Here is a 61,841-nt window from a genome sequence, read left to right on the forward strand (position 1 = left end):
AAATGCATGGTGCTCTCACTGTTAATAATGCATCGTGCTCTCACTGTTTATAATGCATGGTGCTCTCACTGTTAATAATGCATCGTGCTCTCACTGTTTATAATTCACGGTGCTCTCACTGTTTAAAATGCATGGTGCTCTCATTGTTTAAAATGCATCGTGCTCTCACTGTTAATAATGCATCGTGCTCTCACTGTTTATAATGCATGGTGCGCTCACTGTTTATAATGCATGGTGCTCTCATTGTTTAAAATGCATCGTGCTCTCACTGTTAATAATACATCGTGCTCTCACTGTTTATAATGCATGGTGCTCTCACTGTTTAAAATGCATGGTGCTGTCATTGTTTAAAATGCATCGTGCTCTCACTGTTAATAATGCATCGTGCTCTCACTGTTTATAATGCATGGTGCGCTCACTGTTTATAATGCATGGTGCTCTCATTGTTCACAATGCATGGTGCTCTCACTGTTTATAATGCTTGGTGATGTCACTGTTTCCAATGCATGGTGCTTTCACTGTTAAAAATGCATATTGGTCTTACTGTTCTTAATCAATGATGCTCTCACAGTTTATAATGCATGATGCTCTCACTGTTTATAATGCATGATGCTCTCACTGTTTATAATGCATGGTGCTCACACTGTTTATAATGCATTGTGCACTTATTGTTTTAAAAGCATGGTGCTCTCACTGCTAATAATGCATGGTGCTCTCACTGCTTACAATGCATGGTGCTCTCACTGCTTACAATGCATGGTGCTCTCACTGCTTACAATGCATGGTGCTCTCACTGCTTACAACGCATGGTGCTCTCACTGCTAAGAATACACGGTGCTCTCAATGTTTATAATGCATCGTGCTCTCACTGTTTATAATGCATGGTGCTCTCACAGTTTATAATGCATGGTGCTCTCACTGTTTAAAATGCATGGTGCTCTCACTGTTTATAATGCACGGTGCTCTCACTGTTTATAATTCACGGTGCTCTCACTGTTTATAATGCACAGTGCTCTCACTGTTTATCATGCATGGTGCTCTCATTGTTTAAAATGCATGGTGCTCTCATTGTTTAAAATGCATCGTGCTCTCACTGTTAATAATGCATCGTGCTCTCACTGTTTATAATGCATGGTGCGCTCACTGTTTATCATGCATGGTGCTCTCATTGTTCACAATGCATGGTGCTCTCATTGTTTATAATGCTTGGTGATCTCTCTGTTTCCAATGCATGGTGCTTTCACTGTTAAAAATGCATATTGGTCTTACTGTTCTTAATCAATGCTGCTCTCACAGTTTATAATGCATGATGCTCTCACTGTTTATAATGCATGGTGCTCACACTGTTCATAATGCATGGTGCTCTTACTGTTTTAAAAGCATGGTGCTCTCACTGCTAATAATGCATGGTGCTCTCACTGCTTACAATGCATGGTGCTCTCACTGCTTACAATGCATGGTGCTCTCACTGCTTACAACGCATGGTGCTCTCACTGCTAAGAATACACAGTGCTCTCAATGTTTATAATGCATCGTGCTCTCACTGTTTATAATGCATCGTGCTCTCACTGTTTATAATGCATGGTGCTCTCACAGTTTATAATGCATGGTGCTCTCACTGTTTAAAATGCATGGTGCTCTCACTGTTTATAATGCACGGTGGTCTCACTGTTTAAAATGCATGGTGCTCTCTCTGTTTAAAATGAATGGTGCTCTCACTGCTTGTAATGCGTGGTGCTCTCACTGTACATAATGCATGGTGCTCTCACTATTTATAATGCATGGTGCTCTCACTGTTTATAATGCATGTTGCTCTCACTGTTTATAATGCATGTTTCTCTCACTGTTTATAATGCATGGTGCTCTCACTGTTTCAGATGCATGGTGCTCTCACTGTTTAAAATGCATGGTGCTCTCACTCTTTATAATGCATGGTGCTCTCACTGCTTACAATGCTTGGTGCTCTCACTGTTTATAATGCATGTTGCTCTCACTCTTTAACGTGCATGGTGCTCTGACTGTTTATAGTGCATGGTGCTCCCACTGTTTCCAATGCAAGGTTCTCTCACTGTTTATAATGCATATTGATCTCACTTTTCATAATCAACGCTCCTCTCACTGTTTGTAATGCATGGTGCTCTCACTATTTATAATGCATGGTGCTCTCACAGTTTAAAATGCATTGGTCTCTCACTGTTGATAATGCATGGTGCTCTCACTCTTTATAATGCATGGTGCTCTCACTGCTTACAATGCATGGTGCTCTCACTGCTTACAATGCATGGTGCTCCCACTGTTTCTAATGCAAGGTGTTCTCACTGTTTATAATGCATATTGGTCTCACTGTTCATAATCAATGCTCCTCTCACTGTTTGTAATTCATGGTGCTCTCACAGTTTATAATGCATGGTGCTCTGACTGTTTAAAATGCATTGGTCTCTCACTGTTGATAATGCATCGTACTCTCACTGTTTAAAATACATGGTGCTCTCACTGCTTATCATGCATGGCGCTCTCACTGTTTATAATGCTTGGTATCTCACTGTTTATAATGCATTGTGCTCCCACTGTTCATAATGCATGGTGTTCTGACAGTTTATAATGCATGGTGCTCTGACTGCTTAATGTGCATGGTGCTCTCACTGCTTATAATGCATGGTGCACTCACTGTATATAATGCATGGAGCTCTCACTGTTTTAAATGCATGGTGCTCTCACTGCTTACAATGCATTGTGCTCTCACAGTTTATAATGCATGGTGATCTCACTGTTTTAAATGCACGGTGCTCTCATTGTTTAAAATGCATGGTGCTCTCACAGTTTTAGATGCATGGTGCTCTCACTGCATTCAATGCATTGTGCTTTCACTGTTTATAATGCACGGTGCTCTCACTGTTTTAAATCCACAGTGCTCTCACTGTTTAAAATGCATGGTGCTCCCACTGTTTAAAATGCATGGTGCTCTGACTGTTTATAATGCATTGTGGTCTCACTGTTTATTATGCATGGTGCTCTCACTTTTATAATGCATGGTCCTCTCACTGTTTAAAATGTGCGGTGCTCTCACTGTTCATAATGCATGGTGCTCTCACTGTTTATAATGCACGGTGCTCTCACTGTTTATAATGCCCGGTGTTCTCACGGTTTATAATGCATGGTGCTCTCACTGTTTAAAATGCACGGTGCTCTCACTGTTTAAAATGCACGGTGCTCTCACTGTTCATAATGCATGGTGCTCTCACTGTTTATAATGCACGGTGCTCTCACTGTTTAAAATGCACGGTGCTCCCACTGTTCATAATGCATGGTGCTCTCACTGTTTAAAATGCATGGTTCTCTCACTGTTTATAATGCATGGTGCTCTCACTGTTTAAAATGCATGGTGCTCTCACTGTTTAAAATGCATGGTTCTCTCACTGTTTAAAATGCACGGTGCTCTCACTGTTCATAATGCATGGTGCTCTCACTGTTTAAAATGCATGGTGCTCTCACTGTTTAAAATGCATGGTTCTCTCACTGTTTATAATGCATGGTGCTCTCACTGTTTAAAATGCATGGTTCTCTCACTGTTTACAAAGCGTGGTGCTCTGACTCTTTGTCGTACATGGTGCGCTCACTTTTTGTGATGCAAGGTGCTCTCACTGTTAAAATGCATGGTGCTCTCACTGTTTATAATGCATGTTGCTCCCACTGCTTACAATGTATGGAGCTCTCACTGTTATAATGCATGGTGCTCTCACTGCTTATAATGCATTGTGCTTTCACTGTTTTCATGCATGGTGCTCTCACTGTTTATAATGCATCGTGCTCTCACTGCATATAATGCTTGGTATCTCACTGTTTATAATGCATGTTGCTCCCACTGCTTAAAATGCATGGAGCTCTCACTGTTTATAATGCATGGTGCTCTCACTGTTTATAATGCATGGTGCTCTCACTGTTTATAATGCATCGTGCTCTAACTGCTTATAATGCATTGTGCTTTCACTGTTATAATGCATGGTGCTCTCACTGTTTATAATGCATGGTGCTCTCACTGTTTATAATGCATCGTGCTCTAACTGCTTATAATGCATGGTGCTATCACTCTTTATAATGCATGGTGCTCTCACTGTTTATAATGCATTGTGCTCTCACTGTTTAAAATGCATGGTGCTCTCACAGTTTAAAATGCATGTTGCTCTCACTGTTTAAAATGTACGGTGCTCTCACTGTTTATCATGCATGGTGCTCTCATTGTTTAAAATGCATGGTGCTCTCATTGTTTAAAATGCATCGTGCTCTCACTGTTAATAATGCATCGTGCTCTCACTGTTTATAATGCATGGTGCGCTCACTGTTTATAATGCATCGTGCTCTAACTGCTTATAATGCATTGTGCTTTCACTGTTATAATGCATGGTGCTCTCACTGTTTATAATGCATGGTGCTCTCACTGTTTATAATGCATGGTGCTCTCACTGTTTATAATGCATCGTGCTCTCACTGTATATAATGCTTGGTATCTCACCGTTTAAAATGCATGGTGCTCTCTCTGCCCATAATGCACGGTGCTCTCATTGTTTAAAATGCATGGTGCTCTCACTATTTATAATCCATGGTGCTATCACTCTTTATAATGCATGGTGCTCTCACTGTTTATAATGCATTGTGCTCTCACTGTTTAAAATGCATGGTGCTCTCACAGTTTAAAATGCATGTTGCTCTCACTGTTTAAAATGTACGGTGCTCTCACTGTTTATTATGCACAGTGCTCTCACTGTTTGTCATGCATGGTGCTCTCATTGTTTAAAATGCATGGTGCTCTCATTGTTTAAAATGCATCGTGCTCTCACAGTTTATAATGCATCGTGCTCTCACTGTTTATAATGCATGGTGCTCTCACTGTTTATAATGCATGGTGCGCTCACTGTTTATCATGCATGGTGCTCTCACTGTTTATCATGCATGGTGCTCTCACTGTTTAGAATGCACGGTGATCTCACTGTTAATAATGCATCGTGCTCTCACTGTTTTTAATGCATGGTGCTCTCACTGTTTATCATGCATGGTGCGCTCACTGTTTATCATGCATGGTGCTCTCACTGTTTATCATGCATGGTGCTCTCATTGTTTAAAATGCATGGTGCTCTCATTGTTTAAAATGCATCGTGCTCTCACTGTTAATAATGCATCGTGCTCTCACTGTTTATAATGCATGGTGCTCTCATTGTTTAAAATGCATGGTGCTCTCACTGTTAATAATGCATCGTGCTCTCACTGTTTATAATGCATGGTGCTCTCACTGTTAATAATGCATCGAGCTCTCACTGTTTATAATTCACGGTGCTCTCACTGTTTAAAATGCATGGTGCTCTCATTGTTTAAAATGCATCGTGCTCTCACTGTTAATAATGCATCGTGCTCTCACTGTTTATAATGCATGGTGCGCTCACTGTTTATAATGCATGGTGCTCTCATTGTTTAAAATGCATCGTGCTCTCACTGTTAATAATACATCGTGCTCTCACTGTTTATAATGCATGGTGCTCTCACTGTTTAAAATGCATGGTGCTGTCATTGTTTAAAATGCATCGTGCTCTCACTGTTAATAATGCATCGTGCTCTCACTGTTTATAATGCATGGTGCGCTCACTGTTTATAATGCATGGTGCTCTCATTGTTCACAATGCATGGTGCTCTCACTGTTTATAATGCTTGGTGATCTCACTGTTTCCAATGCATGGTGCTTTCACTGTTAAAAATGCATATTGGTCTTACTGTTCTTTATCAATGATGCTCTCACAGTTTATAATGCATGATGCTCTCACTGTTTATAATGCATGATGCTCTCACTGTTTATAATGCATGGTGCTCACACTGTTTATAATGCATTGTGCACTTATTGTTTTAAAAGCATGGTGCTCTCACTGCTAATAATGCATGGTACTCTCACTGCTTACAATGCATGGTGCTCTCACTGCTTACAATGCATGGTGCTCTCACTGCTTACAATGCATGGTGCTCTCACTGCTTACAACGCATGGTGCTCTCACTGCTAAGAATACACGGTGCTCTCAATGTTTATAATGCATCGTGCTCTCACTGTTTATAATGCATCGTGCTCTCACTGTTTATAATGCATGGTGCTCTCACAGTTTATAATGCATGGTGCTCTCACTGTTTAAAATGCATGGTGCTCTCACTGTTTATAATGCACGGTGCTCTCACTGTTTATAATTCACGGTGCTCTCACTGTTTATAATGCACAGTGCTCTCACTGTTTATCATGCATGGTGCTCTCATTGTTTAAAATGCATGGTGCTCTCATTGTTTAAAATGCATCGTGCTCTCACTGTTAATAATGCATCGTGCTCTCACTGTTTATAATGCATGGTGCGCTCACTGTTTATAATGCATGGTGCTCTCATTGTTCACAATGCATGGTGCTCTCATTGTTTATAATGCTTGGTGATCTCACTGTTTCCAATGCATGGTGCTTTCACTGTTAAAAATGCATATTGGTCTTACTGTTCTTAATCAATGCTGCTCTCACAGTTTATAATGCATGATGCTCTCACTGTTTATAATGCATGGTGCTCACACTGTTTATAATGCATGGTGCTCTTACTGTTTTAAAAGCATGGTGCTCTCACTGCTAATAATGCATGGTGCTCTCACTGCTTACAATGCATGGTGCTCTCACTGCTTACAATGCATGGTGCTCTCACTGCTTACAACGCATGGTGCTCTCACTGCTAAGAATACACGGTGCTCTCAATGTTTATAATGCATCGTGCTCTCACTGTTTATAATGCATCGTGCTCTCACTGTTTATAATGCATGGTGCTCTCACAGTTTATAATGCATGGTGCTCTCACTGTTTAAAATGCATGGTGCTCTCACTGTTTATAATGCACGGTGGTCTCACTGTTTAAAATGCATGGTGCTCTCTCTGTTTAAAATGAATGGTGCTCTCACTGCTTGTAATGCGTGGTGCTCTCACTGTACATAATGCATGGTGCTCTCACTATTTATAATGCATGGTGCTCTCACTGTTTATAATGCATGTTGCTCTCACTGTTTATAATGCATGTTTCTCTCACTGTTTATAATGCATGGTGCTCTCACTGTTTCAGATGCATGGTGCTCTCACTGTTTAAAATGCATGGTGCTCTCACTCTTTATAATGCATGGTGCTCTCACTGCTTACAATGCTTGGTGCTCTCACTGTTTATAATGCATGTTGCTCTCACTCTTTAACGTGCATGGTGCTCTGACTGTTTATAGTGCATGGTGCTCCCACTGTTTCCAATGCAAGGTTCTCTCACTGTTTATAATGCATATTGATCTCACTTTTCATAATCAACGCTCCTCTCACTGTTTGTAATGCATGGTGCTCTCACTATTTATAATGCATGGTGCTCTCACAGTTTAAAATGCATTGGTCTCTCACTGTTGATAATGCATGGTGCTCTCACTCTTTATAATGCATGGTGCTCTCACTGCTTACAATGCATGGTGCTCTCACTGCTTACAATGCATGGTGCTCCCACTGTTTCTAATGCAAGGTGTTCTCACTGTTTATAATGCATATTGGTCTCACTGTTCATAATCAATGCTCCTCTCACTGTTTGTAATTCATGGTGCTCTCACAGTTTATAATGCATGGTGCTCTGACTGTTTAAAATGCATTGGTCTCTCACTGTTGATAATGCATCGTACTCTCACTGTTTAAAATACATGGTGCTCTCACTGCTTATCATGCATGGCGCTCTCACTGTTTATAATGCTTGGTATCTCACTGTTTATAATGCATTGTGCTCCCACTGTTCATAATGCATGGTGTTCTGACAGTTTATAATGCATGGTGCTCTGACTGCTTAATGTGCATGGTGCTCTCACTGCTTATAATGCATGGTGCACTCACTGTATATAATGCATGGAGCTCTCACTGTTTTAAATGCATGGTGCTCTCACTGCTTACAATGCATTGTGCTCTCACAGTTTATAATGCATGGTGATCTCACTGTTTTAAATGCACGGTGCTCTCATTGTTTAAAATGCATGGTGCTCTCACAGTTTTAGATGCATGGTGCTCTCACTGCATTCAATGCATTGTGCTTTCACTGTTTATAATGCACGGTGCTCTCACTGTTTTAAATCCACAGTGCTCTCACTGTTTAAAATGCATGGTGCTCCCACTGTTTAAAATGCATGGTGCTCTGACTGTTTATAATGCATTGTGGTCTCACTGTTTATTATGCATGGTGCTCTCACTTTTATAATGCATGGTCCTCTCACTGTTTAAAATGTGCGGTGCTCTCACTGTTCATAATGCATGGTGCTCTCACTGTTTATAATGCACGGTGCTCTCACTGTTTATAATGCCCGGTGTTCTCACGGTTTATAATGCATGGTGCTCTCACTGTTTAAAATGCACGGTGCTCTCACTGTTTAAAATGCACGGTGCTCTCACTGTTCATAATGCATGGTGCTCTCACTGTTTATAATGCACGGTGCTCTCACTGTTTAAAATGCACGGTGCTCCCACTGTTCATAATGCATGGTGCTCTCACTGTTTAAAATGCATGGTTCTCTCACTGTTTATAATGCATGGTGCTCTCACTGTTTCAGATGCATGGTGCTCTCACTGTTTAAAATGCATGGTGCTCTCACTCTTTATAATGCATGGTGCTCTCACTGCTTACAATGCTTGGTGCTCTCACTGTTTATAATGCATGTTGCTCTCACTGTTTAAAATGTATGGTTCTCTCACTGTTTATAATGCATGGTGCTCTCACTGTTTAAAATGCAAGGTTCTCTCACTGTTTATAATGCATATTGATCTCACTTTTCATAATCAACGCTCCTCTCACTGTTTGTAATGCATGGTGCTCTCACTATTTATAATGCATGGTGCTCTCACAGTTTAAAATGCATTGGTCTCTCACTGTTGATAATGCATGGTGCTCTCACTCTTTATAATGCATGGTGCTCTCACTGCTTACAATGCATGGTGCTCTCACTGCTTACAATGCATGGTGCTCCCACTGTTTCTAATGCAAGGTGTTCTCACTGTTTATAATGCATATTGGTCTCACTGTTCATAATCAATGCTCCTCTCACTGTTTGTAATTCATGGTGCTCTCACAGTTTATAATGCATGGTGCTCTGACTGTTTAAAATGCATTGGTCTCTCACTGTTGATAATGCATCGTACTCTCACTGTTTAAAATACATGGTGCTCTCACTGCTTATCATGCATGGCGCTCTCACTGTTTATAATGCTTGGTATCTCACTGTTTATAATGCATTGTGCTCCCACTGTTCATAATGCATGGTGTTCTGACAGTTTATAATGCATGGTGCTCTGACTGCTTAATGTGCATGGTGCTCTCACTGCTTATAATGCATGGTGCACTCACTGTATATAATGCATGGAGCTCTCACTGTTTTAAATGCATGGTGCTCTCACTGCTTACAATGCATTGTGCTCTCACAGTTTATAATGCATGGTGATCTCACTGTTTTAAATGCACGGTGCTCTCATTGTTTAAAATGCATGGTGCTCTCACAGTTTTAGATGCATGGTGCTCTCACTGCATTCAATGCATTGTGCTTTCACTGTTTATAATGCACGGTGCTCTCACTGTTTTAAATCCACAGTGCTCTCACTGTTTAAAATGCATGGTGCTCCCACTGTTTAAAATGCATGGTGCTCTGACTGTTTATAATGCATTGTGGTCTCACTGTTTATTATGCATGGTGCTCTCACTTTTATAATGCATGGTCCTCTCACTGTTTAAAATGTGCGGTGCTCTCACTGTTCATAATGCATGGTGCTCTCACTGTTTATAATGCACGGTGCTCTCACTGTTTATAATGCCCGGTGTTCTCACGGTTTATAATGCATGGTGCTCTCACTGTTTAAAATGCACGGTGCTCTCACTGTTTAAAATGCACGGTGCTCTCACTGTTCATAATGCATGGTGCTCTCACTGTTTATAATGCACGGTGCTCTCACTGTTTAAAATGCACGGTGCTCCCACTGTTCATAATGCATGGTGCTCTCACTGTTTAAAATGCATGGTTCTCTCACTGTTTATAATGCATGGTGCTCTCACTGTTTAAAATGCATGGTGCTCTCACTGTTTAAAATGCATGGTTCTCTCACTGTTTAAAATGCACGGTGCTCTCACTGTTCATAATGCATGGTGCTCTCACTGTTTAAAATGCATGGTGCTCTCACTGTTTAAAATGTATGGTTCTCTCACTGTTTATAATGCATGGTGCTCTCACTGTTTAAAATGCATGGTTCTCTCACTGTTTTAAATGCACGGTGCTCTCACTTTTTATAATGCATCGTGGTCTCACTGTTCATAATCAATGCTGCTCTCACTGTTTACAATGCACGGTGCTCTCTCTGCTTATATTGCATGGTGCCCTCACTGTTTATAATGCACGGTGATCTCACTGTTTATAATGCACAGTGCTCTCACTGTTTATAATTCATGTTGCTCTCACTGCTTATTATGCATGGTGCTCTCACTGTTTAAAGTGCATGGTGCTCTCCCTGCGACAAATGCATATTGCTCTCACTGTTTAGAATACATGGTGCTCTCACTGTTTATAATGCATGGGGCTCTCACTGTTTATAATGCACGGTGCTCCAACTGTATAAAATGCATATTGGTCTCACTGATCATAATCCATGCTGCTCTCACTGATTATAATGCATGGTGCTCTCACTGGTTATAATGAATGGTGCTCTCACTGTTTATAATGCATGGTGCTCTCACTGTTATAATGCACGGTGCTCTCACTGTTTATAATGCACGGTGCTCTCACTGTTTATCATGTACGGTGCTCTCACTGTTTATAATGCATCGTGCTCTCACTGTATATAATGCTTGGTATCTCACCGTTTAAAATGCATGGTGCTCTCTCTGCCCATAATGCACGGTGCTCTCATTGTTTAAAATGCATGGTGCTCTCACTATTTATAATCCATGGTGCTATCACTCTTTATAATGCATGGTGCTCTCACTGTTTATAATGCATTGTGCTCTCACTGTTTAAAATGCATGGTGCTCTCACAGTTTAAAATGCATGTTGCTCTCACTGTTTAAAATGTACGGTGCTCTCACTGTTTATTATGCACAGTGCTCTCACTGTTTGTCATGCATGGTGCTCTCATTGTTTAAAATGCATGGTGCTCTCATTGTTTAAAATGCATCGTGCTCTCACAGTTTATAATGCATCGTGCTCTCACTGTTTATAATGCATGGTGCTCTCACTGTTTATAATGCATGGTGCGCTCACTGTTTATCATGCATGGTGCTCTCACTGTTTATCATGCATGGTGCTCTCACTGTTTAGAATGCACGGTGATCTCACTGTTAATAATGCATCGTGCTCTCACTGTTTTTAATGCATGGTGCTCTCACTGTTTATCATGCATGGTGCGCTCACTGTTTATCATGCATGGTGCTCTCACTGTTTATCATGCATGGTGCTCTCATTGTTTAAAATGCATGGTGCTCTCATTGTTTAAAATGCATCGTGCTCTCACTGTTAATAATGCATCGTGCTCTCACTGTTTATAATGCATGGTGCTCTCATTGTTTAAAATGCATGGTGCTCTCACTGTTAATAATGCATCGTGCTCTCACTGTTTATAATGCATGGTGCTCTCACTGTTAATAATGCATCGAGCTCTCACTGTTTATAATTCACGGTGCTCTCACTGTTTAAAATGCATGGTGCTCTCATTGTTTAAAATGCATCGTGCTCTCACTGTTAATAATGCATCGTGCTCTCACTGTTTATAATGCATGGTGCGCTCACTGTTTATAATGCATGGTGCTCTCATTGTTTAAAATGCATCGTGCTCTCACTGTTAATAATACATCGTGCTCTCACTGTTTATAATGCATGGTGCTCTCACTGTTTAAAATGCATGGTGCTGTCATTGTTTAAAATGCATCGTGCTCTCACTGTTAATAATGCATCGTGCTCTCACTGTTTATAATGCATGGTGCGCTCACTGTTTATAATGCATGGTGCTCTCATTGTTCACAATGCATGGTGCTCTCACTGTTTATAATGCTTGGTGATCTCACTGTTTCCAATGCATGGTGCTTTCACTGTTAAAAATGCATATTGGTCTTACTGTTCTTAATCAATGATGCTCTCACAGTTTATAATGCATGATGCTCTCACTGTTTATAATGCATGATGCTCTCACTGTTTATAATGCATGGTGCTCACACTGTTTATAATGCATTGTGCACTTATTGTTTTAAAAGCATGGTGCTCTCACTGCTAATAATGCATGGTACTCTCACTGCTTACAATGCATGGTGCTCTCACTGCTTACAATGCATGGTGCTCTCACTGCTTACAATGCATTGTGCTCTCACTGCTTACAACGCATGGTGCTCTCACTGCTAAGAATACACGGTGCTCTCAATGTTTATAATGCATCGTGCTCTCACTGTTTATAATGCATCGTGCTCTCACTGTTTATAATGCATGGTGCTCTCACAGTTTATAATGCATGGTGCTCTCACTGTTTAAAATGCATGGTGCTCTCACTGTTTATAATGCACGGTGCTCTCACTGTTTATAATTCACGGTGCTCTCACTGTTTATAATGCACAGTGCTCTCACTGTTTATCATGCATGGTGCTCTCATTGTTTAAAATGCATGGTGCTCTCATTGTTTAAAATGCATCGTGCTCTCACTGTTAATAATGCATCGTGCTCTCACTGTTTATAATGCATGGTGCGCTCACTGTTTATAATGCATGGTGCTCTCATTGTTCACAATGCATGGTGCTCTCATTGTTTATAATGCTTGGTGATCTCACTGTTTCCAATGCATGGTGCTTTCACTGTTAAAAATGCATATTGGTCTTACTGTTCTTAATCAATGCTGCTCTCACAGTTTATAATGCATGATGCTCTCACTGTTTATAATGCATGGTGCTCACACTGTTTATAATGCATGGTGCTCTTACTGTTTTAAAAGCATGGTGCTCTCACTGCTAATAATGCATGGTGCTCTCACTGCTTACAATGCATGGTGCTCTCACTGCTTACAATGCATGGTGCTCTCACTGCTTACAACGCATGGTGCTCTCACTGCTAAGAATACACGGTGCTCTCAATGTTTATAATGCATCGTGCTCTCACTGTTTATAATGCATCGTGCTCTCACTGTTTATAATGCATGGTGCTCTCACAGTTTATAATGCATGGTGCTCTCACTGTTTAAAATGCATGGTGCTCTCACTGTTTATAATGCACGGTGGTCTCACTGTTTAAAATGCATGGTGCTCTCTCTGTTTAAAATGAATGGTGCTCTCACTGCTTGTAATGCGTGGTGCTCTCACTGTACATAATGCATGGTGCTCTCACTATTTATAATGCATGGTGCTCTCACTGTTTATAATGCATGTTGCTCTCACTGTTTATAATGCATGTTTCTCTCACTGTTTATAATGCATGGTGCTCTCACTGTTTCAGATGCATGGTGCTCTCACTGTTTAAAATGCATGGTGCTCTCACTCTTTATAATGCATGGTGCTCTCACTGCTTACAATGCTTGGTGCTCTCACTGTTTATAATGCATGTTGCTCTCACTCTTTAACGTGCATGGTGCTCTGACTGTTTATAGTGCATGGTGCTCCCACTGTTTCCAATGCAAGGTTCTCTCACTGTTTATAATGCATATTGATCTCACTTTTCATAATCAACGCTCCTCTCACTGTTTGTAATGCATGGTGCTCTCACTATTTATAATGCATGGTGCTCTCACAGTTTAAAATGCATTGGTCTCTCACTGTTGATAATGCATGGTGCTCTCACTCTTTATAATGCATGGTGCTCTCACTGCTTACAATGCATGGTGCTCTCACTGCTTACAATGCATGGTGCTCCCACTGTTTCTAATGCAAGGTGTTCTCACTGTTTATAATGCATATTGGTCTCACTGTTCATAATCAATGCTCCTCTCACTGTTTGTAATTCATGGTGCTCTCACAGTTTATAATGCATGGTGCTCTGACTGTTTAAAATGCATTGGTCTCTCACTGTTGATAATGCATCGTACTCTCACTGTTTAAAATACATGGTGCTCTCACTGCTTATCATGCATGGCGCTCTCACTGTTTATAATGCTTGGTATTTCACTGTTTATAATGCATTGTGCTCCCACTGTTCATAATGCATGGTGTTCTGACAGTTTATAATGCATGGTGCTCTGACTGCTTAATGTGCATGGTGCTCTCACTGCTTATAATGCATGGTGCACTCACTGTATATAATGCATGGAGCTCTCACTGTTTTAAATGCATGGTGCTCTCACTGCTTACAATGCATTGTGCTCTCACAGTTTATAATGCATGGTGATCTCACTGTTTTAAATGCACGGTGCTCTCATTGTTTAAAATGCATGGTGCTCTCACAGTTTTAGATGCATGGTGCTCTCACTGCATTCAATGCATTGTGCTTTCACTGTTTATAATGCACGGTGCTCTCACTGTTTTAAATCCACAGTGCTCTCACTGTTTAAAATGCATGGTGCTCCCACTGTTTAAAATGCATGGTGCTCTGACTGTTTATAATGCATTGTGGTCTCACTGTTTATTATGCATGGTGCTCTCACTTTTATAATGCATGGTCCTCTCACTGTTTAAAATGTGCGGTGCTCTCACTGTTCATAATGCATGGTGCTCTCACTGTTTATAATGCACGGTGCTCTCACTGTTTATAATGCCCGGTGTTCTCACGGTTTATAATGCATGGTGCTCTCACTGTTTAAAATGCACGGTGCTCTCACTGTTTAAAATGCACGGTGCTCTCACTGTTCATAATGCATGGTGCTCTCACTGTTTATAATGCACGGTGCTCTCACTGTTTAAAATGCACGGTGCTCCCACTGTTCATAATGCATGGTGCTCTCACTGTTTAAAATGCATGGTTCTCTCACTGTTTATAATGCATGGTGCTCTCACTGTTTCAGATGCATGGTGCTCTCACTGTTTAAAATGCATGGTGCTCTCACTCTTTATAATGCATGGTGCTCTCACTGCTTACAATGCTTGGTGCTCTCACTGTTTATAATGCATGTTGCTCTCACTGTTTAAAATGTATGGTTCTCTCACTGTTTATAATGCATGGTGCTCTCACTGTTTAAAATGCAAGGTTCTCTCACTGTTTATAATGCATATTGATCTCACTTTTCATAATCAACGCTCCTCTCACTGTTTGTAATGCATGGTGCTCTCACTATTTATAATGCATGGTGCTCTCACAGTTTAAAATGCATTGGTCTCTCACTGTTGATAATGCATGGTGCTCTCACTCTTTATAATGCATGGTGCTCTCACTGCTTACAATGCATGGTGCTCTCACTGCTTACAATGCATGGTGCTCCCACTGTTTCTAATGCAAGGTGTTCTCACTGTTTATAATGCATATTGGTCTCACTGTTCATAATCAATGCTCCTCTCACTGTTTGTAATTCATGGTGCTCTCACAGTTTATAATGCATGGTGCTCTGACTGTTTAAAATGCATTGGTCTCTCACTGTTGATAATGCATCGTACTCTCACTGTTTAAAATACATGGTGCTCTCACTGCTTATCATGCATGGCGCTCTCACTGTTTATAATGCTTGGTATCTCACTGTTTATAATGCATTGTGCTCCCACTGTTCATAATGCATGGTGTTCTGACAGTTTATAATGCATGGTGCTCTGACTGCTTAATGTGCATGGTGCTCTCACTGCTTATAATGCATGGTGCACTCACTGTATATAATGCATGGAGCTCTCACTGTTTTAAATGCATGGTGCTCTCACTGCTTACAATGCATTGTGCTCTCACAGTTTATAATGCATGGTGATCTCACTGTTTTAAATGCACGGTGCTCTCATTGTTTAAAATGCATGGTGCTCTCACAGTTTTAGATGCATGGTGCTCTCACTGCATTCAATGCATTGTGCTTTCACTGTTTATAATGCACGGTGCTCTCACTGTTTTAAATCCACAGTGCTCTCACTGTTTAAAATGCATGGTGCTCCCACTGTTTAAAATGCATGGTGCTCTGACTGTTTATAATGCATTGTGGTCTCACTGTTTATTATGCATGGTGCTCTCACTTTTATAATGCATGGTCCTCTCACTGTTTAAAATGTGCGGTGCTCTCACTGTTCATAATGCATGGTGCTCTCACTGTTTATAATGCACGGTGCTCTCACTGTTTATAATGCCCGGTGTTCTCACGGTTTATAATGCATGGTGCTCTCACTGTTTAAAATGCACGGTGCTCTCACTGTTTAAAATGCACGGTGCTCTCACTGTTCATAATGCATGGTGCTCTCACTGTTTATAATGCACGGTGCTCTCACTGTTTAAAATGCACGGTGCTCCCACTGTTCATAATGCATGGTGCTCTCACTGTTTAAAATGCATGGTTCTCTCACTGTTTATAATGCATGGTGCTCTCACTGTTTAAAATGCATGGTGCTCTCACTGTTTAAAATGCATGGTTCTCTCACTGTTTAAAATGCACGGTGCTCTCACTGTTCATAATGCATGGTGCTCTCACTGTTTAAAATGCATGGTGCTCTCACTGTTTAAAATGTATGGTTCTCTCACTGTTTATAATGCATGGTGCTCTCACTGTTTAAAATGCATGGTTCTCTCACTGTTTTAAATGCACGGTGCTCTCACTTTTTATAATGCATCGTGGTCTCACTGTTCATAATCAATGCTGCTCTCACTGTTTACAATGCACGGTGCTCTCTCTGCTTATATTGCATGGTGCCCTCACTGTTTATAATGCACGGTGATCTCACTGTTTATAATGCACAGTGCTCTCACTGTTTATAATTCATGTTGCTCTCACTGCTTATTATGCATGGTGCTCTCACTGTTTAAAGTGCATGGTGCTCTCCCTGCGACAAATGCATATTGCTCTCACTGTTTAGAATACATGGTGCTCTCACTGTTTATAATGCATGGGGCTCTCACTGTTTATAATGCACGGTGCTCCAACTGTATAAAATGCATATTGGTCTCACTGATCATAATCCATGCTGCTCTCACTGATTATAATGCATGGTGCTCTCACTGGTTATAATGAATGGTGCTCTCACTGTTTATAATGCATGGTGCTCTCACTGTTATAATGCACGGTGCTCTCACTGTTTATAATGCACGGTGCTCTCACTGTTTATCATGTACGGTGCTCTCACTGTTTAGAATGCACGGTGCTCTCACTGTTTATAATGCACGGTGCTCTCACTGTATAAAATGCATATTGGTCTCACTGTTCATAATCAATGCTGCTCTCACTGTTTATAATGCATGGTGCTCTCACTGTTAATAATGCTCGGTGCTCTCACTGTTTAAAATGCACGGTGCTCTCACTGTTTATAATGCACGGTGCTATCACTGTTTATAATGCACGGTGCTCTCACTGTATAAAATGCATATTGGTCTCACTGTTCATAATCAATGCTGCTCTCACTGTTTATAATGCATGGTGCTCTCACTTTTTTAAATGCATGGTGCTCTCACTGATAACAATGCATGCTGCTCTGACTGTTTAAAATGCTTGGTGCTCTCACTGTTTATAATGCATGGTGCTCTCACTTTTTTAAATGCATGGTGCTCTCACTGATAACAATGCATGCTGCTATGACTGTTTAAAATGCTTGGTGCTCTCACTTTTATAATGCATGGTGCTCTCACTGTTTCTAATGCATGGTCGTCCAACTCTTTATAATGCATGTTGCTCTCTTAAAATCTATCGATCTCAGCTTTGAATATAACTCAAAGACTGAGCATCCACAGCCCTCTGGGTTGTAGAGAATTCCAAACATTCACAATCCTTTGAGTGAAGAAATGTTTCCTCATGTCGGTCCTAAATGGCCGACCCCTTATCTTGAGACTATGAGCTCCAGTTCTTGACTCTCCAGCCAGGGGAATCAAACTCTCAGCATCGACCCTGTCAAGCCGTCCAAGAATTTTATACATTTCAATGCGATCACCTCTCATTCTTCTAAACTCCACCGAATATTGGCCAATTTTACACAATATTTCCTCATACTACAATTGCAGTACGACCTCCTTACTCTTATATTCCAACACCCTTACAATAAAGGCTAACAGATCATTTCCCTTCCTCACTCTCATTAGACCCTTGGCAACTCAGTATTTCCAGCATGTTTTTCCTCTTTTCCTTCTTTCGGGAAAAGAAATGAAGGTTGAAATCATTTTACTATAATGACACCCTATTATGTTTTGGAAACAATATCCAACTGAACTGCATCAAATTCGATTGTAAACTTCAGAGTTCCTGATGGAAATAAACTAATAAGAACACTTAATTGCGATGGCCGGGAATCGAACCCTGGTCAACTGCGTGGAAGGCAGCTATGCTCACCACTATACCACCATCGCTGAAAATAACCAACAATAAAATAGTTGCCAAACATCAGATCCTGACCAGACACTGCAGGCTGTTGGATTTTGTTCTTCATTTTCACTGGTTTCTGACGGATCCTTTCTCGCTCTGTTGCAGTTCCTGTTTCCGCCCAGTAGATTTCACCAACCCCCAATCAATGGAAATTCCACACCAGCCAGTAATTCTTCACCTTATATCGGAATGAAGAGACAGTCGATACCTGCAATACTTGACCAGCTGGAAATACATTTTACCACAGCTCACATCAGCCTTTGAGTAAAGTTAAATAATTCCATTAAATCATTACAGAGACCTGACTACCAACTGGGCAGGAATGGCAGCTTAATATTCAAGTCTATCAGATCTTCAGAAAGGACAGGGAAATAGGGAAAGGAGGAGGAGCAGCAATATTACTAAAGGACAATATTACAGCAGTTCAAAGATAGAATATCAGTGAGGGTGAGCGGGCAGTGTAAACACTCTGAGAGAGACCCATCAAAAGTGCCCCCACTGTACTCCTCCAGAAGGTATAAGAAGGGCGAGTGCGGGAGGATTTCTTCATTCTTTGTGAAAGTGTTTGTGAGATTGTGGAAATGTCTGGAAGAGGAAAAACCGGCGGTAAAGCTCGGTCCAAGGCCAAGTCTCGCTCATCCCGGGCCGGACTGCAGTTCCCTGTTACCCGTGTTCACAGGCTCCTGCGAAAGGGGAACTATGCTGAACGTGTGGGTGCCGGAGCCCCGGTCTATCTGGCTGCTGTGCATCAAGTATCTGACGGCTGAAATCCTCGAGCTGCCCGGCAACGCGGCCCTGGACAAACAAGAAGACCCGCCTCACCCCCAGACACCTGCAGCTGGCCATCCGCAACGACGAGGAGCTCAACAAGCTGCTGGGACGGGTGACCATCGCTCAGGGTGCTGTCTGATATCCAGGCCGTGCTGATGCCGAAGAAAACCAGCATTGTGAGCTGCAAGAGCAAGTAAACCGGCCAAGGCTTAATCTGATAACCCAAAGGACAGGACCAACCTTATTGAAATCTTTGAAGAAGGAACAGAAAGTGTAGACAAGTTTAATGCAGTAGATGTGATATATTTGGGTTTTCCGAAGGCCTTCTATAATGTACCACATTGTAGACTCATGGCTAAGTTCGGAGCACGTGGAGTCAGGTCAGTTGGGTACAAAATTGAAAGCCGAGAATAGAGGTTAAGGGTCGCTACTCAGAGTGGCAAAACGTGGGAAGTGGAGTTCCAGGTGATGGGACCACTGTTCTTCACAATTTACATTAACGATTTGGATTCGGGAATCGGAAGTACAATTCCAAAATTTGTGGACGACACCAACTTGGGGGATTTCGTTAATACAAAGGAAGAAAGCATCAAAATGCAAGAGGGCATTAATAAACTTGCAGAATGAAGAATCAGGAGGTCACACACTGCTTGGATAATAAGAGTCTAAACGGGATAGAGGAGCAAAGGGATCTAGTGGTACAGATACACAAATTACTAAAAGTAACGACCCAGGTTAATCAGGTCATAAAAAGACAAATCAAACACTAGGATTCATTTCTAGAGGGATAGAGTTGAAAAGCAAAGAAGTCATGTTAAACTTGTATATAACCTTGTTTAGACCAGACTTGGAATACTGCGAACAGGTCTCGTCTCCATATTATAGACATCGGGGCATTGGAGAAGGTGCAAACAAGATTCACAAGGATGATACCAGAAATGAGAGGATATTCTTATCAGGAAAGGCTGAACAGACTGGGTCTCGTTTCACAAGAAAAGAGAAGGCTGAGGGTTGATCTGATCGAGGTTTTGAAGATAATGATAGGGTTTGTTCGGATAGATGTAGAGAAAATGTTTACACTTGTGGGGAGTCCAAAACTTCAGGTAATAAATATAAAATATTCACTAATAAATCAAATAGGGAATTCAGGAGAAATTGCTTTACCCAGAGAGTGGTTAGAATGTGGAACTTGCAACTACGAGGTTGTATCTGAGGCAAATAACATAGGGACATTTAAGGGGAAGATAGATCAGCACATGAGGGAGAAAGGAATAGAAGGATATGCCGATAGGGTTCGATGAAGTAAGGAAGGAGGAGGCTCATCAGCAGCATAAACGCTGGCATAGATTAGTTGGGCAGAATGGCCTGTTTCTGTGCTGTAGGTTCAATGTAACTCGATGTAAAGGCTCTTTTCAGAGCCACCCTCTGTATCTGTGAAAGGGCTGGTTACTGTCTGAAGGGAGACCCTGATATCATGCTCCCAGTGTGGCTTTGAGCTGCTTTTGTTTCGTTGTGGACGAGATGAGGAATTAATGGGACTGGAGTCGGGGCAGTGACCACAGTCCGGTACTTTAAACGGTGACTTATAGATCCCAGCCCACACATCACCAGGTTTCTTGTATTTATTTAAACTACTTGCCATGCTGGGCTCGTAAAGAATCACCAGAACTGCTCGACTCACCTTTCTACATCTGTGGAATTCAGCGCTTCGCTCCGTTTCTGTTCTATTTTGTTGGATTATTTACATAACGCATCAAACTCACTGGGGAATCACTGAAATGTAACTCTGTACAGAAACAAATAACAGTGAATTGCCTGGTGCCCAGGAGATCAGGAACATGACTCGCCTTTCGTCCTGTTAACGAGTAAACCGTGTTTAGATTCCACCGACCCGCTTTGGTTCCATATGGGGGATTAAACAGAGAAATCGGGAGGGGAGGAGACAGTCAGAGTGACAGAGCGGAGAGTGGCCTCTGATCTTCCAGCTCCACCTCCAGTTCTCTCCATTCGACAGTTTCAAACCGTTTATCGATAATAGAACCGAACCTCAGCGCTCCGCACAAACCCTGACAGACCCGGGCTTCATATTCAAGGATTCCCAAAAACCCGAAGCTTTCAAATAAGCCCCGTTACAATGAGAAATCGTTAATATTCCTGCCTAAATACAGTCCATTCAATAACAAGTCAACTCGGCTCCTCCATTTCAGTCTGTTTCCCTGTTCTATCTCCCCACACATCCCCTCCCAGACGGGTTCAGCGTTTCACAAACACCTTATTGCAGCTTATTTGGAGAATCTCATCTGTTGGGGTTTGAGTTATGACGCGGAGTTTCTCCGCCAGTGTTACCGTCTCACAGAGACTCTCGACCTGAATCTGTGAAAGGATTATGACCATGAACTGGGACTGGAGCCGAAACATCCCCAGTTACAGTGAGGCCCGGCCCGGACATCTCATTCTCTCTATTTTATATCAGACGGTATCCCACTTTCATGTCCAGCAAAAGAGAGAGAGAGAGAGACAGTATCAGTCTTACACTTCCGATCTGTGTCCAAATCACGCTCAATAGCAGTATCCACCTTCATATACAGCACCAGAGAGAGAGAGGGAGGCAGACACGGTGAGAGAGACAGAGAGAGCGGTGAGACACAGTGACAGACAGACGTTAACAGTATTAGTTCCAGACTGACCGGGAAAGTGCGATTTTATCCAGAAAGATCGCGTTGGAGAGACAGAAGATGCAATCACATCTCTCACTGATATTGTACAAGGATCAGAAACACTATTAATCCCACACTCAGGGACAGTACAGAGAGGGACAGAAACAATGGGTCACATTTAACCCTCTAATGCCTGTTGTACTATCTGCAGTTTTACAGCTCAGGGCTGTTCGATATTACTCTCAGTGACCTACAGTTTCACTCCGGTTAAATTAATCTGCGACTGTTGCTGCCTGATATTAACCCTACACGGTCCCAGCAAATACACCGACTCCCACTTTCCTCCCATGTTTCTCCAGGATTGGTTTGAGAAATCCTCTCTCAGTCACACATCATAGGGGCCATTAATGAAGAGAATCCATTGGCTGATTTCACAGCCGCTCACTTTATCTCTGAAAGGCTCTTTACCATCAAAAGACCCCTAGAGAAACAGCAGGGATAGAAACATCTAGTTTAATAGTTGGAGATTGTAAAGTCAGTCTGGATTCCAGCGTTAGGCACTGGTGGAATCCCATCTGTTTCCCATTCGGGTTCCTGTTCCTGCACTGCCTGTGGACCCCATTCCCTCTGACCTTTCCCCCAGTCCCACTTCCTTTGCTCAGACTCGGAAAAATTCCAATTGGGGAAAGTTTCCATCGATTTTTGGATTGGGAATTGTGGGCGCCATTCCCTCAGTGAGCGGAAGAAGATGGTTTAAAACAGCCGGGAATGGAGAGATCACGGCCCCCGGGGGAAGGGAGCAAAGAGCAGCCTCGTTACAGCAGATCATCGCTTCGGGACCGTGTCCGCAGATGGGCTCAGACATCGGCATTGAGTCCGGGGGAAGGTCAGGGGGAGTCCGGGGGCTGTTTGTAAGAGGCGGAGTGGATCAGGAACTGGTCCCGGAACATGGAGTGAGAGGGGGGAAGGGAGAGGTCATTCTCGGACTGTGTGTGTACAGGGTGTGTCCAGGGGAAGGGAGAGAGAATGGGAAGAACCTGCTATTAAATTCATTGCTGCTTTCTCTCCCCAAACCAGGAGTGAATGGTCCTGGTTTAGTTCCAGCCTCACCCTGTTTATTGTTATTGGATAGTGAAGAGTGGAAACAGAGCCGGACAGTAAGGATGTGGGGAGTTATACAAAGAGCTTCTATTGCAGGCATCAGGTGAGAAGTGTCAAGGACACATTTTAAACTGCGGCTGTTTGGTTTCCGTTGAACGGTTAGTCCCATGGGAGAGGGGATTAGAAACCTGACCTGTACAAAGGTCCCTGCTACATCGGGTCGTCCCATTCATGGATCGGTGCAGGGGTTGGGCCGTGTCTGGATGTTATTAAATTGTTGTAAAACAGCCCAACACACCTGGTATGCAGAAGCGGAGTGCTGCAGTACTGCAGTGGAGTCAGACACTGACACTGTTTGTATCACTGGATTTCATTTGTGGATATTCAAAATGATCATTAACAGAGATATTAAACTGATCACTTCTGTCTTTTCTACCTCACCTGTTCCTGAGTAACAAGAGATCATTTTCTTTCTCCAGGCAAACCCTTGAACGATCCAGAATAAATGTGATGCTTCCTCCACCCGAGGCAGAAGGAACAGTACAGCCAGCTCCTTCTCACACACAGTAAGTATATTATCACTCACAGAGCACAGAGACACAGACAGGTCATCAGTTCCACAGTCTCAGACAGCAGGAGTAGTCAGTCCCACAATGATCACAATTTCCAGACACACATTTTCAATCCAACAGTCAAGCAGAGTAGGTGAGGCAGACACTGTTCCATTTCCCCCTAACTCAGTCCCGCTGACAGGTAGATACAAAAATCCCAGTCCAAAATCACACTCTCAGAGTGAAAGGCACTGTGTCAATCTCACAATAGAGCAAAATTAGCTACGAATTAAATACCAGATAGAAATCACACATGGTACCCGATTCAAAGGTACAGAATGAATCCCAATAATGTACCCCGAGATTCAAATTGAATACTAGCCCAGAACTCTCACACACATGACTTTAATCCATGGAATATCCATTCGAAATGTGTATCATATGATACAAATTGCACACAAGTCCAAAACTCAGGCAGAGTATCAGATTGAGAAATATTGAAAGATAGTAAACCTGAGAGACAAATTAGATACCTGTTCAGAATGAACTCGTAGAATGAGATTTAAAGATAGAGTATCAATTCTATTAGTGCAGACTGAGATACACATTACATACCAGTCCAAAAATCTCATACAATATTAGACTGAAAGATACGGTATCAATTCCATTTCTACAGACTGATCTACACATTACATACCAATTCAAAAATGTCACCTTATCAGTTTTAAAGATACATTATCATCCACAACAGTACTCACAGAGATACAGATTTAATAGTACTCCAAAAAGCACACAAATAATCTGGTTAAAACCTCCAGCATCAAATCCGAAAGTATGTCCATATTTACCAATTAAACAAGGAGTAAAACTATTTAAACATTGAGATATAAAAGCTGCAATATTTAACACCATAATTTAATCTGAGAGAATAATTACGTACAGATACAGAATGAATCTCACATTCAGAGACAGTACCAGAGACACACAGACACAGAATGACTCCAACTCTCACAGATGCAGAACGAATCCCAAACTCACATACAGTACAAGAGACTGACAGACACACAGTTAATCCCACACTCACACACAGTGCCAGAGACTGACAGGTACAGTATGAATCCCACACTAACATGCAGTATGAGTAACTGCATATATAGGATGAATTCAACTCCCACATACAGTACTGGAGACTGTATATACAGAATGAATCCCACAATCACATGCAGTATGAGTAACTGCATATATAGGATGAATTCAACTCCCACATACAGTAATTGAGACTGTATATACAGAATGAGTCCCACAGTCACATGGAGTACCAGAGACTGACAGATACCGAAAGAATCCCACACTAACACACAGTTTTATATGAAGAATTAATCACAAACTCTCACACACACTGCTGACAAGATACAGAATCAATTCCAAACTCACACACAGTATCAGAGAGTGACAAGATACAGAATGAATCCCACATTCACACACAGTACCAGAGACTGACAGATACAGAATAAATCCCACACTCACACACAGTACCAGAGACTGACAGATACAGAATGAATCCCACACTCACACACAGTACCAGAGACTGACAGATACAGAATGAATCCCACACTCACACACAGTACCAGAGACTGACAGATACAGAATGAATCCCACACTCACACACAGTACCAGAGACTGACAAATACAGAATGAATCCCACACTCACACACAGCACCAGAGTCTGACAGATACAGAATGAATCCCACATTCACACACAGTACCAGAGACTGACAGATACAGAATAAATCCCACACTCACACAGTACCAGAGACTGACAGATACAGAATGAATCCCACACTCACACACAGTACCAGAGACTGACAGATACAGAATGAATCCCACACTCACACACAGTGCCAGAGACTGTCGCAGCATGAAATGGTCCTTAACAAAGTCACAAATGATACCCTAAGTGACTACCACCTTGAAAAACTAACCCTCCTCATCCTTCTCAAATACAATATCTCAACGTGCTGTTATGCTGTTAGACTAGTCTCCTCTCTCTGCTCTTATTTGGAATATGTTGCTTTTCTGTCTGACAACACTTGGTATCATCGTATTATGTTAGTCCACAAGAGGAGATCATTCGGCCCATCGTGCCTGTGCTGGGTCAAACACACGTATTCGTTCAAAATTCATTCAGAGATAGATTGAGTGCTTTGTTATCAGAAAATTGCCTGAACCCCCACAGTCTACAGTTTTCCTCCTCGCTATCAACGACACGGTCAATTTTTGTGTCACCGGCAAATTTCTTAATCATGCCCCCGACGTTTAAGTCCAAATTGTTAATGTATACCACAAAAAGCATAGGACCAAGTACGGAGCCCTGCAGCACCCAACTGGAAACAGTCTTCCAGCCACAAAAAACACCCGTCGACCATTACCCTTTGCTTCCTGCCACTGAGCCAATTTTGGCTCCAATAAGCCACATTCCCTTGGATCCGATGGGCCTTTACTTTTTTGACCAATCTGCCATGTGGGAATTTTTCAAAAGCCTTGCGAAAATCCATGTCGACTGCATCAATTGCGCTACCCTCATCGATCCTCCTTGTCACCTCCTCGAAAAATTCAATCAGGTTAGTCAGACACGACCTCCACTTAAAAAATCCATGCTGACTGTCCTTGATTCGTCCGTGCCTTTCGGAGTGACAGTTGATCCTGTCACTCAGAATTGATTCCAATAATTTGAAATGGAGTCTTTCTCCTGCTTGCTGCAATAATAGATAAGGCGGTGATGTACCATCAGGCCCGGCTAGCTCAGTCGGTAGAGCATGAGACTCTTAATCTCAGGGTCGTGGGTTCGAGCCCCACGTTGAGCGAGTATCATTTAAAACTTTTATGTTGCGTTCACTGGCCAACGGTGCAGAATTGATGCATAATGAAACGTTAAATTTGTAGTCAGGATGGCCGAGCGGTCTAAGGCGCTGCGTTCAGGTCGCAATCTCTTCCGGTCGTGGGTTCGAATCCCTCTTCTGACATTGCTTATTTTTACGAAGACGTGAAAATATTTTATTTGTGGATTGGGCTGCAGCTGATTTTTAGACCAAGTTGATTTGCTCCTCCCACAAAAGCAACTGGCTTTTTCATGGAAATGTGACTTGAGAAGTTTCAAACGGTGATATGTTTGACATATTAATGACCTGGACAAAGAAATAGAACAGCAGTGGGAAACATTTAAAACGGTGATAAATAGAGTCCAGGAGAAATATATCCCACTAAAAAGCAAGAACAAACTCGCCAGAAATGACACACCAGGGATGAATAAAGAAACAAGGGCAAAATTTAAACTGAAGAAAAGGGCACACACTAGCCAATAAAGGAGAGAGGGGAATGTGATAAGACTGGGAAAGAAGTCTGAAGATCTATTGGAAAGGCAAAAAAGGAATATCAAAAAAGCAAAGTATTCGAGACACATCAACAGCCAAAGAAAATTTTGGATAGGAATATTTGCACGAAGTGATTTTTAGGTAGTCGCCTTTAAATGTTTCAAAGGCGACTGCGAATTTATGATCGTCTGGCCATTTCACCAGCCGTGTTGAAAACAAAACATGTCTCTTAAGGGGAGTCTATAACGAGGGGGCATAGATTTAAGGTGAGAGGGGAGAGATACAAAAGGGTCCAGAGGGGCAATTTTTTCACTCAAAGGGTGGTGAGTGTCTGGAACGAGCTGCCAGAGGCAGTAGTAGAGGCGGGTACAATTTTGTCTTTTAAAAAGCATTTGGACAGTTACATGGGTAAGATGGGTATAGAGGGATATGGGCCAAGTGCAGGCAATTGGGACTAGCTTAGTGGTATAAACTGGGCGACATGGACATGTTGGGCCGAAGGGCCTGTTTCCATGTTGTAACTTCTATGATTCTATGATTCTATGATTCTATGATAATAGGGCCACTAAGGGAGACACACGACAAACTCACAGGCAATGACAGCGAAATGGCAGAAATATTAAATAATCACTTTGCTTCAGTATTTACCAGGGAGACTCGTATTGTTGGGCATGACAGTAGAAGAAGAGATCAAAAAGATATGTAAAGACATTTAAGATCGAAAGGGGGGAGATAATTGATAAACTAATCAATCTTAGAGAGGAAATTTCCTGTTAGGTGCCTAACCAGAGTTTCAAACCGCTCAGCCACGCTAATTTCCGTATTACTGTTCAGGAGCTTATTTCACAGGGACACGATTACTGCGCTCCATTTAGGGAGGCTCAGTGAAAGGCGGAAATTGATCTATTAATAGAATCATAGAATAAGATAGCGCCATTCAGCCCATCGTGCCAGTGCCAGCTCTCTGAAAGAGCTGTCCAGTTCGTCCCACTCGCCTGCTGTTTCCCCATAACCCTGAAAAAGTTTGATCCAAGCGTTTATCCAATTCCCTTTTGAAAACTGTGAGTTGAGAAAAACAATATTGAAAGGGGTGCTGGGGCCTCTGCAGCGTCGATGTAGAGTGTGTGATGATTGAAGTTATCAAGATGGTTGCTTTTCACATGGTATGTTGTGCAATCATCCTGAAATATCTTCAATATCCAATACAAATTGAATTGCAAACCTGACGGACAAACACTGGAAAACAAGTCACGAGTGAACGCAAATCATCTCGGACCCGTTTTTAGCCTCACGGCACTTCAAATAAAGTGAAATAACTTTGCATTGAAAAGATTTGGAACTTGCATCTATGCCTTTATCTGTTCCATTTCTTAAAGTTGCTGGCGTCTGATGATGGACACGCCTCTGCTCCCTCCATTGAACAAGAAAGGAGGTGTTTGACGTTGACGGGACCTGTTGGTTATGAGCTCATCCTTTACATTGAGTGGGTTCGCGTCCTTTAAACGGTGTCAACTTTAGCCCAGCGGTGAACTTCGCAGCAAACAAGTTCATCACCGTCTCACCGCGGGCACTGACTGACACGTTTATCGTTATTTCTTTCAGACCGAAATAAATAGGAACCGTGATTTTAAATTTGCACGAAGTGATTTTTAGGTAGTCGCCTTTAAATGTTTCAAAGGCGACTGCGAATTTATGATCGTCTGGCCATTTCTCCAGCCGTGTTGAAAACAAAACATGTCTCTAACTTTCGCGTCTTTTTTCGAAAGGCAAAAAACATATTTCCCATGACCTCTGAAGGATGGACAAGTACATTTCAGAAAGCAGAAGCAAGTTCACCAGCCTTTTAATCCGGAGTCAGACCTTTGCGCCGCGCACTCTGAAGACAGGCTCCTGGATGTTATTATATTTTTTGAATGTTTCTCAAACACCGTTTCATATATTGGTTGAATGGATGAGGCTTATCAAATCTCCGCCAGATCCCACCGGTAATGAGACAGCATTGGAAGCAGCCTTCACCCCCAATATCACGCTGGCATTCATCGCCTGCTCTCAGCGGACTGCATTAACAGGGCTTGGAGATATGGACTTTGTTCACATTTAATCAGCAACGTGAATCGTTCAATATTTAATCATTTTTAATGGGGACAACGTTTCAAAATATTTCCGCCCGGTTTCGAACCGGGGACTTTTCGCGTGTTAGGCGAACGTGATAACCATTACACGACGGAAACCTGACACCTCCAACCTCGTGTTAGGGATATAACCCCTCAGCCAAACTAATTTCCGTATTACTGTCCAGGAGCTCATTTCACAGGGATACATTTACTGCGCTGTATTTCGGAAGGCTGCAGAGAAGGATCGGTGACGATGGTCAGGCAGGGAATCCCAGAGCATCGCGCCGAAACAAACATTTCACTGTTTTTTTTTCATGTGCCTGATATCCGACCGCAGTGTAAATTATGGCGAATCAGGCATGCTCAGATCACATTGTTCACAGAGTGTTTTCTTGCAGCCAAATCACACATTAGAAAACTTGAAATGAGATGAAGAGATCGGAGCCATTTGAAGTGCTCCCAGTTGCTGCTGATCAGGAATTGAAACATGGCATCGGCTTCAGGTCGATCAGAATGAGGCAATGAATCCAAAAGTGGGACGAAAAAGGTGCAATTTTCGTCCCTGGGTGGTCTCGAACCACCAACCTTTCGGTTAACAGCTGAACGCGCTAACCGATTGCGCCACAGCGACCGCCTGGTCCTTTTTCTTGCAAGATACACTAAAGCAGCGTGTCACCTAGCCAAAGTTACATGTTGCAGCCACAGAAATGCAATTGTCCACCATCAGTGTTACTTTTCCAGAAACAAAGGATGGGACATTGTTTGTGGAAACATGGAAACGGTCTGGTCTCGCTCATAGCATCGATATCACCGACAACCAGCTCTCCTGCAACCGGCGCGCCCACCGGTGCTTTGTCTGTTACTAATTCGCACTGTGGGAGAACCTTCGCCACACGGACTGCAGCGGTTCAAGAAGGCGGCTCACCACCACCTTCTCAAGGGCAATTCGGGATGGGCAATAAATGCCGGCCTCGCCAGCGACGCCCACATCCCATGAACAAACAAAGAAAAAGTATTCTAAGCGTCCTGACGCTGATGTCAGGTTTTGATCTCTGATCTGCAGTAACTGGGAGCGCTTTAAATGGCTCCGAACTCATAATTTCATCCACAACATCAGAGTAACTGTTCCAGGAGGACATGCCGACTCAGCTGCGTCTTGGCCGCCTGTCTGGTCAGTCTTTTATTCGACTCCAATTCCGTTTCCCAAAGCGTATCTATAGATTCACAAAGCTGTTTGTCATTTCGGTTCCTTTCGATTTGTCCAGCTCCCGACTGGCAATAATTTGCAAACCTGGTTGCAAACCTCCGCCTTCCATCGTGTCCAGGGATGGGTTATGTGGAGAGACTGGAGAAGCTGGGATTTTTCTCCTTCGAGCAAAATAAGGTTAAGGGGAGATTTAATAGAGGTATTCAAAATTATGAGGGGATTTTGATAGAATGGATGGGGAGAAGCTGTTTCCATTGGCAGGAGGGTCGATAACCAGAGGACATAGCCTGCATTTGTCGATCGCCTTTAACGTAGTAAAACGTCACAAGGTGCTTCACGGGAGCGTTATTAAACAAAATTTGACAATAAGCCACATAAGGAGATATTGGGACAGGTGACCAAAAGCTTAGTCGAAGAGGTAGGTTTTAAGGTATGTGTTAAAGGAGAGAGAGTCGGAGAGGGTTAAGGAGGCATTTCCAGAGTTTAGGTTGCTGAAGGCACAGCCGCCAATGGTGGAGCGATTTAAATCGGGGATGCGCAAGAGGCCAGAATTGGAGGAGCACAGAGATTTTGTTTTATTCGTTCATGGGATGTGGGTGTCGCTGGCAAGGCCAGAATTTATTGCCCAAACCTAATTGCCCTTGAGAAGGTGGTGGTGAGCCGTCTTCTTGAACCGCTGCAGTCCGTGTGGTGAAGGTTCTCCCTCAGTGTTGTTAGGTAGGGAGTTCCAGGATCCAACGGCGATGAAGGAACGGCCGATATATTTCCAAGTCGGGATGGTGTGTGACTTGGAGGGGAACGTGCAGGTGGTGTTATTCCCATGTACTTGCTGCCTTTGTCCTTCTAGGTGGTTGAGGTCACGGGTTTGTGAGGTGCTGTGCAAGAAGGCAATCGAGTAACAAGTCGAGCAATGTATTCCGCTCAATCATTGATCATTCCATTCAGATCTTCTGCTTTTCAGCTGCAATTCCCCCCAAACATTGCAAATAATTTTGCTCAGTATTTGTTTCGCTTGTTTAATATTTTGTTCTCCGGCTTAGCTAGATTAATATTTCATTTCAATTATCAATGACAGGGAGCAATGAACAATGAACTAGTGAGCAAAGTTTCGTTTATTATTAAAAAGCAGTGATTCCGAAATTATCCAGGCTGATATGAATGGTATAAGAAGTAGTGATTTCGACATGATTTAAATGCGCAGCCTTCAGAATCCAGAGTCAGACGCGCTACCGTTTCACCACGAGGTCTACTGATGGCATAGATTATATATATGTAGATATATATTATATATACTTATTATATACTTAAATATATATGTTTGATGCAGTGTTCCCTTGTGGTTGGGAATAGTTCATTGCACAATAATAATTCAAGTCTGTGAGGCATTTAATGTTTTTTTAATCGCCATTAATACGTTCTGTTGCACACTTAAGTAAATGCTAACTTGTTTGCCAAGTGACAATTAAAACGTCAATAAATCTTTGTGTTTTGTATGTCATGAACTTTTATCCCTTCCCGTTTTACATACTGTATTTTAGGAGTCTGCTTAAAAGTGTTTAGCGCTTATTATACCAGGAATCTGGTGTAGCCGTTGTTAAATTTAAAAAGGTTTGTAGCCCCTTTCATGCATGAACAAACTCGACCCTGGAGGTTTATGGGGAGCAAGTCCCAACAACATGCTTCCCTCCGAGGTTAAATCGGGGACTTTCTGCGTGTAACTGGTGAACATGATAACCGCTGCACTATGGAAATGAGAAACTTTTCGTTCTTAGCTCTGAAGGAAGTGTCTCGGGAAAACATGAACTGTTGACTCTCTTTGCACTGACTCTTTTCACGAATATTTCATCGATCGAAACTGTCCAAGTCACAGGGAAAAAATGTCAAAGTCATTAAACTCCCGAATTAGCCCCAAAATCTATCAATCTCAGTTTTTAAATTTTCAATTGACCCCCAGCCTCAACTGCTTTTTGAGGGAGAGAGTTCCAGAATTCCACTCCCCTTTGTGTGAAGAAGTGCTTCCTGACATCAACCCTGAACGGCCCAGCTCTAATTTTAAGGTTATGCCCCCTTGTTCTGGACTCTCCCCACCAGAGGAAATAGTCTCTATCTGCCCTGTCAAATCCTTTAATAATCCAAACACCTCAATTGGATCACCCCTGAATATTCTGCACTCAAGGGAATGCAAGTCTGGTCTTTGCAACCTGTCCTCATAATTGCTTATCAAGGATAGCCAACAAAAAGGGTTTTACGACGGCTGGCTCTTGAATGCATTGGTTTTTGTCAACGGGCTCGTTGGTCTAGGGGTATGATTCTCGCTTCGGGGTTGTCCATCCAAATATGTGAGAGGTCCCGGGTTCAAATCCCGGACGAGCCCTTATTTTACTCTTCAACTTCCAAAGACAGAAAAGTACCCAAATCACCCCAATGTTTCATCCTATTACCAAACACAACTGCCCAACGTGGTTCTGATGAAAGGTCATTGACCTGAAACATTAACTCTGTTACTCTCTAAACAGATTCTGCCTGACCTGCTGAAGGTTTCCAGAATTTTCTATGTCATCAGAGTATCACTTCCCTCATCACCGAACTACACTCCTCCACGAGATGTCGCCTTGTGGTGCAAACAGGCTCCTTCCGCACAGCCAGGTGTTGTGCTTTAGGCATTAATTATAACTATAACTTTGGAACTTGTTTGTTAAAACATATGGCCTTGCCCATTGACCAGAGAGCAGAATGGTGTTTATCTCTCACCAGTACAGCCCTTTCCCGCTGCGTCAGCTTGGAATGATACGTAGCATTCATACATATCTCACACCTCTCCTGCTTCCCTGTGAAGCTGGTAAGACGAATAGCACACAATGCTGTCTGACACACATACACACCAGCTCTGAATGATTTAAAGGCCTTGTTATGATTGTCAGAGAATTGTTTATATCAAAAGGATAATTAAACTTATGAGTAATATGATATCAGCTCCGATCCAAGAGTTTCTGGACTTCAGAATCTACTCGTCTCTATATTAAACATATGCATGCATATAAAATGAAGCAAATCTGTCTGATGATTGTAGTTTCGTTCTCCCAACAGAGATTTATACTTCCTTACTTAAGAGGCAAATGGTAAAGGTTAATATTAATTCAATATAAAGACTAACTCTTTCCTTACAATACAGATACCCCAAACTAATATAACACCTCAAACTGATAGAGCTTCTCAAATTAAAACAGTACCTCAAACTAATACGGTACCTGAAGCTAATACAATACCTGAAACGGATAGAGAATCTGAAACTAATATAATACATCAAGCTAATACATCATCTCAAACTCATAAAGTACCTCAAACTAATACAGTCCCTCAATCAAATACAACACCTTAAACTAATACAGTACCTCAAACCGATACAGAACCTGAAACATAAATTAATACCTCAAACTAATACAGCATCTCAATCTAATACAGTATCTCAAAGCAATAAAGTACCTCAAACAAATACAACAGCTTAATCCAATACAGCACCTCAAACTGATGCAGAATCTGAAATTAATATTTTTTTTTATTCGTGAATGGGATGTGGGTGTCGCTGGCGAGGCCGGTATTTATTGCCCATCCCTAATTACCCTTGAGAAGGTGGTGGTGAGCCGCCTTGTTGAACCGCTGCAATCCGTGTGACGAAGGCTCTCCCGCAGTGCTAATAAGTAACAGACAAAGCAGCGATTAGCGCGCCGGTTGCAGGAGAGCTGGTTGGCGGTGATATCAATGCTGTGAGCGAGATCAGACCGTTTCCATGTTTCCACAAACAATGTTCCTTCCTTTATTTCTGGAAAAGTAACACTGATAATGGACAACGACATTTCTGTGGCTGCAACATGAAACTTTGGCCAGGTGACACGCTGCTTTCGTGTATCTTGCAAGAAACACACCGGTTGGTCTCTGTGGCGCAATCGGTTAGCGCGTTCGGCTGTTAACCGTAAAGGCTGATGTTTCGAGCAAGAAAACACTCAATGAACAATATCATCTGAGCATGCCATTCGCAATAGTTTAAACTGCGGTCGGATAACAGGTACATGAAAAAAACAGTGAAATGTTGGTGTCGGCGCGATGCTCTGAGATTCCCCGCCTGACCATCGCTACCTGTCCTTCTCTGCAGCCTTCCGAAATACAGCGCAGTGAATGTATCCCTGTGAAATGAGCTCCTGGACAGTAATACGGAAATTAGTTTGGCTGAGGGGTTATATCCATATCACAGAGCTTGCAACATCAGTTTTCCGTAGTGTAGTGGTTATCACGTTTGCCGAGCACGTGAAAAGTCCCCGGTTCGAAACCGGGCGGGAACGTTTTGAAACCTTGTCCCCATTAAAAATGATTAAATATTTAACGATTCACATTGCTGAATGATGTGAACAAAGTCCATATCTCCCAGCCCTGTTCATGCAGTCCGCTGGGAGCAGGCGATGAATGCCAGCGTGATATTGGGGGTGAAGGCTGCTTCCAAGACTGTCTCACACCCGGTGGGATCTGGCGGAGATTTGATAAGCCCTATCTATTGAAACCAATATATGAAACGGTGTTTGAGAAACATTCAAAAAATATAATAACATCCAGGATCCTGTCTGCAGAGCGCGTGGCGCAAAGGTCTGACTCCAGATCAAAAGGCTGCGTGTTCACATCACATCGGGGTCACTGTTTCTTTCACCGCCCACATGAGACTGGATAATTCCCGAATGAAGGTTTTAATTGCTTTTTCACACAAAACAAAACAGAAGTTTGGTCTAAACCCTGACTCAGTCCCGACCCAGTGGCAGGGAGGGGAGCGCCTGATACCCTCATTTATTTCATGCAACAAACTGACACGAATACTGGTATTGATTCAAAATCGACCTGCAGATGGACACACACAGAAAAAAGACAACCACAGAAACAGACAGCAACTACTTGTACATATATATATATATCTGTATATATCGCCTTTAACGTGGTCAGACGATTTAAGCTCGGTGAACTTGTTTCTGCTTTCTGAACTGTACTTGTCCATCCTTCAGAGGTCACGGGAAATATATTTTTTGCCTTTCGAAAAAAGACGCGAAAAGCAGAGACATGTTTTGTTTTCAACACGGATGGTGAAATGGCCGGACTATCATAAATTAGGGGTCGCCTTTGAAACACTGAAAGGAGACTACCTAAAAATCACTGAGTGCAAATTTAAAATCACGGTCACTATTTATTTAGGTCTGAAAGAAATAACAATAAACATGGCATGATGTGGAGATGCCGGTGATGGACTGGGGTTGACAATTGTAAACAATTTTACAACACCAAGTTATAGTCCAGCAATTTTATTTTAAATTCACAAGCTTTCGGAGGCTTCCTCCTTCCTCAGGTGAACGTTTGTTGGAAACGTTTGTCATTTCCAACAAACGTTCACCTGAGGAAGGAGGAAGCCTCCGAAAGCTTGTGAATTTAAAATAAAATTGCTGGACTATAACTTGGTGTTGTAAAATTGTTTACAATAAACATGGCAGTCAGCGTCCGCGGTGAGACGGTGTCGAACTTGTTTGCTGCGAAGTTCACCGCTGGGCTAAAGTTGAAGGACGCGAACCCACTCAATGTAAAGAATGAGCTCAGAACCAACAGGTCCCGTCAACGTCAAACACCTCCTTTCTTGTTCAATGGAGGGAGTAGAGGCGTGTTCATCATCAGACGCCAGCAACTTTAAGAAATGGAACAGATAAAGGCACAGATGCAAGTTCCAAATCTTTTCAATGCAAAGTTATTTCACTTTATTTAAAGTGCGGTGAGGCTGAAAACGGGTCCCAGATGATTTGCGTTCACTCGTGACTTGTTTTCCAGTGTTTGTCCGCCAGGTTTGCAATTCAATTTGTATTGCATATTGAAGATATTTCAGGATGATTGCACAACATACCATGTGTAAAGCAACCATCTTGATAACTTCAATCATCACACACTCTACATCGACTCTGCAGAGGCCCCAGCACCCCTTTCAATATTGTTTTTCTTAACTCACAGTTTTCAAAAGGGAATTGGATAAAAGCTTGGATGGAAACTTTTTCTGGTCTATGGGGAAACAGCAGGCGAGTGGGACTAACTGGACAGCACTTTCAGAGAGCTGGCACAGGCACGATGGGCCGAATGGCATCCGAATGGCGCTGTCTTATTCTATGATCCTATTAATAGGTCAATTTCCACCTGTCACTAAGCCTCTCTTAATGGAGCGCAGTAATCGTGTCCCTGTGAACTGAGCTCCTGAACAGTAATACGGAAATTAGCGTGGCTGAGCGGTATGAAACTGTGGTTCGGCTCCTAACAGGAAATTTCCTCTCTAGCTTTGATTAGTTTATCAATTATCTCCCCCCTTTCGATCTTAAATGTCTTTATATTTTTTTGATCTCTTCTTCTCCTGTCATGCCCACAATATTAGTCTCCCTGGTAAATAGTGAAGCAAAGTGATTATTTAATATTTCGGCCATTTCGCTGTCATTGCCTGTGAGTTTGTCGTGTGTGCCCTTAGTGGCCCTATTCCAATCCTAAATTTTCTTTGGCTGTTGATGTGTCCAGAATACTTCGCTTTTTGATATTCCTTTTTGTCCTATCCAATAGTTCTTTAGACTTCTTTCCCAGTCTTTTCACATTCCCCTCTCTCCTTTATTGTCTCGTGTGTGCCTTTTTCTTCAGTTTCAAATTTGTCCTTATTTCTTTATTCATCCCTGTTGTATCATTTCTGGCTAGTTTTTTCTTGCTTTGTCGTGGGATATATTTCTCCTGGACTCTATCGATCATCGTTTTAAATGTTTCCCACTGCTGTTCTATTTCTTTGTCCCGGTCATTAATATGTCAAACATTTCACCATTCAAAACTTCTCAAGTCACATATGCATGACAAAGCCAGTTGCTTTTGTGGGAGGAGCAAATAAACTTGGCAGAAAAATCAGCTGCAGCCCAATCCACAAATAAAATATTTCCACGTCTTGGTAAAAATCAGCAATGTCAGAAGTGGGATTCGAACCCACGCCTCCAGAAGAGACTGCGACTTGAACGCAGCGCCTTAGACCGCTCGGCCATTCTGACTACCGATACCGTGTTTTATTCTGCATTATTTCTGCACTGTTGGCCAGTGATAGCAGCATGAAACTTAAAAATGGTCCTCCCCTAATGTGGGGATCGAACCCACGATCCGGAGATTAATAGTCTCATGTTCTACCAACTGAGCTAGCTTGCCCTGAGTACTAATAACCGCCTTATCTGTTATTGCAGGAAGCAGGAGAAAGACTCCATTTCAAATGAGGGACAGGATCAACTGTAACTTCGAAAGGCACGGACCAATCAAGGGCAGTCAGCATGGATTTGTTGAGGGGAGGTCATGTCCAACTCACCTGATTGAATTTTTCGAGGAGATGACAAGGAGGATCGATGAGGGTAGCGCAATTGATGTAGTCTGCATGGATTGTAGCAAGGCTTTTGAAAAATTCCCACATGGCAGATTGGTCGAAAAAGTAAAGGCCCATGGGATCCAAGGGAATGTGGCTTATTGGATCCAAAATTAGCTGAGTGGTAGAAAGCAAAGGGTAATGGTCAACGGGTGTTTTTGCGGCTGGAAAGCTGTTTCCAGTGGGGTGTTGCAGGGCTCGGTATTTGGTCCTTTGCTTTTTGTGGTATACATTAACGATTTGAACTTAAGCGTAGGGGGTATGATTGAGAAATTTGCGGGTGACACAAAAGTAGGCCGTGTGGTTGATAGCGAGGAGGAAAGCTGTAGACTGTGGGGGTTCAGGCAATTTTCTGATAAAAAAAACACTCAAACTATCTCTGAACGAATTTTGAACGAATACGTGTGTTTGACCCGGCACAGGCACGATGGGCCGAATGACCTCCTCCAGGGGACAATCATAATACAATGATACTAAGTGTTGTCAGACGGAAAAGCAACACATTCCAAATAAGAGCAGCGAGAGGAAACTAGTCTAACAGGATAACAGCACGGTGAGATATTGTATTTGAGAAGGATGAGGAGGGATAGTTTATCATGGTGGTAGTCACATCGGGTGTCATTTGTGACTTTGATAAGGACCATTTCATGCTGCGACAGGGGCGGAAACCTAAATGGAGAGATTCAGCCCGGGCGCGGCCCCATCGTGTGCGGTGAGACGGAGGGGGGCGGGTGGAAGCTGCATAAAAGTTTAAAACGGTACTCGCCCAACGTGGGGCTCAAACCCACTACCCTGTGAGTTTTTAAAGATAAGGGGGAGCAGCCACTGTCTGTGTCTCCAGCTGCAATGGAAACAACACATTCCAAGCACGAGCAGAGAGAGCACACCATTCAGCTACCCATTGTGTTACATACCATACCATCGGTTTCCGTAGTGTAGTGGTTATCACGTTTGCTTTACACGCGAAAGGTCCCCGGTTCGATCCCGGGCGGAAACATTATGTTGGAACTTGGTCTCCTCAAGCATCCAGATCGATTTTCTTCTCCTGCCAAAAAGGGAGACAGTGGCTCCTCCCTTATTCTTTGTCAGCTACATCTTTTACTTCATTAAACAGATAATTTTGAGTGAGAGAAAACTGATCCACAGTGACGCTCTTTTCAAGTTTTATTCCCTTCTAATCTGGAAGGATATATTGGCTTTGGACAGAGTGGCTTTTGAAAGGAGTTAGTCGGGTGGGATCGACAAACCTTTTCCGCTGGTGGGTGACAAGGGAACCGAACCAACCATCGACCAAGTTCTCCCGAATTCTCCGGTTCAATGGGAAACCAACCAACAAAAGCCCTTTCATTGACCGTGGAGGTTCAGACAATTTTCTGATATGAAGCGCTCAATCTATTTCTCTTGTCTATTTCCCTATGTTTCCGGATACTGTCTGCATCTCTGCCCTGTGTTTATCTCACCATGTGTCCACCTGCAGGGTGGTTTTTGAACGAAGATGTGTGTCTGTCTTCTGTTCTTTCCATTAAATAAATGAGGTTATCAGGTGCTTCCCTCCCTACACTGGAGAACCAGAGGCAGAATTTAGAGCAGGGTTCTGTTCATTGTGAAGACGCAAAGAAAACATGAATTGAACAATTTTTTTGAACCAGCTCGAAGGGAAAAAAATTCTATTACCCCAATGTGACTTGAACACGCGACCTTCTGATCTGGAGTCAGACGCGCTACCGTTGCGCCACGAAGCCTGAATGCTACAATGGGTATTTGTTTCTATCAATGTTTGCCAAGCACCGCTTTATCGCTCCGACATTGGTGGAATGTGTTGCGCTTTCAAATCCCCGCCCACTCCCACCGGATGTCAGGCAGCATCAGAAGCTTCATCTGTCAGTGGCAGTGTGGCGCTCGCTTACATCGCCTGCTGTCAGCGGACTGCAGCAAATCCAATTACATTCATCCTGCACCCAGAATTATCACATTACAGGAAAAGGATGTGGGAAACTGCTCAAAACACATAACAGGAGGGGAAACTTCTGAAAAACACGTGGACTTTCGCTGTTTGGACTTTGGTTAGAATTGCAAAAAAGAACGTGTGAAAATATAAACTATGGATGTGATGTTTATATGTAAAGTGAATGTTTGTGAGCGGATTTCTCCCGTTACTGAGGCAACTATGGGTTGTTAATCCATCAACAATAACTTCCGCTTGATTTTAGTCCGTGTGGTTACAAAATATCAAGTTTAATAGATTGACTTACAACAGAGTTGCACGACAGCTGTCTTCAACATTACATTCACAGTATTATCATTATAATACAACTGTCTATAGATTACATTAATGACAAGCAATCAGCACAACCTGACCTGCCTGCGAATCCAGGTAGATCAGACCTGACCTTTGCGGACTGCCTATGGCAATGGACTTCTGACTGTCCCCTATTGAGAGCTCTAACATTTGAGAAGGGAGCATGCCCGATGTTTATACGATTCGGCTGCATTGTTCTGTACGTTAGCACCACTGATCTTAACTCATGGTCGTAAACCATCCCACTTTGCTGACTCTCCGAAACCACTAAGGATTGTTTCATGTCTTAGTGTTTATTTAGCCTTTCTCCATCATCAGAATTTGGATGCTTATGCCAGGTTCGCACAACGTGGAGTTCAGGTGTCCAGGACACCCAAGTTTCTCTGGACATCAACCTTTAATAGTATCTCAACGTTTAAAAATATTCTGTTTTTCTGTTCTTCCAAACAAAGTGAATAACCTCACATTTCCCCACATTAGACTCCATCTGCCACCTTCTTGCCCACACACTTAACCTGTCTATATCCCCTTGCAGAATCTTTGTGTCCTCCTCACATCTTACTTTCCCACCTAGCTTTGTATCATCAGCAAACCTGGATACATTACACTCGATCCCTTCATCAAGTCATTAAAAGTCTTCTCCAGGCATATAAATAGTAAACGGGTAGTAAGAGGAGTGGTAAGACCGATTAGGGACCAAAAGGAGTATTTTGCATCTGTCTTTACCGAGGAAGAAAATGATGCGTAAATCACAGTAAAAGGGGAGGTAGTTGAGATACTGGGTGGGGTGAAAATTGATCAAGAGGAGGTACTAGAAAGGCTGGCTGTACTTTAAGTTGATAAGTCACCAGGTCCGAATGAGATGTATCCTAGCTTGCTGAGGGAAGTAAGGGTGTAAATTGGAGAAGTCCTGGCCATAATCTTTCAATCCTCCTTAGATACAGGGTTTGGTGCCAGAGAACTGGAGAATTGCAGATGTTACACCCTTGTTCAAAAAAGGGTGTAAGGATAAACCCAACAACTACAGGCCAGTCAGTTTAACCACGGTGGTGGGAAGCTTTTAGAAACGATAATCTGGGACAAAATTAATCGTGATTTGGACAAGTGTGGATTGATAATAGAAAGCCACTGTGGATTTGCTAAAGGCAAATCGTGATTGAGTTTTGTGATGAGTTAACAGAGAGGGCTGATGAGGGCAATGTGGTTGATGTTGTGTACATGGACTTTCAAAAGGCGTTTGATAAAGTGCCACAAAACAGTCTTGTCAAAATGGGCGATAGTGGCTGCTTCCTTATTCTTTAAAAGCGCTTTCTGTTATTTCACTCAACAGATAACTTTGCGTGAGCGAGAACTGATCCACAGTGAGGCTTATTTCAAGTTTATACCCTTTTAATCTGAAAGGATATATTGGCCTTGGAAGGAGTGCAGCACAGATTCACCAGATTGTTACCAGGGTGCAATGCGTTAAATTATGAGAAGATGTTGTATAAACTACGCTTAAAATCACACAAGTGACACCGCAAAATGTTTTCATTTTTCTTACATACATTAATGACCTGGACTTGGGTGTACAGGGTATAATTTCAAAGTTTGCAGATGACACGAAAATCGGGAATGCAGTAAACAATGTGGTGGATCGTATCAGACTTCAGGAGGACATAGACAGCCTGGTGAAATGGACTTTATTAATGGAGGCATAAAGTACAAAAGCAACAAAGTTATGTTAAACGTTTATAAAACACTGGTTCGGCTGCAGCTGGAGTATTGTGTTCAATTCTGGGCACCGCACTTTAGGAAAGATGTCAAGGCCTTGGAGAGGGTGCAGAGAAGATTTACGAGAATGGTAACAGGGATGAGGGACTTCAGTTATATGGCGAGAATGGAGAAGCTGGGATTATCCCCTTAGAGCAGAGATGGTTAAGGGCAGATTAGATCGAAGTGTTCAAAATGATGAAAGGTTTTTACAGAGCAAATAAGGAGAAACTGTTTTCAGTGGCAGAAGGGTCGGTAACCAAAGGACACAGATTTAAGGTAATTGGCAAAAGAGCCAGAGGCGACATGAGGGAACATAATTTATGCAGCGAGTTGTTATGATCTGGAATGTGCTGCCTGAAAGGCCGGTGGAAGCAGATTCAATAGTGAATTTCAAAAGGGGATTGGATAAATACTTGAAAAGCAAAAAAATTGCAGTGCTTATGAGGAAAGAGCGAATGGGTGGTGAGACTACTTGGATAGCTCTTTCAAAGAGCTAGCACAGGCACGAGGGGCCGAATGATCTCCTTCTGTGTTGTAACATATTAAGTGTTGCTGGACGGAGAAGCAACACATTCCAAGTCAGAACAGAGACAGTAGACTAAATCAGTTCTCCATTGTTTTTAATGAGATAGTAGCGGTTTCCGTAGTGTAGCGGTTATCGCGTTTGCTTTAGACGCGAAAGGTTCCCGAGTGTAAACATTATGTGGAAACTTGCTCTCCATAAACATCCAGGGAGGAGTTTTTTCTACTACCAAAAAGTGCGACAGTGGCTGCTCCCTTATTCTTGAAAAGCTGCATCTTTTACTTCACGAAACAGATAACTTTGAGTGAGAGAAAACTAATCCTCAGTGACGCTGATTTCAAGTTTTATTCCCTTTTACTCTAAAAAGGTATATTGGCCTTGGAAGGAGCGTAGCCCAGATTTACCAGAATGTTAGCAGGGCTCGAAGGGTTAAATTATGAGGAGCAGTTACATACTTGTATTCCCTGGACTATGGAAGGCTTTTTAGGATTTTGAACGGTGGATCGACAAACCCTTTCCTCTGGTGAGGGAGTCTAAGACAATATCACAATATCACAACAGCTGTTTTACGAGTGAAAACGGCCCTCCATGTCACTGTGTGTGTAAGAGACGAGTCTCTTAGTGCCGCGTCCTGTACAGTGAATGTCAAAACTTTTAGAAGATGCAGATTCTGTCAGAGGTTGCAGCCTTCCCGACTTTTCTTGCCCTTTGCGAGGCACCTGTTCCGGTTTAAATTCACAAACTGGGTGAGTTGTTGATCACGGTGCAGCAAACTCAGCGGTCCCGGGTGAATCAGCGAGAAATCAGCCCGGGCGTGGCCATAATGTGCGCGGTGACACTGCACGGGAGGTCGGGGTGCGTCAGAGCTGGGGTTCGCTCCGAAAAGCAACATAAAAAGTTTAAAAGAGAACTCGCCCAACGTGGGGCTCGAACCCACGACCTTGAGATTAAAAGTCGCATGTTTTAACCGATGGAACTCGCCAGGCGTGAGCAGTCGCGCCACTCTTGTCTGTCATTGCAGTAAATTCGCCCCTGGGTGTCCATGTGCAGCAATCTCAACATGACATCCATATCATTGGCTGTGTTTATCTCTGTGTGTGTGTCCACCTGCAGGTTGATTTTGAACGAATACGAGTGTTTGTCTTCTGTTTGTAACATTAAATAAAAGAGGGCATCAGACACTTCCCTCCCTGGCACTGGGGAACTAGTGAGACAGACTTGTTATTGTGAAAACGCAAATAAAGCATTAATTGCGGAATTATACAGACTCTTATCAGCACCAATGTAGCTTTACAATATATACACCCAAATAAATAAATAATACAGACACATGTAATATATTTGCAACTAACAGAGTCAATAAACCAGAAATATTATGTGTACCTAATACAAACACTCCCAGATATATTTAGAAACCTTGTATGCGTTCCCTGGTGGTCCAGTGGTTAGGATTTGGGGCTTTCACCGCCGTAGCCCCGATGCGATGCTCACTCAGGGAATTTGCTCACATAAAAAGCATTGTCAATTTCGTAGAATCATCGCAAATTTACAGCACAGAAGGAGGCTATTCGGCCCATCGCGTCCCCGCCGGCCAAAATTGAACCACCCAGCCTAATCCCACTTTCGAGCACTCGGTCTGTAGTATTGTAGGTTACACCACTTCAGGTGCATATCCAAGTACTTTTTAAATGTAACGAGAGATTCTGCATCTACCACCCTTTCAGGCAGTGAGTTCCAGACCCCCACCACCCTCTGGGTGAAAAGAATTCTCCTCATCTCCCCTCTGATCCTTCTATCAATCACTTTCAATCTATGCCCCCTGGTTATTGACCTCCCTGCTACCCTGCTAAGGTGAATAGGTCCTTCCAATCCACTCTATCTAGTCCCTTCATAAATTTGTACACCTCAATTAAATCACCCCTCAGCCTCCTCTGTTCCAAAGAAAACAACCCCAGCCTATCCAATCTTTCCTCACAGCCAAATTTCTCCAGCCCTGGCAACCTCCCTGTCAATCTCCTCTGTACCCCCTCTAGTGCAATCACATCTTTTTTGACCAGTCTGCCAATTGGGACCTTGTAAAAAGCCTTGCTAAAATCCAAATAGACGACATCAAAGTACTCCAGGTGTGTTCTCACCAAAGCCCTATTTAATTGCAGCAAGACTTCCTGACTCTTATACTCCAACCTCCTTACAAAAAGACCAACATACCAGGGGCTGAGTTTAGAATCGGAGAAGAATGCAGCTCAGAAGCAGGCAATTCGGGCAATCGCGCCCGTGCCTTGTCCGACAAACCATGTACCAGATTCTCCTGAATTCCAAGGTGTGGAACGAAAGCGAACAACAAAAGCCCTTCCATTCGACCGTGGAGGTATAGGCAATTCTCTGAGAAACCGGTTTGTCTATTTCCCGGTGTTTGCCTGTCTCTCTGGCTGTGTTTATCTCTGTGCGTGTCGAGATGCAGGCTGATTTTGAATTAATAAGTGTGTTTGTGTATGTTTCTTGCAAGAAATAAATGAAGGAATCAAACGCTTCTCTCCCTGACACTGGGGAACTAGTGAGGCAGAATTCAGATCAGGGTTCTGTTTATTGTGAAAAAGGGAAAGTTGCTGGCGTCTGATGATGTACACGCCTCTGCTCCATCCATTGAACAGGAAAGGAGGTGTGTGACGTTGACCGGACCTGTTGGTTATGAGCTCATCCTTTACATTGAGTGGGTTCACGTCTTTTAAACGGTGTCAACTTTAGCCCAGCGGTGAACTTCAGAGCAAACGAGTTCGGTATCGTCTCACCGTAGGCGCTGACTGACATGTTTATTGTTATTTCTTTCAGACCTAAATAAATAGTGACCGTGATTTTAAATTTGCACTAAGTTATTTTTAGGTAGTCCCCTTTAAGTGTTTCAAAGGTGACTCCGAATTTATGATCGTCCGGCCATTTCACCAGCCGCGTTGAAAACAAAACATGTCTCTACCTTTCGCGTCTTTTTTCGAAAGACAAAAAATATATTTCCCGTGACCTCTGAAGGATGGACAAGTACATTTCAGAAAGCTGAAGCAAGTTCACCGAGCTTGAATCGTCTGACCACGTTAAAGGCGCAAAAGTTGCTGTCTGTTCCTGTGGTTGTCTTTTTTCTGTGTGTGTCCATCTGCAGGTCGATATTGAATCAATACCAGTATTCGTGTCAGTTTGTTGCATGAAATAAATGAGGGTATCAGGCGCTCCCCTGCCAGCCACTGGGTAGGTACTGAGTCAGGGTTTGGACCAAACTTCTGTTTTTTTTGTGAAAAAGCAATTAAAACCTCCATTCGGGAATTATCCAGTCTCATGTGAGCGGTGAAAGAAACAGTTACCCCGATGTGATGTGAACACACAGCCTTTTGATCTGGAGTCAGACCTTTGCGCCTCGCACTCTGAAGACAGGATCCTGGATGTAATTATATATATGAATGTTTCTCAAACACCGTTTCATTGATTGGTTGAATTGATAGGGCTCATCCAATCTCCGCCAGATCCCATCGGGAATGAGACAGTATTGGAAGCAGCCTTCACCCCCAATATCACTCTGGCATTCATCGCCTGCTCCCAGCAGACTGCAATAACAGGGCTTGGAGAAATGGACTTTGTTCACATTTAATCAGCAGTGTGAATCGTTAAACATTTACTCATTTTTAATGGGAACAAGGTTTCAAAATGCTTCCAACCGTGGACCGAATGTGATAACCACTATACTACGGAAACCTGATTCCTGAAACCTCCGTGTTAGGGATAGAACCCCTCAGCCAAACTAATTTCCGTATTACTGTCCAGGAGCTGATTTCACAGAGATACATTTACTGCGCTGTATTTCGGAAGGCTGCAGAGAAGGATCGGTGACGATGGTCAGGCGGGGAATCTCAGAGCATCGCGCCCACACAAACATTTCACTGTTTTTTTCATGTGCCTGATATCCGACCGCAGTGTAAATTATGGCGAATCAGGCATGCTCAGATGACATTGTTCACAGAGTGTTTTCTTGCAGCCAAATCACATATTAGAAAACTTGAAATGAGATTAGGAGATCGGAGCCATTTAAAGTGCTCCCAGTTACTGCAGATCAGGAATTCAAACCTGGTACCGGCTTCAGGGTGATCAGAATGAGGCAATGAATCCGAAATTGGGAAAAAAGGCGCAACATTCGTCCTTGGGTGGGCACAAACCACCAACCTTTTAACTAATAACCTAACCCGCTAACCGATTGTACCACAGACACCTTCCACTTCCTTTTCTTGCAAGATACACTAAAGCAGCGTGTCACCGAGCAAAAGTTACATGTTGCAGCCACAGAAATGCAATTGGCCACTATCAGTTTTACTTTTCCAGAAATAAAGGATGAGACATTCTTTCTGGAAACAAGGAAACGGTCTGGTTTCGCTCACAGCATCGATATCACCGACAACCAGCTCTCCTGCAAACGGCACGCCCACCGGTGCTTTGTCTGTTCGTTGGTGGCACTGAGGGAGAACCTTCGCCACACTGACTGCAGCGGTTCAAGAAGACGGCTCACGACTACCTTCTCAAGGGCAATTAAGGATGGGCAATAAATGCTGGCCTCGCCAGCGACATCCACATCCCATGAACGAATAAAAATATGTCTCTGTGCTCCTCCAATTCTGGCCTCTTGCATATTCCTGATTTTAATCGCTCCACCATTGGCGGCTGTGCCTTCAGCTGCCTAGGCCCAATGCTCTGGAATTCCCTCCCTAAACCTCTCCGCCTCTCTCTCCCTTAAAACCTACCTCTTCGACTCAGCTTTTGGTCACCTGTTCCAATATCTCCTTACGTGGCTTAGTGTCAAGTTTTGTTTAATAACGCTCCTGTGAAGCACCTTGTGACGTTTTACTACGTTAAATGCGCAAGACAAATGCAGGTTGTGTCCTCTGGTTATCGACCCTCCTTCCAATAATAACAGTTTCTCCCCATCCATTTTATCAAAATCCACTCATAATTTTGAACACCTCAGTTAAATCTCCCCTTAACATTTTTTTTGCTGCAAGTAGAACAATCCCAGCTTCTCCAGTCTCTCCACATATCCCATCCCTGGACACGATGCAATGTGACGGGTTGCGACCAGGTTTGCAAATTATTGCCATTCGGGAGCTGGACAAATCGAAAGGAACCGAAATGACAAACAGCTTTGTGAATCTGTAGATACGCTTTGGGAAACGGAATTGGAGGCGAATAAAGGACTGACCAGACAAGCGGCTAAGACGCAGCTGAGTCGGCATGTCCCCCTGGAACAGGTACTCTGATGTTGTGGGTGAAATTAAGAATTCGGAGCCATTTAAAGCGCTCCCAGTTACTGCAGATCAGGGATCAAAACCTGACATCAGCGTCAGGACGCTCCGGATATTTTCTTTTATTCGTTCATGGGATGTGGGCGTCGCTGGCGAGGCCGGCATTTATTGCCCATCCCTAATTGCCCTTGAGAAGGTGGTGGTGAGCCGTCTTCTTGAACCGCTGCAGTCCGTGTGGTGAAGGTTCTCTCATAGTGCTACGAAGTGACAGACAAAGCACTGGTGGGAGCGCAGGTTGCAGGAGAGCTGGTTGGCGGTGATATCGATGCTGTGAGCGAGACCAGATCGTTTCCATGTTTCCACAAACAATGTCCCATCCTTTATTTCTGGAAAAGTAACACTGATAGTGAACAATTACATTTCTGTGGCTGCAACATGGAACTTTGGCTCGGTGACACGCTGCTTTAGTGTATCTTGCAAGAAAAAATACCAGATGGTCTCTATGGTGCAATCGGTTAGCGCGTTTGGCTATTAATGGAAAAGTTTGTGCTTCGATCCCACCCAGGGATTAAAGTTAAACCTTTTTCTTTCGAATTCCGGATTCATTGCCTCATTCTGATCGCCCTGAAGCAGGTGCCAGGTTTTAATTCCTGATCTGCAGTAACGGGGAGCACTTTAAATGACTCCGATCTCTTAATCTCATTTCAAGTTTTCTAATGTGTGATTTGGCTGCAAGAAAATACTCTGTGAACAATGTCATCTGAGCATGCCTGATTCGCCATAATTTAAACTGCGGTCGGATATCAGGCACATGAGAAACAGTGAAATGTTTGTGTGAGCGCGATGCTCTGGGATTCCCTGCCTGACCATCGCCACCGATCCTTCTCTGCAGCCTTCCGAAATACAGCGCAGTAAATGTATCTCTGTGAAATGAGCTCCTGGACAGTAATACGGAAATTAGTTTGGCTGAGGGTTCATGTCCCGAACACGGTAATTGAGCCATCAGGTTTTTGTATTATTGCGGTTATCACGTTCGCCTCACACGCGAAAAGTCCCAGGTTCGAAACCAGTCGGAAGCATTTTAAAACCTTGTTCCCATTAAAAATGTGTAAATATTTTACGATTCACACTGCTGATTCAATGTGAACAAAGTCCATATCTCCCAGTCCTGTTATTGCAGTCCGCTGAGCGCATAGTGTTTATGTTACTGGACTAGTTATCCAGAGGCCTGGACTAAAATCTAGAATTTAAATTCTAATTGATTAAATAAAAATCGGAATTAAAATACTACTATTAGTAATGATGGCCATAAAACCACCGGATTGTCGTAAAAACCCATCAGGTTCACTAATGCCCTTTCGGGAAGGAAACCTGCCATCCTTACCCGGTCTGGCCGAGATGTGGTTGATTCTTACTCGCCCTCTGAAATGATGGCCCAGCAAGCCACTCAGTTGTAAAACTCTCGCTACGAAATAGTCATAATAAGAATCAAACCGGACGGACCACCGGACACGACAACGGCAAAACACCAAGCCCAGTCGACCCTGCAAGGCCCTCCTCACTAACATCTGGGGAATTGTGCTAAAATTGGGAGAGCTGTCAAGCAACAGCCTGACACAGCCATACTCACAGAATCATACATTTGAGCCAACGTCCCAGACTCTTCCATCACCATCCCTGGGTATGTCCTGTCCCACTGGCAGGACAGACCCACCAGAGGTGGCGGTACAGTGATATACAGTCAGGAGGGAGTGGCCCAGGGAGTCCTCAACATTGACTCTGGACCTCATGGCATCAGGTCAAAGATGGGCAAGGATACCTCGTGCTGATTACCACCTACGCGTCCTCCCTCAGCTGATGAATCAGTCTTCCTCTATGTTGAGCACCACTTGGATGGAAGCACTGAGGGCAGCAAGGGCACAAAATGTACTTTGGATGGGGGACTTTAATGTCCATCACCAAGAGTGGCTCGGTAGCACCACAGCTGGCCGAGTCCTGACGGACATAGCTGCTAGACTGGGCCTGCGGCAGGTGGTGAGCGAACCAACACGAGGGAAAAACTTACTTGACCTCGTCCTCACCAATCCACCTGTATTCCAGCACAATCTGTAACCTCATGGCCCGGCATATTCCTCACTCTACCATTACCAACAAGCCAGGGGATCAACGCTGGTTCAATGAGGAGTGTAGAAGAGCATGCCAGGAGCAGCACCAGGCGTACCTGAAAATGAGTTGCCAACCTGGTGAAGCTACAACTCAGGACTACATGCATGCTATACAGCGGAAGCAACATCCTATAGACAGAGCTAAGCGATTCCATAACCAACGGATCAGATCAAAGCTCTGCAGTCCTGCCACATCCAGTCGTGAATGGTGGTGGACAATTAAACCACTAACGGGAGGAGGAGGCAAACATCCCCATCCTCAATGATGGCGGAGTCCAGCACGTGAGTGCAAAAGACAAGGCTGAAGCGTTTGCAACCATCTTCAGCCAGAAGTGCCGAGTGGATGATCCATCTCGGCCTCCTCCCGATATCCCCACCATCACAGAAGCCAGTCTTCGGCCAATTCGATTCACTCCACGTGATATGAAGAAACGGCTGAGTGCACTGGATCAAAAAAGGCTATGGGCCCCGACAACATCCCAGCTGTAGTGCTGAAGACTTGTGCTGCAGAAATAGCTGCGCCTCTAGCCAAGCTTTTCCAGTACAGCTACAACACTGGCATCTACCCGACAATGTAGAAAATTGCCCAGATATGTCCTGTCCACAAAAAGCAGGACAAATCCAATCCGGCCAATTACCGCCCCATCAGTCTACTCTCAATCATCAGCAAAATGATGGAAGGTGTCGTCGACAGTGCTATCAAGCGGCACTTACTTACCATTAACCTGCTCATCGATGCTCAGTTTGGGTTCCGCCAGGACCACTCGGCTCCAGACCTCATTACAGCCTTGTTCCAAACATGGACAAAAGAGCTGAATTCCAGAGGTGAGGTGAGAGTGACTGCCCTTGACATCAAGGTAGCATTTGACCGAGTGTGGCACAAAGGAGCCCTAGTAAAATTGAAGTCAATGGGAATCAAGGGGAAAACTCTCCAGTGGCTGGAGTCATACCGAGCACAAAGGAAGTTGGTAGTGGCTGTGGGAGGCCAATCATCTCAGACCAGGACATTGCTGCAGGAGTTCCTCAGGGCAGTGTCCTAGGCCCAACCATCTTCAGCTGCTTCATAAATGACCTTCCCTCCATCATAAGGTCAGAAATGGGGATGTTCGCTGATGACTGCACAGTGTTCAGTTCCATTCGCAACCCCTCAAATAATGAAGCAGTCCGAGCTCGCATGCAGCAAGACCTGGACAACATCCAGGCTTGGGCTCATAAGTGGCAAGTAACATTCGCGCCAGATAAGTGCCAGGCAATGACCATCTCCAACAAGAGAGAATCTAACCACCTCCCCTTCGCATTCAACGGCATTACCATCGCCGAATCCCCCACCATCAACATCCTGAGGGTCACCATTGACCAGAAACTTAACTGGACCATCCATATAAATACTGTGGCTACGAGAGCAGGTCAGAGGCTGGGTATTCTGCGGCGAGTGACTCACCTCCTGACTCCCCAAAGCCTTTCCACCATCTACAAGGCACAAGTCAGGAGTGTGATGGAATACTCTCCACTTGCTTGGATGAGTGCAGCTCCAACTACACTCAAGAAGCTCGACACCATCCAAGATAAAGCAGCCCGCTTGATTGGCACCCAATCCACCACCCTAAACATTCACTCCCTTCACCACCGGCGCACTGTGGCTGCAGTGTGTACCATCCACAGGATGCACTGCAGCAACTCGCCAAGGCTTCTTCGACAGCACCTCCAAAACCCGCGACCTCTACCACCTAGAAGGACAAGAGCAGCAGGCACATGGGAACACCACCACCTGCACGTTCCCCTCCAAGTCACACACCATCCCGACTTGGAAATATATCGCCGTTCCTTCATTGTCGCTGGGTCAAAATCCTGGAACTCCCTTCCTAACAGCACTGTGGGAGAACCGTCACCACACGGACTGCAGCGGTTCAAGATGGCGGCTCACCACCACCTTCTCAAGGGCAATTAGGGATGGGCAATAAATGCCGGCCTCGCCAGCGACGCCCACATCCCGTGAACGAATAAAAAAAAAGAGATTAAAGGAAGCTTTGTCACAAGCACCCGCATTGGGGAGACCCCTGAATGACAGACCATTTCAGTTGTACTGTACTATCGTCACTGATTGCTCAACTGCTCTTTTAACTCAAAAACATGGAGACAAGCGTAGACCGGTAGCGTACTACTCTTCGAAGCTGGATCTGGTAGCACTAGGACACCCAGCTTGTACTCAGATTTTAACGGCCATTTACAATAGCCTGCAGTCGGCTGCTAATCTGACTTTACAACAGGACATTACAGTATACAGTTCTCACTCGCTAACTGCATTATTGGGCCAGCTGCAGACTCAACATCTTACCATGGCTCGTCAAATAAGCATGAGATATATCTGTTGAATAATCCTAAGTTGCGATTTAAACATTGTGCTACCATCAACCCAGCATGTTTTCTCACAGAGCCACCCCTTGAACAGACTGATCCAGGACACGATTGTTTATCTTTAATTAAGGAAGACACTTCTGTCAGAGACGATCTATCTGATGGCCCAATAAAGGATCCAGACATAACTATGTATGTAGATGGGAGTGCCTCTATCGGTTGCTTTGGAGAGAAACTTTCTGGATATGCAATAGTGGACCAGGACGGTAAAACTGTCGAATCTGCTGCTTTTGAATTTCAATATTCTGCCCAACAGGCGGAGCTGTTTGCACTGATAAGAGCTTGTATCCTTGGAAAATACCAAAGGGTCAATGTGCATACAGATTCGAGATACGCTTTCGGAGTAGTTCACGATTTTGGACAATTATAGAAAAACAGATGGTTTTTGACTGCTGCAGGTACTCAGATTTCCCATCAGAAGTTAGTCTCAGATTTGTTACTAGCCCTGATGCTACCAAGACAGGTCTCAGTTATAAAATGCTCCGCCCACACGACAGGACAGACCCCAGTAGATATAGGAAATAGATATGCTGATCAGGAAGCTAAGGAAGCGTCCCAGACACAGAGGGTGGTTGTCCCTAGAATGATGAGTCTGACTAAAAGCTCAAACAAAAGCAAGTCTCCCTCTGAAAAGCCAATGCCAACCATCCAAGACGTCATTAAATTACAGGAGGACGCTCCTGACTGTGATAAACAATTGTGGAAACAACTTGGTTGTACTTATGACTGTGTATCTAAATTGTGGGTTACCCCTGCAGGGCAGACTTGTATGTCAGATGAATTAGCAGTATGGGTTATTGAATGTGTACACTTTGCAACTCATTGTGGTGCCAAAGCTGCAAGTGGTACGCTGCTGGCCACTTGGTGGCATCCTAGGTTGCAAGCCCTCGCCCAGAGCATCAGCAGTCGTTGCCTCATTTGTCAACAACACAACCCTGGGAAGGGAGTGCCTTGCGAATGAGGAAAGACCCCTTTGCCGGAAGGTCCCTTTGAGACCCTCCAGATGGGCTACATTGAGTTGGAAAGATGTCAGGGTTATAAATATGTTTTAGTCATTGTTGATGTATTTAGTAAATGGATAGAGGCCTATCCGACAACGGATATCAAAGCCTCCACTGTTGTAAAAGTTCTGATGAAAGAGATCATCCCTAGATACGGAATTCCAAATCAATTGAGTTCAGATAACAGCCCTCATTTTGTGGGTCAGGTGAACAAGGAATTCTGCACCCAAATGGGCATTAAACAACAGTTACACTGTGCCTACAGGCCACAGGCCGCTGGGTTGGTCGGACGAGCTAATCAGACTTTGAAAAATAAACTGGCGAAACTGCAGGCAGAGACTGGTACTACTTGGCTCAAACTCCTTCCGATAGCCTTATTTCAGATACGTACTACCCCGGCTGGGGTAGCACGGTTAAGTCCTGCTGAAATTATATACGGGAGACCCCTCAAGACCCCGTGGAATCAAAACGTTCCGAAAACTGTCCACTTTCACCACATGACGACAGAAATGACTAACTATATTTTGTCATTAACTAAGGCATTGAGAAGCCTCCACTCTCGGGTACGAGCTGCCTCCGTCGAACTTCCTCCTGTAACCAGTCCATCTAAAATTGAACCGGGAACGTACGTGTTAATCAGGAATTGGACAAGGAAAGGACTGGAACCTCGTTGGGAGGGGCCCTATCAGGTTCTACTCACCACCCCTACCGCTGTGAAGGTAGAGGTAAAGAGTGCTTGGGTTCACCTCAACCACTGTAAAACTATCAGTCCCACGTCTCAAATTTAAAATGCTAACTTTTCTTTTCTTCTAAGAAATGTTCCCTATATAGGTATCGTGACCAGTTATGAAAGTATTCCCTTGGATCTTCTGCCTTGAACTCTTGCTGACCCTGGGAGTAAAAAAAGAGAGAACATGTCGACGGGACCAGCCTAAGCCCATACACCACCTATGCAAAGGAGACGTACTTCGATGCAATGATAATGACCCAGACGGATTCGGAAGGTGGAACATCACCCGGATAGACGGATGTGCTGGGCTCCTGAGGCAGCCCCACCGCTCGATAGAGTTAGGAATATCGCATGGACGAATACCTTGTTATTGGACTGAGTGCAAATATGATTATGTTTGTAAACGTGAAGGGGAAAAGACCCCTGAGCTGTGTCAACAAGACAGAGATACACAGAGGCACGAGCAGGACCTGAGATTTAACCAAGAGAAACAGCGTAATGTGTGAGCCACTATGGGTACTTTTGACTATGCAAGGTTGGAGGCATCCCTGCCACAGAGACGTAAGAGAGATTTCCAACTCCAGAAGCGCGAATTGCACTTTAACACCTTCCTGTATATGAGTTATGTGTATGCCAAACGGCAGGGTATCTCTAGTTGCTGGGTGTGTTCCCACATCCCTCTCCATTCCAAGGGAGGTATTCCCTTCAAACCAGTCTCCTTTTCGGAAAACGAGACTGCCGAGTGGGTCGAACATAGGACCACCACGGATTAGACTAGGGAGGATGCTCGGAAGGGAACCCGGTATGGGAATAGCTTGAGGGGGGGAGGATTGGTATCGCTCCTTTAACCAGGCCCTAAAACCGCCCGTCCTGGTCCTACCCGACACCTCTTGTACAAAATCACCAAAGGCGGCGATATTTTTTTTTTATTCGTTCACGGGATGTGGGCGTCGCTGGCAAGGCCGGCATTTATTGCCCATCCCTAATTGCCCTCGAGAAGGTGGTGGTGAGCCGCCTTCTTGAACCGCTGCAGTCCGTGTGGTGACGGTTCTCCCACAGTGCTGTTAGGAAGGGAGTTCCAGGAGTTTGACCCAGCGACAATAAAGGAACGGCGATATATTTCCAAGTCGGGATGGTGTGTGACTTGGAGGGGAACGTGCAGGTGGTGTTGTTCCCATGCGCCTGCTGCCCTTGTCCTTCTAGGTGGTAGAGGTCGCGGGTTTGGGAGGTGCTGTCGAAGAAGCCTTGGCGAGTTTCTGCAGTGCATCCTGTGGATGGTGCACACTGCAGCCACAGTGCGCCGGTGGTGAAGGGAGTGAATGTTTAGGGTGGTGGATGGGGTGCCAATCAAGCGGGCTGCTTTATCTTGGATGGTGTCGAGCTTCTTGAGTGTTGTTGGAGCTGCACTCATCCAGGCAAGTGGAGAGTATTCCATCACACTCCTGACTTGTGCCTTGTAGATGGTGGAAAGGCTTTGGGGAGTCAGGAGGTGAGTCACTCGCCGCAGAATACCCAGCCTCTGACCTGCTCTCGTAGCCACAGTATTTATATGGCTGGTCCAGTTAAGTTTCTGGTCAATGGTGACCCCCAGGATGTTGATGGTGGGGGATTCGGCGATGGTAATGCCGTTGAATGTCAAGGGGAGGTGGTTTGACTCTCTCTTGTTGGAGATGGTCATTGCCTGTCACTTATCAGGTGCGCATGTTACTTGCCACTTATCACCCCAAGCCTGGATGTTGTCTAGGTCTTGCTGCATGCAGGCTCGGACTGCTTCATTATCTGAGGGGTTGCGAATGGAACTGAACACCGTGCAGTCATCAGCGAACATCCCCATTTCTGACCTTATGATGGAGGGAAGGTCATTGATGAAGCAGCTGAAGATGGTTGGGCCTCGGACACTGCCCTGAGGAACTCCTGCAGCAATGGCCTGGGGCTGAGATGATTGGCCTCCAACAACCACTACCATCTTCCTTTGTGCTAGGTATGACTCCAGCCACTGGAGAGTTTTCCACCTGATTCCCATTGACTTCAATTTTACAAGGGCTCCTTGGTGCCACACTCCGTCAAATGCTGCCTTGATGTCAAGAGCAGTCACTCTCACCTCACCTCTGGAATTCAGCTCTTTTGTCCATGTTTGGACCAAGGCTGCAATGAGGTCTGGAGCCGAGTGGTCCTGGCGGAACCCAAACTGAGCATCGGTGAGCAGGTTATTGGTGAGTAAGTGCCGCTTGATAGCACTGTCGACGACACCTTCCATCACTTTGCTGATGATTGAGAGTAGACTGATGGGGCGGTAATTGGCCGGATTGGATTTGTCCTGCTTTTTGTGGACAGGACATACCTGGGCAATTTTCCACATTGTCGGGTGGATGCCAGTGTTGTAAGCTGTAGTGGAACAGCTTGGCTGGAGGCGCAGCTAGTTCTGGAGCACAAGTCTTCAGTACTACAGCTGGGATGATGTCAGGGCCCATAGCCTTTGCTGTATCCAGTGCACTCAGCCGTTTCTTGATATCACGTTGAGTGGTATGTTTCAACAGCACACAGGGGACTGTCCCAGTGGGTAAAAGCCGGTGCACATGGTATGTAGATTTAGATGATTGCACCAAACCACTGCCTCAACCAGAGTGGGGAGGGGCAGAGGTTAATACATCTGTGTGTTTGGGTAATAGAACCAGACCGGGGTGCCCTACAAACCGGTCGTGGGGTTCGCGGAAACAAACGTGTCGGGAACAGCAAGGAAAAGGAGAAGGGGAAGGGCTGAAGGACGTCTTCGGGGGTACCACGTATAATGGTACGTATTTCATATGCGGCCATAAGGCATTCCCATGGTTGCCTCAGAACTGGATCGGGTCCTGTTGTTTAGGATATGTAGCGCCATATGTCCATCACTTGCCTTCCCTAGCGGATCATCACCATTATAGGCCTAAAAGGGAAATTACAGAAACGGAGCGATATTTCGCTATTTTGTTCCCAGGGTATGGGGCAGCCAGGACAATCAAGGAAATTCGGCAGATGGCTTCGGTATTAGAGGAGGTAGCCAATGAGACTGCAGTTGCACTAACGGAGGCCAGTGCAGAGATGATAGCCATTCGGACAGTGGCCTTGCAGAATCGCATGGCCCTAGATTACCTTTTGGCCGCAAAAGGCGGCACGTGTGCACTGATAGGATCGGAGTGCTGCACTTACATATCGGATAGCTGAGAAAACATAACTAATCTGGCTGAGCATATACAGAAAGCCGTAACAAAATTACACCAAACCCCGGGAGCAGGTTGGTTAGACTGGCTCCTTGGTGGTTCATGGAGATCGTATTTGATGCACGGATTAATTATTCTAATTGTAGCAATACTTACCTTTGCCCTGATTATTGCCTGCATCAAAATTTGCTGTAAGGTAGCAATGGAACAAATCCGAGTATGAGGCTATGCCCATGCTGATTGGGCAAGGATTAGGTATCATGAAATGATAAAAGGGGGGAATGAGAATCTATACGCAGTGCCCCTTTAATGAAAGTGCCTACATGGTCAGTTTCAGAAGAGGGTAGGATTGCTTATGTGGCAAAGTAGAAGAAGTAGTGATGTGATTAAGCAGGGGTTACTTCGAAGCCAGCCTACTGTGGGTTAGGACAAGGGGCCCCTTCAAGGCTGATTGTTATATGCTGAGCTTGTTAGATATAGAGGTCTGTTTATGCTCATCATGGAAGAGACCTGACAGGATTAGGGTGTCTCTGGTGTGAGTGTCTTGGTACAGCCGGTTAATCAATAAAAGCAATAAGCTGATCAAGGCCAGAAACATTCCAAGCTAGTAGATAAGAGTGGAGGATGAACAAGAAGGCATTCCAAACTGGGAGATAAGAATACATCCATCTGTGTCTGTCACTGTTGCCTGATCAGGCCCCTGTACTAACTGCGATTGGCCGGTAATTATGTAACCTTATATGGCCGACCAATGCCCCGCTGATGATTGGTGTGGACCCTTGCTGTTCAGGTGCCCACCTCCGCTGATAAATGTATAAATGTGTGAACTTCTGTATGTAACTTCGTCTTGCTCTGTTAGGATCGACAAGGCTCTGTCCGGAGTCAAAATCGATGCTATAGACCAAGCCCCGCGGCAAATAAAATTGTGTTGAACTTTAAAGGCGTATTCGACTCAGTTTTTGCTGAACCAGACTGAGGGGAAAGTATCCAGTTCGTCAGACTCAGTCCATATCTTATATTACATTCTGTATAATACAAGGTGAGGTGGACTCAGTGCATACCTCATATTACATTGCGTACAATGCAAGGTGGGGTGGACTCAGTCCATATCTTATATTACATTCTGTATAATACAAGGTGGTGTGGACTCAGTGCACATCTCATATTACATTCTGTACAATGCAAGGTGGGGTGGACTCAGTACATATCTTATATTACATTCTGTATAATACAAGGTGGGGTGGACTCAGTGCATATCTCATATTACATTGCGTGCAATGCAAGATGGGGTGGACTCAGTCCATATCTTATATTACATTCTGTACAATACCAGGTGGGGTGGACTCAGAGAGACGGAATATGACACAGAGGGGAATATTACACAGAGGGGAATATTACATAGAGGGGAATATTACATCGAGAGGGAATATTACAGAGATGGGATATTACACAGAGGAGAATATTACACAGAGAGGGAATATTACAGAGAGGGGGTATATTACACGGAGAGGGGGAGAGATTGAACAGAGAGGGGGAAAGATTGAATAGGGAAGGGCGAGCTTCGAATTCAAACAAGAGAAAACAGTTGAGGGAAAAGCTGTTGACCTTTCGCTGACAGCAACTGACAGAACAAAATTTGCAACAATGTCCAGAGCAGGTGTGTGCGGGGCACAGGGACAGAAGAGAAAACAAACCCAGGGGAGGGTTGGACACTGCAGCAAACACTGAGCAGCTCAGACAGGCAGTGCGGCACCAGTTAGGAGCATTCAGAGGAAAGGCAGGGGAGAAACAAGCTGCAGACTTGGATTATGGAGAGATTCTGTGCAACTGGGGGAGTGTGGGAGAGAGGGGGGAGAGGGGGAGAGAGAGGGAGAGAGAGTGAGAGGGAGAGAGGGGGAGAGAGAGAGAGTGAGAGGGGGAGAGTGAGAGAGGGGGAGAGAGAGAGTGAGAGGGAGAGGTAGGGAGAGAGAGAGAGAGGGAGGGAGAGAGAGAGAGAGAGATTGAGAGGTAGGGAGAGAGAGGGAGGGAGAGGGAGGGAGTTCTGGGCTCTTGCTGTGCCTTTTTAATCCCTTGCGTTTGTATTTTAATCAATTCCCTCTCTCTCTCTCTCCTCAGGAATCTTTTTGATGAAATGCTGCAAGGAGATGATCCAGAAAGAGACATTTTGTGAGGAGGAGGAGGAGTGGGAGAAATCCTGGGCCAAGAATTGTTCTCTCCGCTGGGGACGGACTGACTGAGACCTTCACCGCAGCCTGGACCCGATGGGGGGCTCGTGAGTAATGTCTGGGTTACTCTGGGGTCACTGGGTGCACACTGGAATCACTGGGATATTCAGGGGATACTGGGGGGGGGGGGAGTCACGGGGACATTGTTGTGGTAGTTCTTGTTGTTGTGGTGGTGGTCTGAACATCAAGACCGCCACTCTGGCATCATTCTGGGTTCACTGCGGGATCACTGGGGACACTCGGTTGGCAACTTGCCGCCATCTGAACAAGATGGCGGTGGCGCAGCCGCCATTTTTCCAAAAGGTTGGCCGCGCTGTGCTCCATTTTGTCCAAGGTGTCCGTCCCCTAATATCACCCACAGTCATTTCTAGGCTGCAATCCTCAACCTGCCCTTTAACTGTCCTCGTGTCACAGACTCACAATTCATATTTTAACTGGTAAACTGCAGGAACAGAGTGAAACGGGTCTGCTGTGTCCCTGGGTTCAGTGCACACTGCGGAGACATCTGTCTAACTTACAAATGAAACACCAGGAGTGAACATGGTCAATATAGTTATATAAAAGCTGTAAATGGAGCCGTTTATTATTGTTGGATCAGTCCTGTATGAGAACAGATTTAAACTTTATTCCTGAGAGAGGTCTTATTGAGTAATAACCTGGACTTTGAGATGTTTGTGTTTTATTCACCACATTATTTACAGCGGAGTCAAAGCTGCTGATATAATGTGTTTGTTAAACTGACTGTAACTGATTACAATGATCAGGGGTAAAACCGTGTCAGTGGAGACTTATCCCCTGTATAAATCAGGGCTTGTTGGAATGGATCAGCTCAGAGTGCCTGCTGGAGCTGTGGTTTCCAGGCCAACAGAAATCAGTGCTTCTCACAGAAATGGGATATCCAGTAATCCAACAGATAATACGGATTTATTATCCAGTTCTTGCAGCCATTGGAGTTCCGGGTAAGCCGTTATCCCAGCTGTTAATGGTGTAAATCGGTGTTAAATCTGCTGCTGTACTTGGCAAATTGTTTTTTGTCCCTGCATATTTTACACAGTCACTTGTTCTGTTCTATTGGTTGAATGATGGAATGTGTTAAGTCTCTGCTCTTTCGGTATTGAGGCGCTGCATTATATCTGTCATGAATTTGTCTATCCAACCCTGGCATTGTTACTGCATTATGCTCTGTACTGAATGTATTGGGCTAAGAGTTGGTATCAGACCATCAGGAGATGATAACAGTTTCTTGTTGTGGAACTAACCTGTCCTGGAATATGTTTTCATCAATGTGTTTTCAGTGATTGATAATGAGACAGCTCAAGGTCTCAGTGTTACAAGGAGGCAGCGGAAGGTCCTCCCTCCCCAATAACATGCTTCAGTTTAACTGAGATTTCAATGTATTTATTGGTGATCACTGTTATGAAATATTATTTCATTATGTGTGTATCTGACGCCGCTTCAGATGTCTGGTTACTGAACTGAGTTTTCTGCTGACTCTTTCACAACTCCTTCTCTGATTCACTGTGGATGAATTCACTGACTGTCACTGGACTTCACTGTAAAATGAAATGTTTCGATGTTTTCTGGTCTCAATTTGCACTGTCCCTGTTGGAATCAGGAGCCCTTCTATGTACCTGTAGTTTATAAGTGTGATGTTGGCGTTTTATAAATTGAACAATCCCGCCATCTATCCCTATACCCTATAATTACAGGAGAAGGAATCTCAATTATTGTGAGATCTGCCTGGGAGAGGGATTCGATTCTGTTTATTCCATGATTTGTAGATGAAGTGAACAGTGTAGGTGAACAGGTGGAGACTTGGATGATCTGTAGAAATATTAAACTATTCCACAGAGGCTTCACTATTTAACAAACTAAGATTGAGAATAGGATCGGTGGAACACGGGGCTGGTGAACAGAATGCAGGCACAGGATGATAGGATTCAATCGGATATGAAAATGGACTTGAGAAAGAGAGTAGAGTGAGTGATAGAGAGGGCGACTGAGAGGGAAAGCGAGAGGCTGTGGTGTGAATAATTCATTAGCATGAACTGCTGAAACTTCAAGTACAATTAAACATAGAAAATATGACTTGACTGTGTTATTGTTGTATGGTCAGATTGGGTGAGTTTTTATTGTGGGACTCGCTCCTCATGTTTATATCCCTGTCAGGTCCTCAGTCTGTTTTTGTGAATGTTCCTTGTTTTCCAACTTAACACTAAATATAATTAAAATTTGCTGAAAAAAATATAATCAGAAATGTCTTGATCGTAATGAATTGTTCGGATACAGTACGTTAAAGTGAGGTGAATTCAATAAACAACGAGGTTGATTTAATTAAAAGTTTTAAATTTAATTTCAAGTGAATTACAAAGTAAATTTATTGTACACATTTTACAACTGCACAGGTTCCCTGACATCAATATCCACAGAAATGAACATTTGAATGTATTAGTTGGATTGTGTTAGTGGGACCAAGAGATGAGATTTCCTCTAACACTCTGCTGCAGTCTCTCCCTGTGAATCCCAGCCTCTCATCCCACTGCATTGAATCCTCTGTCTCCTCATCC

The 61,841-nt window shown here is 43.8% G+C and overlaps 8 non-coding genes across 8 annotated transcripts; 4 read left to right on the forward strand and 4 right to left on the reverse strand.

The window, feature by feature from the left end:
• Positions 1-18,387: 18,387 nt before the first annotated feature.
• Positions 18,388-18,459, reverse strand: trnag-ucc (transfer RNA glycine (anticodon UCC)). Its single transcript has one exon. It is a non-coding gene; the product is annotated as a tRNA-Gly (tRNA).
• Positions 18,460-26,346: 7,887 nt separating this feature from the next.
• On the forward strand, positions 26,347-26,419 carry trnak-cuu (transfer RNA lysine (anticodon CUU)). Its single transcript has one exon. It is a non-coding gene; the product is annotated as a tRNA-Lys (tRNA).
• A 78-nt stretch (positions 26,420-26,497) lies between these two features.
• trnal-cag (transfer RNA leucine (anticodon CAG)) lies at positions 26,498-26,578 on the forward strand. The gene has a single exon. It is a non-coding gene; the product is annotated as a tRNA-Leu (tRNA).
• A 2,506-nt stretch (positions 26,579-29,084) lies between these two features.
• On the reverse strand, positions 29,085-29,157 carry trnav-aac (transfer RNA valine (anticodon AAC)). Its single transcript has one exon. It is a non-coding gene; the product is annotated as a tRNA-Val (tRNA).
• Positions 29,158-29,597: 440 nt separating this feature from the next.
• Positions 29,598-29,671, reverse strand: trnan-guu (transfer RNA asparagine (anticodon GUU)). The gene has a single exon. It is a non-coding gene; the product is annotated as a tRNA-Asn (tRNA).
• Positions 29,672-32,533: 2,862 nt separating this feature from the next.
• On the forward strand, positions 32,534-32,621 carry trnap-cgg (transfer RNA proline (anticodon CGG)). The gene is given in 2 exon segments: positions 32,534-32,569; positions 32,586-32,621. It is a non-coding gene; the product is annotated as a tRNA-Pro (tRNA).
• A 4,628-nt stretch (positions 32,622-37,249) lies between these two features.
• Positions 37,250-37,332, reverse strand: trnal-caa (transfer RNA leucine (anticodon CAA)). Its single transcript has one exon. It is a non-coding gene; the product is annotated as a tRNA-Leu (tRNA).
• Positions 37,333-38,615: 1,283 nt separating this feature from the next.
• On the forward strand, positions 38,616-38,688 carry trnav-uac (transfer RNA valine (anticodon UAC)). The gene has a single exon. It is a non-coding gene; the product is annotated as a tRNA-Val (tRNA).
• The last annotated feature ends 23,153 nt before the right edge of the window (positions 38,689-61,841 follow it).

This window comes from Heptranchias perlo, unplaced genomic scaffold (genome assembly GCF_035084215.1).
Source record: "Heptranchias perlo isolate sHepPer1 unplaced genomic scaffold, sHepPer1.hap1 HAP1_SCAFFOLD_63, whole genome shotgun sequence".
Classification (NCBI taxonomy): domain Eukaryota; kingdom Metazoa; phylum Chordata; class Chondrichthyes; order Hexanchiformes; family Hexanchidae; genus Heptranchias; species Heptranchias perlo.